Genomic DNA, 72,089 nt, shown 5'->3' on the forward strand with positions numbered 1-72,089 from the left:
AGAATGCAGCCTATCCATTCACTAGAGAGTGATGACATCACTGAGAATGGAGCCTATCCATTCACTAGAGACTGGTGACACCACTGAGAATGCAGCATATCCATTTACTAGAGACCAATGACATCACAGAGTGCAGCCTACCCATTCAATAGAAATCAGTGACATCACTGAGAATGCAGCCTATCCACACACTAGAGACCAGTGACATCACTGAGAGTGCAGCCTACCCATTCACTAGACAGCGGTGACATCACTGAGAATGTAGCCTGTCCATTCACAAGAGACCGGTGACATCTCTGAGAGTGCAGCCTATCCATTTACTAGAGACCAGTGACATCATTGAGAGTGCAGCCTACCCATTTACTAGAGACCAGTGACATCACTGAGAGTGCAGCCTATCCATTCACTAGACACCAGTGACATCACTGAGAGTGCAGCCTATCCATTCACTAGAGACCAGTGACATCACTAAGAATGCAGCCTATCCATTCACTAGAGACCAGTGACATCACTAAGAATGCAGCCTATCCATTCACTAGAGACTGGTGATATCACTGAGAATGCAGCCTATCCATTCACTAGAGACCGGTGACATCACTAAGAATGCAGCCTATCCATTCACTAGAGACCAGTGACATCACTGAGAATGCAGCCTATCCATTTACTAGAGACCAGTGACATCACTGAGAATGCAGCCTATCCATTTACTAGAGACCAGTGACATCACTGAGAGTTCAGCCTATCCATTCACTAGAGACCAGTGACATCACTAAGAATGCAGCCAATCCATTCACTAGAGACCAGTGACATCACCCAGAATGCAGCCTATCCATTCACTACAGACTGGTGAAATCTCTGAGAATGCAGCATTTCCATTCACTAGACACCAGTGACATCACTGAGGGTGCAGCCTACCCAGTCACTAGAAATCAGTGACATCACTGAGATTGCAGCCTATCCATTCACTAGAAATCAGTGACATCACTAAGAATGCAGCTTATCCATTCACTATAGTCTGGTGACATCACTGAGAATGCAGCCTATCCATTCACTATAGTCTGGTGACATCACTAAGAATGCAGCCTATCCATTCACTAGAGACCGGTGACATCACTGAGACTGTAGCCTATCCATTCACTAGAGACCGGTGACATCACTGAGAATGTAGCCTATCCATTCACTAGAGACCGGTGACATCACTGAGAATGTAGCCTAACCATGTATTGGGTTACAGTATGTGGTTTATCCATTTATTAGAGGCCAGCAATGCGATCCGTCGCCTACACCGAGGTGTAGAATTCTCATTATACAAAGTTCATTGGTGACAGGAGCACTTAATAAGAGATTTCCTCCTCTTTATTTCTCTATTAGTCGGTCTTTGGAGAGGATGTCGTGTCTTTTAAGGAACATATTGGTTCCATGCTTCCTCTCCCTGAGCAGCTGTCTCGCAGATCAAGTCTCATTTCTGACAAATGGGCTGACTGTCATTAGCACTTTAAACAAATGCTGTGCGGGCAGTCATGCCTCTAACTGCTGATCAGTGTGTGTGGGAGTTTAATAACAGGGAGAGCGCTCCAGAACGGAATATTCCAGGTTGCCTATGGCGACAGTTGGTAATGACATTTATTTAATGTGCACCATCATGTGCAAATGTTTGGTCTGCCGGAGTGTTTGCATGCACAGGAAAATGTCATCTTGTACTCATTGTATTCCACAGGCTGAGGTTACACTAAAATCCAAAGAAAACACTCGCCTGGAGCATAGCTGGAGATTCCCTGAGCGGCAAAAATAAAGATACCGCTGATCCCTGGCACTCATCTGATCAGCTCTATAAGGGGCAGAATGCTGACCCCCCTACACTGATGCATTGCGGTAACACAACGTCCAACTGCCATGAGAATTGGAATGCATTCTGCTGGGATTTTGGTTCTCAGCTCTCCCGGGACGTAGTGGTGTCGCCTTCTGTAATTTCCCAGAAGCGTTGGAAGCTGGGCCGAGGTTTTTTTTTTTTCTGTTTGTTTTTTCTTCTGCAAACCACTTTTTTTCTGGGGTCTGACAATAAAGTGTTCTTTCTCTTTTCATGGTCCGCTTTAACCACTTGCCAACCAGGCGCCGTAGCTTTACTGCGGCAGAATGGCACGGCTGGGCGAGAAGACATTATGTTACATCCCTTCGCCCTGTGGCCACTAGGGGCGCACGTGCCCACTGCTTGCCCCCGGAGCCAATGCGAGTACCTGGTGGTCACTGTCAGGGCGGGAGCTACCACTAAGCAGCCACCTAGGGCGCACTACTTCCTAGGGAGCCCGACCACTGGTGTTCCTACTCTCTTCTCTCTGCAGCAAGCATCTCTCAGCATCAGCAGGCAGCCGCCACTCGGATCGCACATAGTGTCAGAGGCGCAGCGGAGGTGGAGGACTGTGTCTCCCGATTGAATGGAAGCAGCAAACATTTATTGATGGGCACTGGTAGGCTGCACTGATGGGTAGGGTGACCAGACATCCCCGGTTTCCGGGGACAGTCCCCGGATTGAGGACACTGTCCCTGGACCATGTCTGTCCGGTTTTGTCCCTGGATTGGATTTGAACAGGGGCTGGGGCAATTTCAAAGACAGTCAATGCAGAATTAAAAAAAATCTGAATTACACCCCCCCCCCCCCCCCACACCGCCACTCCTACTAGCTTAGGGGGGTGTATTTTTTTCCATTATCTGTGCCCCTTTCTGATGATCATGTGCTGGTCGGGGCGGAGGGAATATTTCTTCAGTTTCGGGTGCATGCCCATCCAGCTCCGCTCGCATATTCTTCTGCCTTGGCTCAAATCCCGGCCAGCCGCCTATCTGCTTATCTCCTTGCCTTCCCTGGAAGAGTGATTTTTCTCCGCTCCCCACCCAGTAGTAACCCGGAGAGTAAGACTTGACAGGCTGTGAGGCAGGCGGCAGCAGCAATGGGCAGAGAGCGCTGATTGCCGCCATTACTAGTAAAAAAAAATATGTCCCCGGATTTCATTTAAAAAATCTGGTCAGCTTACTGATGGGCGCTGGTGAGGCTGCATTGATGGGCAGTGGTGGGCTGCATTTGATGGGCACTGGTGGGCTGCACTTGATGGGTGTTGGTGTGCTGCATTTGATGGGCGTTGGTGGGCTGCATTTGATAGGCGTTGGTGGGCTGTATTTGATGGGTGCTTCATTAGAAAGGTGGGTTATACATGGGCACGGCAAAGGGGGTAGAGTCAGGGTTGGAGCCGGGGGGGGGGGGGGGGGGAGGGATGCGGCAAAATTAGATTTCGCCTAGGGTGTCAAAAAGTCTTGCACCAGCCTTGGTCACGATCACCACCGGGCTCCCACTATCGCTGGTGACATCGAGAACCAGGATCTGTGTTATTGCGATTTTTTACCAAAAATATGTAGAAGAATACGTATCGGCCTAAACTGAGGAAACATATTTTTATATATATTTTTGGGGATATTTATTATAGCAAAAAGTAAAAAATAATGTGTTTTTTTCAAAATTGTCGCTCTTTTTTTGTTTATAGCACAAAAGATAAGAACCGCAGAGGTGATCAAATACCACCAAAAGAAAGCTCTATTTGTGGGGAAAAAATGACGTCAATTTCGTTTGGGTGCAATGTTGCAGAATGAACTTCAGAAGAATTTACCCCCTTCCTGACCAGAGCACTTTTTGCGATTCACCACTGCATCGCTTTAACTGACAATTGCGCGGTCATGCGACGTTGTGCTCTGGTCAGAAAGGGGGTAAATTCTTAGTCGTTGCACCTAAACTAAATTGACATCATTTTTTTCCCCACAAATAGAGCTTTCTTTTGGTGGTATTTGATCACCTCTGTGGTTCTTATCTTTTGCGCTATAAACAAAAAAATAGCGACAATTTTGAAAAAAAAAGATTTTTTACTTTTTGCTATAATAAATATCCCCAAAAAATATATTAAAATTATTTTATTTTTCCTCAGTTTAAGCCGATACGCATTCTTCTACATATTTTTGTTAAAAAAATCGCAATAAGAGTTTATTGATTGGTTTGCGCAAAATTTATAGCGTTTACAAAACAGGGGATAGTTTTATGTCATTTTCATTGATAATTTTTTTTTTTACTAGTAATGGCGGCGATCTGCGATTTTTATCGTGACTGCGACATTATGGTGGACACTTTTGGCAAGATTTTGGGACCATTCCCATTTATACAGCGATCAGTGCGATTAATAATGCATTGATTACTGTGTAAATGTGGCTGGCAGTGAAAGGGTTAAACACTAGGTGGCGCTGTAGGGGTTAAGTGTGTCCTAGGGAGTGATTCTAACTGTGGGGGGGGCTGTGTGTGACACGTCACTGATCGATGCTCCCGATTACAGGGAGCTGTGATCAGTGTCCTGTCACTAGGCAGAATGGGGAGATGGTTGTTTACATTAGCATCTCCCCGTTCTTCCTCACCGTGAGACGATCGCGGGTATCCCCGCAACATCAAGTCCGCAGGACCCACGGTTACGGAGCTCCCGGCGGGCGCGCGCTCACGCCTGCAAGCCGCCTCTTAAAGGGCAACGTACAGATACGTTAATATGCCCGTACGCGCCAATCTGCCGCAGTATATCTGCGTGAGGCGTTCGGGAATCGGTTAAACAGATTAGTGACCATGGATGAAAGCTGGGTATATTTAGATGATCCTGAGACTAAAGAAATTAGTAAAACACGGAAACATGCTTCATCACCCACCCCCAAAAAGGCTAAGGCAGTCATTACTGAGGTTGATCGCTGGTTTTCCCCAAAATATGCATACTTCTATGCAGATGGTATTAAAGGTCTGATCCACAGATGTGAGAAGAGTGCAACCATGGGAGGTGGATATGTAGACGAGGAAGAGTCAAGCCCCGTACACACGAGCGGACTTTTCGACATCCAAAGTCTGACGGACTGAGTCCGTCAGACTATTCGATCGTGTGTGGGCTGCAACGGACTTTAGCTTCGCTAAAGTCTGACGGACTTTAGAAATGAAGCATGCTTCAAATTTTCCCGACGGAACTCCGCCGGACCCGGTCCCTTCGAAAAATTTGCTCGTGTGTGTGCTTCTCCGACGGACTAAAACCGACACTAGGGCAGCTATTGGCTACTGTCTATGAACTTCCTACGTCGAATCCAGTCGTACGTCATCACGTTCGACTCCGTCGGAGTTTGGTGTGATGGTGTGTGGCCAAGTCCGTTCGGTCGAAAAGTCCGCCAGAACTCCGTCGGAACTCCGGCGGAACTCCGGCGGAACTCCTTTGGAGGTCTGTCAGACTTAATCCCTCTCGTGTGTATGGGGCATCAGTGGACTACATTTCAGATCTCTACCCCATCTGGGTAGACTGACAATTCGGGCACTCGGGCACTGTCCGAGGGCCCCATGCCACTAAGGGGCCCCATCAGGGTTGCCAGCCTCAATAAAACCAGGGACAGTATGTAAAAATCTGTGTTTTTTAAAAAAAATCCCAAGATTATAGCTGCCCCGCCTCTCCAGTACCTTTTCAGTGTGTGAATGTGTATTCTGTGTGTGTATATTGTGTGTCTGTATACTGTATGTGTGTGTATACTGTGTGGCCCCATAATCTATTGCCTGGGGGCCCCATAATCTTCTCCTATTGCCCGGGGGCCCCATAATCACCTATTGCCCGGGGGCCCCATGAGTTGTCAGTCTGCCCCTGCCATACCATAACCAGCTCTCCTGTATTAGCCGGCGGCAGCTGCAGGGAAGAGGAGGGCGAGCTGATAACAGCTGGGCTTTTGAGGCCTATGGGTGATGTCACCGCTCCCAAGATTTCCAGACATTCTTGGAGCTTTCCCTCCTCTCCCCTGCAGCTGCTGCTGGCTGACACAGGGGATCATGTGCCCTGACTGGAGCAGCCTGGAAAAAGGTTAGTAAATCCACTTAAAGGGGTGTTCCAGCGTAAAAATAAAAAAAAAAAATTAAAAGTCAGCAACTACAGTGTTTGTAGCTGCTGATTTTTAAAACATTTTTTTTTTTTAATAAGGACACTTACCTGTCCAGGGCACCCGCAACGTGCCCCCCCCCCCCCACCCCCCTGAGGCCGATACGTCCCTCGTATCGTGTCCCGGCGCCGCTATCCTCACTAAGGCCTGATTCACACCTATGCATTTTTAGTGCTTTTTGCAGATTTGCACTGCAGTCCATCTACCATTGTTTCCTATGGAATACGTTCTGTAGTGCAAATATGAAAAATGCAAAAAGCACTAAAGATGTATAGGTGTGAATCCAGCCTAAGGCAAACAGGCAGTGGAGCCTTGCGGCTTCCCTGCCTGTTTCCTACTGCGCATACGCGAGTTGCGCAGCGCTTTGTGAATGGGGCGCGCCGTGTTCTGGGGCACACACAGTTCCCAGAACACACCGCGCCACCTTCCCCCGAAGACAACGCGAGGAGGAGAGAAGACGGAAGATCACCGCGGAGTAGAAAGAGGCAGATTAGGGAAACTAACAGGGGTATCTGGTAAGTAAAAAAAAATTTTTAAGATTATTAATGCTATACCTCCCAACATTTTGAGATGGGAATGAGGGACACTTACTAACAAACATATGTAGGCATAGGACACGCCCCCCCCTGCCACACCCACTTAAAGGAGAATTAACCTAAAAAAAGGTTAATTCAATCCAGAAGGGCTTTTTTTTTACGACTACTATTCCTTTATATTGGCTTTTAAAATGTACAAATGCAGCAATTTAGAAATTGGATGAAAGGTTTAGCTCTGGGAAACACAATTTGAAAGATAAAAATTGCATTTTATATACAACTATAGAGATCAGACTAAAATGAGGGACCAATGAGGAAGAATGAGGGACAGAGGGACATTGCTCCAAATCAGGGATAGTCCCTTGAAATCAGGGACAGATGGGAGGTATGCAGATGTGAAAAATCTATTCACAATCTTTGCTTTTTGTTCCCCTGTGTGCTCTGTAAGGTGAAGCTGCAGGATAAGAGTCCCAACAGACAAATAAATACAAAGTACAATAACCCTTGTCACCCATTATCTGATCGTCATTGTGCTCTACAGTACTCTTAAGGAATCAATGTTTGGCTGTCATAGATCATTCCTCGTTGCGTTTCCTCTCTGATCTTTGCTCTGCTTTATAAGGGCTTGTTTACAGTGCCTAGAAAAAGTATTCATACCCCTTGATATTTTCGGAGTGGACATAATCCCTTCCTATCACCTGTCCAATGCCCTGTGAAAAGCGATCCACATGATCTCTTAGGGCTCATTCAGACCTAGGTGTTCCGATGTGCTCAGGGCTGTACTCATAAACTCAAAAATTAACCACTTAACCACCGGAAGGTTTTTACCCACTTCATGACCAGTAATGTTTTGCTATTCATCACTGCGCTACGTTTAACTGTTAATTGCGCGGTCATGCAACACTGCACGCAAATTAAATGTATATCATTTTTTTTTCATACAAATAGAGCTTTCTTCTGGGGGTAGTTCATCAAGTCTGTGGTTTTTATTTATTGTTATTATGTAAAAAGAAATAAACTGAAAATTTTGAAAAAAAAAACAACATTTTCTACTTTCTGCTATAAAAAATATCCAATAAAATAAAATTAAAAAAAAATCTTCATAAATGTCTTGGGTAATAAAAAAAAGAAATCTCAATAAGTGTTTACTAATTGGTTTGTGTGATAGTTATAGTGTCTACAAACTATAGCATATATAGTGGAATTTACACAGCTATGATGCTATACTGGTAATGGAGGTGATCAGCAACTTATAGTGGGACTGTTATAGTGTGGCGGACAATCTGGTGCTAACAGACTCTTGCTGGAAGATACACTAACTGACACTGACATCATTAGTGACACTAATACAGTGATCAGATATAATACTGTACACTGTCACTGTACTAATGACACTGGCTGGGAAGGAGTTAACATCAAGGAGCAATCAAGGGGTTAACTTTGAAACTAACAAGTGTAATATTGTCTTTTTTCAAACTCACCTATTATGTAACTATGAAATATTTTTACTGTTTTTACTAGGAGATCTGGCTGTTTTTTTTGTTTTTTTTCCTGTTGTGCAGGCAGAATAAACAGCAAGATCACTGCTCTTTGTATAGTCTTGTGTGTTTGTAAACACGGAACTCTGTGCTGTGATTGGACACAGCTGATCAGCAGGTCTCAGCCATAGATCATTGGCTGACACCTGCTGACAAAACCGTGTTCCAACCACAGTGTGGGTCAGCAGGGGGCATGCTCATGTGCACCCCAAACCCCAAAGAAAGCCGGAAATGTTTATTTACGCTGTTGAGCTTGCAGCTGTTGCATGGACACAGTAGGACTACTGTGACTGCTAGGGTGACCACATTTCCAAACTGCCATTCAGGGACACCCCCCACTTCCTAAAGAAAATATGATTTTTGATACCTTTTTTTGTGACCCCATAGATTTCATGGGTTCATCCTGGGACCTGTAGTTCACTGATTGGGGGGGGGGTCACACCTTTAGATATCAGGGGCTCATGCTGGGAGTTGTAGTCCTTCAAATTTGGGGGGGTTCATGGTGGGACCTGTAGTCCTTCACTTTGGGGGGGGGGTCACATCTCTCAAAAGTGAAGGACTACTGGTCCCAGCATGAACCCCTGATATCTAAAGATGTGACCTCCCCAATTTTAAGGACTACAACTCCCAGCAATTTGAAGGATTACAACTCCCTGAGATCTAAGGATGTGATCCCATAATTTCACAGGTTTATACTGGGACCTGTAGTTCTTCACTATTTGGGGGGCGGGGGTGTCACATCTTCAGCTCTGAAGGGGTTTATGCTGGGACCTGTAGTCCTTCACTTTTGGGGGGGTCACATCTCCCAAAAGTGAAGCACTACCAGTCACTGCCATTTAGGGACACCCCCCCCCCCCCACTTCCTAAACAAAATATGATTTTTGATATCTTTTTTTGTGACCCCATAGATTTCACGGGTTCATCCTGGGACCTGTAGTTCTTCACTGGTTGGGGGGGGGGTCACAGGTTGGGGGGGGGTCACATCTTCAGCTTCGAGGGGTTCATGGTGGGGCCTATAGTCATTCACTTTTGGGGGAGAGTCACATCTCCCAAAAGTGAAGGACTACAAGTCCCAGCATGAACCCCTGATACCTAAAGATGTGACCCCCCCCCCCCCAATTTGAAGCACTACAACTTCCAGCATGAACCCCTGAGATCTACGGGAGTTACCCCATAGATTTCACGGGTTCATGCTGGGACCTGTAGTTCTTCACTAGTTGGGGAGTGTCACATCTTAAGCTCTGAGGGGTTCATGCTGGGACCTGTGTCAGTTTCATTCCGGGACACTGTATTGTGAGTGAAGGTGGCCGGCACAGACCTGCAGAATGCGGGACTGTCCCGGACAATCCGGGACACGTGGTCACCCTAGACTGACCGTGCGGCAAGTGTTTAAATGACATACTGCATTTGGCAGGCAGTAAATGGTACTGCCACGGAACGTAAAACCATTCATGTGAACGGGACCGCGCCGCAACTGTGTGGGTGATGGGTCAGCATTTTGAGGGTTACAATAGGCAGTGAGAAGGCGGCATATTGATTGTCCATCTCCTTATGAAAAGCGATCCACATGCATCCCTTAGGGCTCATTCAGACCTTGGTGTTCTTTGTATTCATTCTCCATAATAATTTATCCAAAGCATTGTTCTGCTTCCTGAACATTTATATACATACGAAGCCCTCTCCTGTTTTATGTGCCGCAAATCCACAAGGCTGTCCTGATATGAAAAGTAATAATTGTTACAAAGTTCCATTTATGTTATTCATGATTCTTTGCAAGGTTATTACACATCGTTCTTATGGCTGTTATTAAACCCCCCCCCCCCCCCCCCCCATGGCTCTACAGTTTATTATATACATTTTACTGCAATCCTATCTTTTATATACATTTTTTTTATTATTTATTAACCACTTCAGCTTCGGAAGGTTTTACCCCCTTCATGACCAGGTCTTTTTTTGCTATTCAGCACTGTACTACTTTAACCGGTAATTGTGCGATCATGCAACACTGTACCCAAAGGAAATATTTTTTTTTTTTCACACAAATAGAGCTTTCCTTTGGTGGTATTTTGATCAAATTTTGGGTTGTCTCCAGAACCGGAATAGAGGGGAAATCTGGGGACACGAGTTCTGGTGACAGCCTCACTTTGGAGGGGTTTCCTCTCCATTCCTATTTTGGCTATGACAAGAAGTGATGGGAATTCTCCCCAATGCCAAAAAAAAGAAAAACCTGACATTGGTTATAACCCTCTCTATCCAAAAAAAACCTGTTTTGCCAATTCCTATAGATCTACTTTATTGGCACCTCGCACTTGAATTCATTTTTTCATTTTAGTTTTTATTAACCATAGTCAGCCTAAAATGCCGAAGTCCTCTCTTTAGAAGTCATTTGCTCATTTGCATTATATATTTAATTTGGAATTATTATTTTATCTATTGTAGTATTATAATACTAATTATTATTATTTTGTATAAGAAGTTAAATTATTATTTATTTTAATATTATTATTAGTAGTAGTAGAAGTGGTAGTAGCAGTAGTAAAAATATTCATTTATTTATACAGTATATTAATCTACAATTTGTTAATAATATTAGTAGCATTAGCAGGGCTTTTCTTCAGCGGGAATGTGGAAGAACGCAGTTCTGGCACCTCCATCACCGAATGTACATAATGGCAAGCGGTATCGCCGCAATTGTCAGAGCAAGAGCAATAATTCTAGCACTAGACCTCCTCTGTAACGCTAACCTGGTAACCGTGAAAAAAAAATTTAAAGCGTCGCCTATTGAGATTTTTAGGTACCGTACTTTGTCGTCAATCTACAAGTGCGTGCAATTATAAAGTGTGACATGTTCGGTATCTATTTACTCGGCGTAACATTATCTTTCACATTATGCAAAAAAATTGGGCTAATTTTACTGTTTCGTTTTTTTTTTTTAATTCATGAAAGTGTCCCTTTTCCCAAAAAGTTGCATTTAAAACACCGCTGCGCAAATACCGTGTGACATAAAATATTGCAACAATCGCCGTTTTATTTTCTAGAGTCTCTGCTAAAAAAATATATATAATGTTTGGGGGTTCCAAGTAATTTTCTAGCAAAAAATATGGATTTTAACTTGTAAACACCAAATGCCAAAAAGAGGCTTAGTCATGAAAGGGTTAATAATAAATTATTTTATATATGTATTTGTGTATTCATTTACTACATTATTTTATTTTTATGAAATTGTTTTATTCGTTATTATTTTTTATTCTTGTCAAAATATAAATTATTTTTGATATAATCAATTATAATAAAATAATAACAATAATACTGTATTTTTATAACAATTTATTGTATTATTTATTTGTGATAATATGTTATTTATGTAATAATTTACTTTTTATTTTTACTATTAGTTATATAATCTTTTCTTGTCTTTTATGATTGTATTCTTACTGTCCATCGTGTTCTCTCTCCCGGACATTCTTCATACATGGAATGATAGAAATATACAATGTAACAAGTATAACATTTGCTTTCCTGGCCGTCCATGTGCACCGCATAGGGTTGCATTCCCCGGACTGAACTGGCGATCGGTCCCGGGATTGAACTGATGATCGGTCCCGGACAGAACTGATGATCGGTCCCGGGATTGAACTGATGATCGGTCCCGGACAGAACTGATGATCGGTCCCAGGACGGAGGATGGGGAGATAAGAACAGGAAATACAAACGGGCATTCAGCTGTGGGGGAGGAGAAAGGCGTTCCAGGGACAGACGGAGAACACTGGAGGCCACACCCCCCACCTTCACCCCCCGCCCATCGCACCGCCCAGTTCCTGAACACAAGCGCAAGTCCTCCGTTCTCAGGACGCCTCCGAGCTCTGATTGGCGGACAATCTCATGTGCGCATCTAACGCAGCCAATCGCCGTCCATCGCCTTCTGGGCACGCTTTTCAAACTCTCGGTGGACGGTTGAGCGGAGAACTCGGGAGGGTCACGTGTTCCGGGCGAGTTAAAGAGCCGCTGGCGGCCCGCGGGCCACCGAGAGATCGGACGATGGAGAGCCGGATCATCACCCCGGGACCGTACCGGGCCACCAAGCTGGTAAGTGGCGTGATCTGTGTGTATGAGAGAACCGGGGGCACCGGGTGTCACCTCCCTATTTATATGTATTTATGGGTCATTTCTTTTTTATTTTATTATTTATTTTAACTTTTTGTTTTTCATTTATTATTGTTGTGTAAAAAAAAAAAAAATTCAGCTAATCCAACTACAGAATGTAACTATTTTTGTATTTTTTTATTTAAATAGTACGGGGGGCACCGGGTGTCACTTCTCGTATTATCTACTATGGGGGGCACCGGGTGTCCCCTCCTTATTTATATGTATTTGTGGGTAATGATTTCATTTTTTATTTTATTTTTGTTTTTTCATTTATTATTGATATATTTAAAAAAAATAAAATAAATTCAGCCAGGCCAAAGACAGAATGTAACTTTTTTTTTGTATTTATTATTTAAATAGTACGGGGGGCATCGGGTGTCACTTCTCGTATCTACTATGGGGGGCACTGGGCGTCACTTCTCGTGTCGTCTGGTACAGGAGGCACCGGGTGTCACTTCTCATATCTACTATGGGGGGCACTGGGCGTCACTTCTCGTGTCGTCTGGTACAGGAGGCACCGGGTGTCACTTCTCATATCTACTATGGGGGGGCACTGGGTGTCACTTCTTGTATCGTCTAGTATGGGGGGCACCGGGTGTCACTTCTCATTGTCTAGTACGGGGGGGGCACCGGGTGTCACTTCTCATATGTACTATGGGGGGCACCGGGCGTCACTTCACATATCTACTATGGGGGGGCACCGGGTGTCACTTCTTGTATCGTCTAGTATGGGGGGCACCAGGTGTCACTTCTCATATCTATTATGGGGGGGCACTGGGTGTCACTTCTCGTGTCATCTAGTACCAGGGGGCACCGCAGGGTCTTCTCTCCTTTTGTTAAACATTATTTGGGATATGGCAGTTGGTCCGCAGTTCTCATACACCATTTGGCTTGGTTTGTTAATATCACCCCTCATATCTAGTATGGGGGTGAGGGGGGCACTGGGTGTCACTTCTCCTATCTAGTATGATGGGGGGGGGGAGGGGTGCATCGGTTGTCACATCTAGTACAATGGGGGCACTGACTGTCACCTCTAGTATGATTTGGGGGGGGGGGGGGGGGCACCGGCTGTCTCCTCTGGTATCTAGTACGAGGGCAGGGGGATTTGGCACCAGCTGGTGGAACGCACGCCGTACTCAACGAGGAACTACGCATCTATCACGAAACGATTGTTTTAAGTTAGCAGCCCCAGTGCCAGGTCGGGCACCGGCAAACGTAAGCAGCCATTTGGCTTTATGTTTTTAACTTTTTTATAATTAAACGGTGTCACACTATATGGATTCTGTTTGCTCTCCTTTTTTATGACCGGTCTGAATCTATGAGAAGGTTTTTTCCATAAGAGGTCCATCTTTACTCCAGTTGAGCAGGGAATTCACCTGCATAAGCCTATTTGACTATCTTTTTAACTAAAGTAGTCTACATCATCTGGTAAGAAGACAACCTTATCTGCACAGCTGGGGTGGTGTCTATGTCTAAAAATTTTGGTGAAGGGACGTGTCACAATTTAGTAGAAGATTTCAGCCGCCTTCTGACATATGGATATAAACTGAGTTTATCACTAAACGAATCACCTTTTGGACTTTGGTTTTTTCTTGAATCACTTTCCGGACTTTGGTGTTTTTGTTGTTGTTGTTTTTCTAGCATCTAAGAGGGATTTTATTTATTAGCACCATTATTTATACATTTTTTTTTCAATTGTCTATATATATTTTTTTCAATTTAGGTTATATACCACTCGAGGTGTTCTTTGATCATCAATTTTCACATTTGTAATCGTTGTTTATCATATATTTTTCCAGCGCCCCTATTATCTTCTAGCAGGATTAAGTTTTTTTCTTGCTTCTAGGGAGCAGCTATTAGTGTTTCACTTAATTTATTTGAATCACTGATTATTTGTTCTCTTCTTCTTTTTTTTTTTGCATATTTTTAAGTGGCGCGGAGTCTATTTGTGTGCTGTTTTCCAGCCACCTTTTCACAATGTGGTGTGTGTGTGTGTGTGTGTGTGTGTGTGGGTTTTTGTACCATCTGATCTTGTTTTGAGCAGTTTGGTCGGGGTGGGGTATACATATACCAAAGGTTGGATTACACATTGAGGTTAGAGAGCATTCAGATCACAGTTCTGTAGAGCGATTGTGGTATAAACATTCACCATCATCTGGAATAAGCATTCCTGATTATACATGGAGTAGATGCTCCTAGAACTGGGTGTGTCACAAGGGAACAACATCAACCGAAAGATAAGATAATGTGCAGGCGGGGGTTACAGTGCTGGGGCAGATGGTCGTTGGGGGGGGGGGGGGGGTTTACAGTGTTGGGACAGATGGGCGGGGGTGACAGTGATCTGAGGTGTGGAGTTGCAGGATGTTAATTTCTTACTACTAAAGTAGTTTACAGCATTTACTTTTATTTAAAAAAAAAAAAAATCCTTTTTGTGATTTGAGAGTGTAAAGTTGAACTTTTTTTTTTTTTTTTTTTTTTTTTTTTTTTTTTTTTTTATAAAATTGTCACGCTCAATTTCTTTGAACACATTTTTCGGCACACTGTGCTCAAAAGGTTGCCTACCCCCCTGGTCTGTCATATACCCATCACCAGGGCGGGTTACTCTAGTCATCGTGTGATGGATACTTTGTATATCTGAAGGTCTCAGGGGTGTGAAATGGGCTTCAGCAAATATTTATCATGTAACTTGAGCGCTGGGCTAATCTAATAGCAATTCTTTGCCTTCCAGTGGAATGAAGTAACCAAATACTTTCGGGCTGGAATGCCCTTGAAGAAGCACAGAATACACTTTAAGACTTTTGGGAACTGTTTTACGGCCTCTGAGGCCATAGACTGGCTTCATCAGCTGCTCAGGAATAACAGCAATTTTGGAACGGAAGTGACCAGGCAACAGACAATCCAACTTCTAAGGAAGTTCTTGAAGAACCATGTTATTGAGGACCTGAAGGGGAGATGGGGCACCGAGGACTTGGAGGATAACCACAACCTGTACAGGTATTGTTTGCCAACTATGCAGGTTTCTGTACATTTTAGTGCTTCCATTCTTAACCAAGGTTCTGTGGAACAATAGGGTTCCTCCAGGGTTGGCTATAGGTTCCTTGAGCAGCCAACTGACTTCTCATATGAGGTTGCCTACATAGATTCATGTCCAACCCCACTTGGTAGAGGCAGCGGCATGACTGCAAGACTGTCTTTCTGGCCACCCTGTAAGGGGGGGGGGGATTCTTCCCACTTATCACCACCATTGTAAGGAGCATTTTCCCAATGACCACTGATAATAGACTAATCTTACCAAGGGGTACCTGAGTCCTGAAAATTATTTCAAGGGTTCCACTGAAGTAGAAAATTTGAGAGGCTGGATTAGAGGAATAAATAGGTGCATACCCATGTATTTTTGTACTCTTTGTTTTTTCTGTAGGTTCCCTTCCACTTCTCCTGTGAAGACCATTCCGAATCGGCAGCCTCTTTGGAAGAGAAGCAGTTTAGAAAATGTCTTCAAAGAAAAGGACAATATGTTTAAAATGCCACATTTCTCCAAGAAGACACCTAAACGGCACAACTCTCTAGATGGCCAGGTCAGTGAGGTACATTAATAGTCAGTCAGTACATGCTGTAAAATACCTGGTTAATCCTGCCTGTTCCTGTGTCCCCCTTAGTGTGCTGACCACAGTAATCATGGCTGCTGATCCGTGATGCTGTGGTCAGTTTCCGCGCCTCTGTCAGGCTACAGCAGTGATGGCGAACCTTGGCACCCCAGATGTTTTGGAACTACATTTCCCATGATGCTCAACTATACTGCATGAGCATCATGGGAAATGTAGTTCCACAACATCTGGGGTGCCAAGGTTCGCCATCACTGGCCTCTCCCCCTCCCTCCCTGTCAGTTCGGGAGTCTGCGTAAGCCATCTCCTCTCCTCCTGCCGCTATGGCTGTAAAATGACTAATCCTAAATCCTGGAAGCCCCTTTGTTGCAGAAAGAGATATACTGTGTAGTATCTGTGTTTTTAAAAAATTATGCAGCAAAATACTTTCTCACCTTGTCTTTCGGGACTGCACCTGGAGAGAGAGCGAGAGCGCAGCTCCAACCATTTTCCCAGGAAACACTGCAGTCACTTTTTAAAAGACTGGAAACTTCCACCATGGCCTCAGTTGTGTTTCCTCTGCCATGGTGGAAGCGCTGCAGGGAACCAGAAGTGTGCTACGCTCTCTCCAGGTGGGGAAAGTAATGGCATACCTGTGCCGTGTGTGTGTGTGTGTGGGGGGGGGGGGGGGGGGTTGTTTGCAGACCATGCCCAGCACAACCCCACTCCTGACAGGAGGGGGATCTCTGATTTCTTCCCCCCATTTTAAGACCGGCGAGGACAGAGGCTGCTGGGGGTCATACTCTTTTTTTTATTTAGACCGGAGGGGGACTGCGAGCGCCGGTGAAATGCAGCGGCAGTATCTCAGCATCCCATGCCTCCATTGGTCCCAGATGGTGAGCGGCATCATTTCCGGCTGGGCCGGGACTTCCAGTGGTATGCGAGGGCTTTTCGGTTTCGGCCGCTGGAATGCAAGATGAGGAGGCGGCCCCAGCTGGTGTATGTCTGGTCCTCACAGCGGCAAAAGACAGCTGGACATCCCCCTGCAGCCTCTGCATTGATGGATCCAGAGGAGCAGGCCGCGGTGGCAGGAGCCACAAACCCCAGCCAGGTCCAGGTAAGCAGGTGCAGAGGTCCCTGGCTTTATTCACTTTGGGCCATGTATGGATTCCCTCTCTTACTCCCTGGGGGGGGGGGGGGCTGCATCACTCTCCAAAGGTTACAGCACTAGGGAGAGTGATTAGGATAGTGATTCTGATTTTTGTTTTTTGTGGTCACTATCTGTGTTTGTTTATTTTGAGCTGTGGGGTAGGGGAGCCCCGATGTTGTGTTTTTTTTTTTTTTTTTTTTTTTTTTTTATATGATGGATTTTGTCAGGTGGCTTGCTGTATTTCAGGAAAAGGTCAGGGAAAAGACCAAGCACTCCTCCCCACCCCTAAAAGAAATGTCCGCCCTGTAAAGCTACGCTTAGGGATTCTTGGACCAAGGCGTTATGTAGAATCTGTATAGCGGTTTTAGTCAGAGGAGACTTCCTCGGCGGCTTCTGCAACCCAGCCGAATGAGTTGCTCAGTTCCTTCCCGGAAAGAGTTGTCGGACAATTTTCAGTCGCTCCGATCGTATCTGGACAAGCGTCTGGTTGCAAAGCCTCGCAGTAGGGCTAGTTCACCATCCTTTAGTCTCCTGTCCACCTCTGTGACCAGAGAGGCTAATGGGAGAAAGGAAGCTTCTTCCTCTCACTATAGGCTGTCCCTGAAGGAGGTGGACGACTTGCTGAAAAACATCCATACCACCCTGAACATTAAGGAAGCGAAAAATCTAGTTATCCCTGCATGATAAAACGCATCAGGGTATAGGGGTAGTTAAGAACCGGGTGTTTCTGGTACACAAATTTCTATCAGCTGTTTAAAAGGGCATGAAAAGATCCTGTAAGGGCCCCCTCCTTCTTTTATTTTTTTTTTATTTTTATTTTTTTCTCTCTCTCAAGATCAAATGGAGGTTTCCTTTTGACAAAGTTAGTGCTCAGGTCTGGAACAAACTACCTAAGCTGGATGGGGCTTTCTCCCAGTTATCACAGAATACAGACCTAGCGTTTGAGGATATGGGGGTCCTGAAGGAAATCGCAGATAAAAAAGCGGATTCCTTGTTAAAAAAAAAAAAATGCTGGCTAATCTCAAACCGGCAACAGATGGTTCTGCCAACTTCCTGTCCAGCACCATCCTGCCCTAAAGAAAGGGTGTTTCACAGTTTGGACGTAAGAAGATGATGTCTGTTACACTATGTTGAGGTCACAAGGGAATTCAGAAAATCAAATTCTTTGTTCTCAGGGCTGGGATAGGGGTGCGGGCCTCTAAAAAACACTATAGGAAGATGGCTTTGAATGGTTGGCCATCAGGGAAGCTTATATAACGTCACGGAAGTAGAACCTCCCACAGGGGTAGTGGCCCATTCAACCCGTGCTGTGGCAACATCCTGGGGGGGGGGGGGGGAGAAACGAGCTGGTTCTTCTCCAGGACCAATCTGTAAAGCAGCCACATGTACGGGTTTCTCTACTTTCACCCGCCACCATAGGATGGATTTTCTCTCAGCTGCAGGATATATATATATATATATATATATATATATATATATATATATATATATATATATATATATATATATATATATATATATATATATATATATATATATATATATATATATAAATTTTTTTTTTTTTTTTTAAGTACTCGCTTATCTTCTGATGCTGTCCTGAATGATGAGGTGGGAAAACTTTTAGTTAGACTTGCCGGTATTGGTATTTCTAAGAGTCTTTCAGGACAGCACCTATGACCTTCCCTTGATTGTGATTTTAATGTGTTATTGCTGTTTTGCTTCTATAAGTTCAGCATGGCTAGAGGTACTCGATAACAACTGAGGCCATGGTGTAAGTGTCCGGTCTTTTAAACAGTGATGGCAGTGTTTCCTGGGATAATGGGTGGAACTGCATGTTCTCTAGGTGCTGTCCTGAAAAACTCCTAGAAATACTGTTATTATAATGTTTTAACGTTTTCAGAGCACAGCTGTGCGCTCACGTGATCTCCCTCCACTCCCCTTTCCAGCTGATGTCAATGGGGAATCGCAGCCCCTCCCACTGTAGTCCTCAGATTGGGTAAGGAGAGAGCCAAGAGGTCACGTGAGTGCACAGCAGACCTCTGTAATGTATTTTGTTGAATAATAAAAAAAAAAAGATAATGCACAGGATATCTTTCTGTAACAGAGGGAATTTTTGATTTAGTGACTTTACAACTCCTTTTTTATTTGAATGCTTCACATCTGGCCTATAGCAAAATGGCAGCCAAGTGGGAGCTTTCCCATCCTTGGTGAATGTCATACGAAGTCCTTCCAGTTGCGCTCTCTGGTCGCTGCACTGTGGCTTGATCTGTCACCTGCTGTGTCCACTGGCCATAACGGATGATAGATTTTTGTACCAGGTCGGTACCATGTGATCACATGACAAATCGCATGTCATTGTACTCAGAGAATGGCTATGAATGAAAGCCATTCATTGTGTTATTGTGGTGGTCTCTATGATTGGTCACAGTGATCGCATTGTACAGACAGGGCTAATCACAGCACATTTGTATTATGCCAAGCCAATCAAAGCTATCACAATAGTACACACTGGCAATGCATGGATGCCATTCATAAAAATTTCTTATTACAGTGATAATCACTGTTATAAGCAATCGTAGTGTGGGGGAACCCCCCCCCCCAGAGTAGTACAGTGTCACTATGGTAACACTGCACAGCTCTGGTCCCATGATTTTGGGGGGGGGGGGGGGGGGAGACCATTTTATATTTATATACATACTGTCACCAATCGGTAATCTCTGCCACACAAGTCATATGATGATGCCGTACTTTAATTTCTTTTTTCAAAAAGTACGACTTGGGGGGGGGGGGGTGGAGGACGACTCGTCATGCCTCTTACTAAATACATTTTGACTGTCTACTTTCCAAAAAAGGGGTCATTTGGGGGGGTATCTGTACTGTCTTGGAATTTTCGAGCCTTAACAAATGGGAGGCGCAGTTCAAAATTTTTATATATATTATAAATTGCCCACTGATTTGGGTTATGATTTGGAAAGTGTTTGGTTTGGGATTGGTGGAGATGTGGGTGATTTTGGAATCTACTAAACGCGTTTTTGTTTGTTTTTTGTTAAAACACAGAACAAGGGTCAGTCTAAACTTTTTTTTTTTTTTTTTTTTTTTTTTTTCTTCTTTTTGTGTCTGCATTAATTTCTATGTTGTTCCAGGGTCAACAAGAGAATGAGGAGATAGAAATGATGGAAGAAGATCAGGGTTGTGATGAAAGTGACCCACGGGAACTGACCCAGAAAGACATTGAGGATATCTGGGGGAACATCACCTTGAACCAGTAAGCTTGGAGGGGGTTTTGTTTTCTTGTGTGGGGTTTTTTTTTTTTTTTTTTGCTTCATAGATGGAATGCATGAAGGTAAAACCTTGAGACTTTTTAGAATCCATTTTAAACCTCTTGAGTTGTCGCAGAACACTTAAGAGTTAAAACTGGATGTGCAGTAGGGTATATCTGCTGTCTTGGTTGGTGGGGGATTTTGCTGGAAAGCCTCAGATAAGTATCGGCAGTAGTCTAATGAATAGGCAGATAATAAGGTGGAGCTATAGATTTAGCAAGAATACAAGCCCTGAAAAGTCTGGTCTCTTGTCCTATGCTGGCACATACAACGCAACGTTTGGTGCTTTACGAATACAGTACATGACCTTACAAATCTTAGGAATGTTGAAGCTGCTTCCATATCCAAGAAAGCCTTTTAGAAATTTGCAGCTAAATTTAATAATTTTCAGCTCTCATATTATGTTGTACATAGTGTATAGTTTTCTGCCAAACAACATACATTTTTTTTTTTTTTGCACTGATTGTTTTGGGGGATCGTGAGAATGGAAGCCCTGTCTGTCATACTGTTTGTGAGAGCGCCCCACACTGACCACTTGAGACACTCGCATGATAGACTCCTAGTGGGTGGGGTTTAGCCCTCTAATAAATTTTAGCCAAGCTCAGAGGGGCACAACGAGAACATTTCTTTGTTCATAAAGGCTTTATTAGGTGGCTTGTAATATTTGCTGTTAGGCGAACGGTACATTTTACAAACCTTTTGGTGTGGCTTTTTTTTTTTCTTTAACTTTTTGCTAGTTAGACCCCTTTCACACTGGGGCGTTTTTCAGGCGTTTTTCCGGCGCTTTAGCATTAAAAAAAGCGCTTGAAAGAAGCCTCCTCTGCAGTCCCAATGTGAAAGCCCAAGTGCTTTAAGAGCCCTTTCACAATGTCAGTGCCCGAAAAACTCTCGTAAAGCGCCGCTTAAACTAGAAGCGCTTTACCAGCGTTTTTCGAGCGTTATTGTGGTGTTTTTAACCCCTGCTAGTGGCCAAATAAAGGGTTAAAAGCGCCCACAAAACGCTGCTGCCAATAGTGTTTTTCAGGCGCTTCCCATTGATTTCAATGGGAAGGGGCGCTTTAGGAGCGTTGTATTCACGGCTCCAAAAGCGCTGCAAAGAAGCTGCTTGCAGGACTTTTTTTGACTCCCTGCCAGCGCAGCGCCTCAGTGTGAAAGCACTCGGGCTTTTACATTGGGATTGCAGTTGCAGCTTCTTTCAGGCGCTTTTTTAACGCTAAAGTGCATGAAAAACGCATGAAAAACGCCCCAGTGTGAAAGGGGTCTTAAGGTGACCCTGCTGGGCACAAAAAAAAAAAAAAATATTAATGGTTCCTTACTAATAAGAGGTATTCTACACTATATAGACTTGCACAGGTTACCAAAATGTGGACAGAGATCCCCCCAGGAGAGGACATTCATCTAAGTGTAATGCCCTGTACACATGCTCAGATATTGATCGGACATTCCGACAACAAAATCCATGGGATTTTTTTTCAGACGAATGTCGGCTCAAACTTGTCTTGCGAACGTCAAGAACGCGGTGACGTACAACACGTATGAGGAGCGGAGAAAAATGAAGTTCAATAGCCAGTGCGACTCTTCTGCTTGATTCTGAGCATGCGTGGAACTTTGTGCGTCAGAATTGTGTACACACGATCGGAATTTCTGACAACGGATTTTGTTGATGGAAAATTTGAGAACCAGATCTCAAATTTTGTGCGACGGAAATTCCAATGGAAAAATGTCTGCTGGAGCCCACACACCTCATACAATCTGACCGCGTGTATGAGGCATTAGATGTCAAAGAGGGCCCAATGGAAAAACCCTCAGGTGTCCAATTTACCTGGTTACAACCATTGGGGCAAAAGACAGCCAATGGATTTCAGGGGCCAAAAAAAAAATGCGTTGGTTGGTGTCTGCACATTCAAAGGCCCTTGCCACAGCACTGACTGTTTAGTACATCCTCTGCCTGCAGCAGTACTTTTGAGTCCATTTAACAATCGGGCATTTTACCCATCCCTGATTAAGGCGGTTTGTGTGGCCCTGAGCAGTCTGCTCACATAATTTGTAACCACTTTGCATATTATATATTGGGGTTTATTTACTAAAACTGCAGAGTGCAAAATCTGGTGCAGCTGTGTATGGTGGCCAATCGGCTTCTAACCTCAGCTTGTTCAATTAAGCTTTGACAAAGAAACCTGGACGCTGATTGGTTTCTATACAGTTCTGAACCTGATTTTGTACTCTTCAGCTTTAGTAAATCAACCTCAGTGTGATTCCGTACTTGCCAAATATGCTGCATAAATCTCCCCCCACCAAGTCTGGCTGCAGCCATTTTAACTGTGGGCATCTGAAGCTGCTGCCTGTTCACTTCCTGGATTTACACAGAGGCACACCTCCAGCTATGCAACTTTCATTGGCCCTCTTATGACTCAAGAAACAGGAAGCGGACTGTATAAGGTATTTACTGACATAAAAAAATGTTTTGCTATCCAAAGTTAAAATGACAACAAGGGCAGAAGATTTAATAGATGGAAAGTTGAAAAAAAAATGACTGAAGTTGCACTTTAAAATGTGTTGCGCTGTTCTTTTTGTTTCCTATTTGTTGTAACCAGTTGTACAAGGATAGGATTTTTCATATGATGCTTTCTGTGATCTATTATACCTTGTTGACCAGGTCCATTGTGAATTTAAGGCCGGCCATACACGGTTTGAATCTGGGCCGGTCCAGCAGGAACCAGGCCAGATTCCAACCGTTAATGGGCAGGCTTAATGTACCAAGTTGGGTACAACCAGCCTGCTGGATTCTTTTGCAGTTATTGCTAGCGCCTGCTATAGCAGCTAGCTATAATTGCTGTCTTCTCCCGGTAGAAGACAATTGCTCTGCAGGAGGGATTCTCTTGTCAGCACTATCTGTGTTAATGGGGGAATTGTGCAAACTTCTTTCCTGCAACCCGTGGCTCCATGAAAGAAATTGCTCCGCCTATGGCCTGCCTTACTGTTGTGACTTCTGTGTATTGTATTGTACTTCTTTCTGATTTTTTTTTCTCTTGTCTAATCTAACTAGTCTGCAGAAAATCCTGGCCTTGCCATCACTGGATGAAGTGTTGAATCCGGCCCAGATAAATCCGGCTCACATCATGTACAATATGACGCACACCAGCAAACACGGAGTGGTCTTTCTACAAGATAAGACAGGTTGGTCCTTCCTTTTTTAGAGTTGCAATCATTCAGATTCACAACTATCACTGCATAACATTAATCAATGTCTTACTTTCAGTGAGGTGTGTGTAAAATATATATATATATATAGATAGATAATATTCTATAGCTATCACTCTCTATCTCATCCAGAGGCATAACTAGAACTTTGAGGGCCCTGGTGCGAGAAACCATGAATAGTCACCCTCCGAACCCAGTGGTCCTAGTAGTTTTGCCACTGGTGTCTATAAATATATATCATTAATAATAAATAATAATTTTTTTTTCAATTCTTTAGGAGCCCAGTTGGGGGGCTTTGGTGAGATATCAGGGGTCTAAACAAACCTCTGATTCATCTTTTGAGACAGAGGGCTCTATCTCCATCTCTGTAGCCTCACCTGCACAGAATGAATGGACAGGGGGGAAAAAATGTGTACAGGGATTCCTGTCCATTCATATACTGAAGCATAGTAAACGGTTTACTTCGCTTCAGTAATGAATGATTGGTACCGATCACTGACTGTCATTTCATGCAAGGAAGGATCGGTAAATGGCATATTTACCGGCTCCTTTCCCCTATTCCATCCTGACTCATCCCCCACAGCAGCCAGTGGTAGAGGGGAAGGGGGAACCTGGTAGTGCTGTGGGGCTGGAGGGGGGCAGGAGACGGTACCAGACAATAGCGGGGGGGGGGGGGGGGGAGAATGTGGTGACCGCACAGGGACTGGAGAACAGCAAAGGGTGGGGCAGGAGAGCACAGAAGTTGCTGGGGAACAGCACAGGAGAGCAGAGCTGTGGGCCTCAGGAGGGACAGCATATAGAGGAACTGATGGCCCCCGTGTTCCTCCTGCTGCTGCTTATTGCTTGCAGGAGGAAAAGTGGGCTTTTGGCAGCTGCAGGAGGAATATGGAGGGCATCAGTTCCCTCTATTTGCTGTCCCGCCTATCCAAGTGTAGAGGGGGGAGCTGCACCAGCTCCATGGAGAATGGGGCCGGGTCGCAATGGCAACGCCTGCAACCCCTGTAGTTACGCCCCTGTGGCAATCGTACATCTACTGTATATTACCATCATATAATGCTTTCTGTTCCCTGTGCATACCATAACAGATTGTCCATCATTCAGAGGCTCTATAGAAGACTTCTAATGAATCCAGGTTGCCCAACTTTTATAGAATCTGTCTTATTTGTTCTGACCCATTGCTCAGCCTCCATAATTTAAAAGTACAGTGTACAAAATGGTGGAATCAAACAAATGTTCACTTTGATTTTTGTAAAAAAAAATAAAAAAAATCAATAAATAAATGCACATCTCTCACAGATAAAGTGCCTTAGGCCCCTTTCACACTGGGGCAGTGGATGCATTGGCGGTAAACCACCACTATTTTTAGCTGCGCTTTACCGTCAATTTCGTTGCTCTATTAGGCCACTAGGGGGACACTTTTACCCCCCTCGAGGCTTTCACATTGGAGAGACAGCTATGGCTCTTTCAGGGTGCTTTACATGCGCAATTTTTAGCGCTGTAGTGCCTGCAAAGCACCCCAGTGTGAAAGAAGTCTAAAACCAAATTTTTTTATTTAATTTTACTTTTTTTCATTGAAGGGTGTAAAGCATTGCACCCGCGATCAGCAGTGTCAGGATCCTGCAGACTCAGTAAGCTGTCTGCTTCTACCTCCCTTTTTTATTATACCAAGAACAGTGGCTTCGTGGTCAACCCTCTTGTAGTGCACTTTCCATGTGGCAGTTGTATGTTTTCCTTATCTTTATTTTTGCTTTGAATGTACCAACTTCCTCCCACCATTCATAAACATTTAGGACTTATTGACTTGCACCAAAATTGTGCTGCGTGCCTTACTGTAGCCAGTGTATTGGATTGTAATCTCTTTGGAGGACACAGACTGGTTCACATGTGACTTGTGCTTTACTTATGATGTTGATTGTCTTTGTGTTATTTAGATGACCTTCCTCACTGGGTCTTGTCTGCTATGAAATGTCTGGCAAATTGTAAGTATATCACTTGACGCTCGCTCAGTGTGAACAGGTCACATCCGAAAATAACTGCTTATGTTGAAGTCATTTTAAATTCTAACATGAAAAGCAACGCTGTCTGTCACCTTGAAATATCCTAATTATAGTTGTGAAGTGCCGTGTCCACTTATTGGTATTTTTGTTTTCCAAAGATATGAAGCGAAATATAATTTATATAATTTGGCATACATTTCTGAATAAATTTGATTTTTATTGGATATGTTTTATAACGAAAAGTTCGTTTTTCTTTCTTTCTTTCTTTCTTTCTTTCTTTCTCTTTCTCTCTCTTTCTTTCTCTTTCTTTCTTTCTCTTTCTCTCTCTTTCTTTCTTTCTCTTTCTCTCTCTTTCTTTCTTTCTTTCTTTCTTTCTTTCTTTCTTTCTTTCTTTCTTTCTTTCTTTCTTTCTTTCTTTCTTTCTTTCTTTCTTTCTTTCTTTCTTTCTTTCTTTCTTTCTTTCTTTCTTTCTTTCTTTCTTTCTTTCTTTCTTTCTTTCTTTCTTTCTTTCTTTCTTTCTTTCTTTCTTTCTTTCTTTCTTTCTTTCTTTCTTTCTTTCTTTCTTTCCTGAAGCAATTCATTATTTTCATAAAAATTCTACAAGCAGTACCCCATAATGACAACATGAAAGAAGTTTGTTTGAAATCTTTTCCAAAAACATCCCATGTACGTCGGTAATCACAGCTTTTGATGAAGCACCTTTTGGCACCAATTACAGCCTCGAGTCGAGGTGGTGCCTGGTTTCCTGCAGACCTGACGCTTGCCATTCAGGCCAAAGCGTTCAATTTTTGTTTCATCAGACCAGAGAATTGTGTTTCTCATGGTCTGCAAGTCCTTCGGGTGCTTTTTGGCAATCTCCAGACGGGCTGTCATGTGCCTTTTTTTTTTTTTTTTTTTTTTCTTCTGAGGAATAGCTTCTCTCTGGCCATTCTACCATGCAGGCCTGATTGGTGGCGTGCTGAAGAGATGGTTCTTCTGGAAGGTTCTCTTATCTCCACATAGAAATGCTGGAGCTCTGTCAGAGTGACCATCAGGTTCTTGGTCGCCTTCCTGACTACGGCCCTTCTCCTCCGATCGCTCAGTTGGGCCAGATGGCCCGCTCTAAGAAGGGTCCTGGTGGTTCCAAACTTCTTCCATTTACAGATGATGGAGGCCACTTTGCTCATTGGGACCTTCAATGCTGCAGACTTTTTTTCTTTTTTTGTACCCTTCCCCAGATCTGTGCCTCCATACAATCCTGCCTCAGAGGTCTACAGACAATTCCTTGGACTCCATGGCTTGGTTTGTGCTCTGACATGTACTGTTAACTATAGGACCTTCTATAGACAGGTGTGTGTGTGCGCCTTTCCAAATCAAGTCTAATCAACTGAATTTACCACAGGTGGACTCCAATCAAGTTGTAGAAACCTGAGCTCAATTTTGAGTATCGTGGCAAAGGCTGTGAATACTTGGAGCCCTTTCACAGCAAACCCCCCGCTAGCAACCGAAAAGGGATTAAATCTGGCGTTTTTGCCGGCAGTATCGCATCGCTGCCCCATTAATTTCAATGGGGAGCAGCGGTGAGTTCACCGCTCCAAAGAAGCTGCTGGCAGGACTTTTTCTGACGCCCTGCCAGTGCACCGCTCCAGTGCGAATGGAGCCGCTTTTTTCAGGCACTATACAGGTGCTGTTTTTTAGCGATGTAGCGCCTGAAAAACGCTGGTAGTGTGATGGGGGTCTTGGGTACATGGAATTTTTTTTAATAAATTTGCAAAGATTTCAAACAAAATTCTTTTCATGTTGTCATTATGGGGTATTGTTTGTAGAATTTTGAGGAAAATAATAAATTTAAACTATTTTGGTATACGGCTGTAACATGACAAAATGTGGAAAAAATGAAACGCTGTGAATACTTTCCGGATGCATTGTATATCGGCCTTGTGGGGTTTTCCATTGTTACTAAAATGCTAATGTTGGTTTCTTTCAATAGTCTGTTGCAGGAACAAACAACGCATAATTCAGCAAATGCTTCTTCTATTGTCTTGTTTAAAATGCTGATTTCTGTTTGGCATTAGGGCCAAGAAACAATGATCTGAGTCAGCCCACCTATCCCGGGTTTGAAGGAGATGTTTTTAGGACGGTTGCGGACTATTTCCTGAATCTCCCAGGACCCCTTCTCACCTATGAGTATTATGAGCTCTTTGTGAATATTTTGGGTATGTATTTACATTTGTAATGTCTGCAGGCCTGACGTAATGCATCTGTGTAGCTGTTTTGTGGTAGCTTTGCTGTAGACCCTAATATGCATCCAGGCTGTCTGCAGATGGTGAGCATACGCATTACAACCCGTGTTCACCATGAAGCTTATTGGCAGCTTTTATGCACGAGCTTATAGGCAGCAAGTGTCCAACTGCATCTAGCTCTAAGGTTGTGTTTTTTTATTTATTTATTTTTTTCATTTGGAACGCTACATCAGACTTTAAAAGTAGTTGTAAACCTCAGACATGAAATACGAACAAAGCATATCCCCCTATAGTGTGTACTTGTCTCCATTAAGAGCGCTAAGTGTCATTTCTGGCTTTGTTCCTCTATCGGCGAGTCACTTTTCTACAAGTTCTCCTCACACAGAGAAAAAAAAAAAAAGAAGCAAGGGGGGGAGCTCCAACACACACCCTGTGATTGACAGTCTCAGCTCTGTGGGGGGGAGGGTGTCCCTCCCCTTCCCTTCCCTCCCCTTCCCTTCAATCAGCTCTCAGAGCTCTCCTCACTGACCTCTGCAGAATGTAATTTCAGCTCTCCGTTCCCTTTTTTTGACAGCTCAGACAAGTGTTATAAATTCTGCACTTTGAATGGATGTAGAGAATAGACTACAGGTACAATTTCTGTAGGAGGATTTTTCATCTGCATCACCTGATGCCAGTCACTGGGTATATGGAAGTGTATATAAGTTGTAGCGGTTTGCAGCCATTTGTCCTCTACATCCTTGTAAAGCTCAGAGATCAAAAGATTTTTCAGACTCGCAAAGCAAGTGTGTGTGTGTGTGTGTATGGGGGGTGCGGGGCTGTGCGCGGGGCTACAGTTACACGCTGTACAAGAGTTCTAGAAGCTGATTGGAGGGTAGAGACACACCCCCTTCACACAGGAACAGAGCTGCTTCTGTCAATCTGCTGGAGGTCCCTCCCCTGTCACCATTTTTCTCTTGGTGTCAGGAAAACTTGTCAGAAATGATTCATGCAGGAATGAAGAGGCAGACAAAAGGTGTCACTTAGTGCTTTGGAGAGAGGCAAGTACACACTATAGAGCAGGGGTCTCAAACTGGCGGCCCTCCAGCTGTTGATAAACTACAAGTCCCATCATGCCTCTGCCTGTGGGTGTCAGCCTTGCATTGCCTCATGAGACTTGCAGTTTCGCAACAGCTGGATGGCCGCCAGTTTGAGGCCCCGGCTATAGAGGGATATGCTTTGTTCAGATCTCATGTCTGAGGTTTACAACCACTTTTGTTTGTTGTTTTTATATTTTATTTATTATATATTTATATAATTTTTTTTTTTTTTTTTTTTTTTTTTTTTTTATAGCATTGCTTGTTTAATAGTTTTGGCACTGCCGTCTATACTAATTTCTTGGCTGCTTGATTTGTCCTCCTCCCCATTCCTTCCTCTGGTATATTTAACATGTATTTCATTCCTTGATAGTCGTATGTGGCTATATTACAGTACCCCGCAGGCGCACCACGAAACGCAAACCAAAGAAGGGAGCTTCTAGACCGCAGCAATCTAAGCCTCTGCTGTCGGAAGACACCAACTTTAAGTCCACGGAATGCCTCCTCCTTAGCTTGCTACGCAAAGTTCCCAACGAAGAGGAGCAAGATGACGTCGACACCTTTGGTGAGATCGGCCGACAGCAACGGGACATTGCTCTCAGCAACTCACAACGGGCCCCGCTGTACGGCACCATAGATGGACAGTCCAAGGGTGGCAGCAGGGTCATCGGTGGCAGCTGCCAGAATCTCTCCGTTTCTGGAAGGGGTGGCAGCGGGCCCTACAAAGTGCAGGTGCGCAGCTGCTCCTTAGAGGGCATCGCCGATGTGTCGTATTCCAGTAACGATGCAGACTCTCCAAGTTCAAAACCTTGCTCCCCAAATCTGCCTTCAGAGGACCATTCTGCACTTTTAGGAGGAAATGCTCGCTCTTCGTCTTCTGGCGGTCAAGGACAAACTCTGCAACTTTGGCCTGCTGTGGACCGATATGATCCTATCCCTGGTTCCAGGAGACTGCCTCGATCGCAGAGTCTAGGTGATTGCCTCGGCCCTTGCTCTAGTATAAACGCTCCAGTGGCTGAGATTACCGTCAAACCCAACCAGTCTGCGCAAAATCGGCAACAGAAGCGGTTGAGTTCTATTGAAATGATGGAAATGGCTGATCTGGATATCACTGTGACCAAGCGCTTGTGTCAGAGCACTATGGAGCTCTCCAGTTCCCCTCTAACCTCCAGCTCTCCTCTACTGCACGCTTCCCAGCCCTGCACTGGCACGCCAAGTAAGATTAACACTCTTGTGGCATGAGAACCCCCAACTCATGGCATGAGAACCCCAACACTTTGCATGCCCCCTCCCTACGCGTTGCATGACTACACTGCATGCCCCCTCCCTACGCGTTGCATGACCACACTGCATGCTATGCTTCTATTTAACCCACCATAATTCCGTCTCGTCTTCATCTTTTCTGTTGTCTTTTATATATTGCATGCTTTGCCTGTGTCTGCATTGCTTATCTGAGAAGGCAAAAGTTAGTCCATGCAAAACTAACCTATCAGATTGTGGTAGATCCTGGAAAATGAAATCGCCTGTTTCTGTAAATGCTCTAGAAAAATGTTTTTTGGCCAGTAGGATAAGAGTAGCCAGGTAGTCAAAAAGTGTAAAATCACGAGAGATTAATTATAACGCACATACAGATCCAACTACTTTTAGCTGATCTCCTTGCATTGCAACTCTGCATTAGTCAGTGGTAAATGTGGTATACACTATATATTCCATCCCCCGACACTAGTTAGTTTCCACAATCCATGACTTAACTTCACAGTTCACACAAATAAGTTTTAAATTCAATCTGTAGCACTGACCTAAGTCATTTATTTTATTTTTTTTCCCACAGTAGTGTGACAATCCCTCCACCTCCGGTCTAACTAATCCCTCTCACCTTATGGCATGGACCCCTGTGCAAACAGGTGGTCATGCAAGCGGGTATCAAAAGGGTTAACACGGACCATAAACTTCTCAAGTTTCCTTAGATCTCAGCAAGGACGCCAGGTCATGGGTAGAAAAAGATCTAAGTGCTCACCGCTTAAGTATCAGATTTAATTTTTGTGTTCAAACACAAACTACTCACATAAAGATGATAAAAACACAGTATGTAAAGCCGACAATCGTGTTAGTTCCGTAGGGCAGCAGCGGGTGACGTCATGCGTAGCTCCTCCCCTGTACGCGTTATGTCCAATCAGAACTTCGACGTCACCGGACGAGCCCCCCCTCTTCCCTTCGTTAGCAGACAGAGGCACTTGGGGAAGGAGGGGAGGAGTCCGGTGACGTTGATATCAGTGACCTCACCAGATCTCCGGCGGAACTCCCTGAAGACCCGGAAGCCGGCAGAGAAGTGAGTAACGATCAAAGGAATTTAATCTTTAATTTCCACAGCCCTAATAAAAAAAAAAAAAAAAAAAAAAAACCATATACATTTTAGTGGAGATTTTCCATCATTTCCTGTGCTGTAGAATCAAGTAGTTGTGCGAGGATCTCTTTTTCCAATGTGAAAAATTGTCCCCTCCTTTTTAGTTGTCAAAAATAAGTGTCTCCATTTTTGGAAAATTTGCCTTTATTCCTGTTCTGGGGCCAAATCAAAATTTTTAGATGATGCTTAGAATTCCAGTATAATTCTAACTAACTAGTCTTAAAATGTATTCACTCTCCCCACTCTATGCTGGCTAACCTGTGCGTTTCTCTCCCCCCCCTTTTAAACCTGCTGGTTGAATGGCGAGAAGGTGGGTGGGGAAAAAAAACTTGGTGTAGACCCTGCTTTAGTCAATGTAGGTTTTAGAGGGGAGAATTTTTAAAATAACCTGGGTTTATTCTGGAATTCTACTTAACTTTTTGCCTTACAGTGGTCAAAAAGGACCAGTAGAGGGGAGAATCTCAGTGTCAGGGACACGGGTGGTAATAAAAACTTTGAAGGCTTCAAAGTGGTTCTAAGGCCTTTTTTATTTTTTATTTTTATTTTATTTTTTTAAACTTTAATGCATTTTATGGTAAAAATCCTTCTGTGTAACAGAATCCCCAGCCTCCCCCCCCCCCCTTATACTTACCTGAGCCCATTCACGATCCAGTGCTGTGCATGAGAGCAGCAGCTCTTCCGGATCGGTCCATCTCTCTTGGTTGGTTTACAGCAGTGAGAGCCATTGGCTCCCGCTGCTGTCAGTCAAATGCTGTGACTAGGAGTAGGGCTTGGCCCGGTCTTCCTCAATTGATGCAGACAAGGAGGTTTGGGGGCCAGGCCACATGAGTGTCCCCATAGGAAACGCTCACTGAAGAGGAGGAGCGCAGAAGAAAGGGATCTGGGCTGCTCTGTGCAAAGCCATTACAAAACTTAAATAATAATAAAAGAACGTGGTGTATTGAACCTCTGCAGAGAGACCACCGTTTCCACACAGAGTAAGGGTCCTTCTCTACAACATGCTGGCAGGAGACAGGCTTTTCTACTCACTGGCTGCTTTCTAAAGAAAATGAAGTTACAATTTAATTCTTTGATTTGATGTGATTTTTGTGCCTTATGTGTTTCTTTCCTCTACTTGTGTGTCATTTTGAAGCTTTTCACAAACGGATCAAACTGCAATCAATATAGAGAATTTAGACTCCTGTTTTTACCTATTTATACAGGATATGTACCATTAAACAAGACAAATTATACACTTGTTTAATGATGCAATGAAAAAATTTGTTATAATATTTATTTATTTTTTATTTATAGGTTTTTATCTTTTTGTAGAGACCACTGATCCTAAAATCTTCGGTTCTTCCAAACACTTCGAAATTGTTAAAGTTTTGGAATCTTTGGGTTTCTGTGAGCGGAGGAGCGAGCTGTACATTTGAGTAGTCTGTCCCCTGTGGGTGCCAGCGGGCATCTTTCTTGAATTTATTTGACAGGTTATATTGTTAGTCATGGCAAAGAAAATTTGGGAATGAGTAGTCGGCCCCTATCTTGCTCTCTTTTGCTTCCACAGGCTGTGTCAGATATTCCCAATGGGATCCGGTAATATTTTTTCTATGTAGGCGTACCGCTGACAGCTGTACATAATCATTTTGACTTCCAAAAAAATGCCTGTCATTGGCACGTTGGAGCCGAACGTAACTGAAGGGAATGACTAATGAATGTTAAGTAGAAGCTTCTCAGTCTGCTAGTCTGTTAAAGCCCCGTGGAGCCCTCTACATTAATGTAATGAAGGCAGGCTGTATATATAGTTCTAGTGGCAAAAAAAAACTGAAACGGCAATCAGATGCCGATTTTACATGCTGCTTTGACATAGGACACAATGGCCCAGATCTCCAGCGGTCCACCCCTGTTTATAGATGGAAATAGATCTCCAGCATTCCGTACCTATTGTTGATTGGAGTGCTGTGCTGTGGAAGGGAGGGGGGGAGAGAAAAGGTATCTAGCAGTCCAACTCTGTTGATTGGAGTAGTGTGCCAGGGAAGGGGGAGGTTTCCAGCGGTCCAACCATGCTGATTGGAGCAGTGTGCCAAGGAAGGTGGGAGGTATCCAGTGGTCTGACCCTGTTGATTGGAGTAGTGTGCTTGGGAAGGGGGAGGTTTCCAGCGGTCCAACCGTGGGAGGTCTCCAGTGGTCTGACCCTGTTGATTGGAGTAGTGTGCTTGGGAAAGGGGGAGGTTTCCAGCGGTCCAACCATGGGAGGTCTCCAGTGGTCTGAACCTGTTGATTGGAGTAGTGCGCCTGGGAAAGGGGAGGTTTTCAGCGGTCCAACCATGCTGATTGGAGCAGTGTGCCAAGAAAGTTCTCCAGTGGTCGAACCCTGTTGATTGAAGCAGTGTGCCAGCGAAGGGGGGAGGTCTCTAACGGTCTAACCCTGTTGGAGCAGTGTGCTGTGGAAGGGAGGAGGCCTCCAGCGATCCAATTCTGCTGACTGGAGCAGTGTGCTGGGAGGGGGAGGTCACCAACAGTCTAACCCTGTTGATTGGAGCGGTATGCCAGGGAAAGGGGGAGGTCTGCAGCGGTTCAGCCCTGTTGATTGAAGCAATGTGCTGCGGAGGGGGTGGGGGTGCCTCCAGCAGGCCAACCCTCTTTGTTGGAGGAGCCGTGTGCTGGAAGAGGCAGGTCCCCAGTGGTCTAATCCTGTTGATTGAAGTAGTGTGCCAAGGAAGGTAGGGAGATCTCCAGTGGTCCAATCCTGTTGGTTTGAGCAGGGAGGGGGAGGTCTCCAGTGGTCTGACCCTGTTTATCGGAGAAGTAAAGGGGGGGGGGGGGGGGAGAGATCTCCAGCATTCCGCACCTGTTGATTGGAGCTCTGTGCTGCAGAAGGGAGGGGGGGGGGTGGTGGGAGAAAATGTCTCCAGCAGTCCAACTCTGATTGGAGTAGTGTGCCAAGGAAGGTGGGAGGTCTCCAGGGGTCTGACCCTGTTGATTGGAGAGGTGGGGGGGGGGGGGGGGTCTGCAGCGGTCCAACCCTGCTGATTGGAGCAGTGTGCCAAGGAAGGTCTCCAGTGGTCTGACCCTGTTGATTGGAGCAGTGTGCCAGGGAAGGGGGGAAATCTCCAGCATTCCATCCCTGTTGGTTGGAGCAGTGCACTAAGGGGGTGGGGTGTCTCCAGCAGGCCAACCCTGTTTATTGGAGGAGCAGTGTGCTGGTAGAGGCAGGCCTCCAGCAGTCTGTTGATTTGAAGTAGTGTGCCAGGAAAGGTGGGAGGTCTCCAGCAGCCCAACTCTGTTGATTGAAGCAATGGGCCAGATGGTTTGCCGGGCCACTGAAGACTGGGTTCACTGCTTGCCTGTGAAAAGAGAGGTCCGACTTTCCAATGTGCTGCATGTTTTAACTAAAACGGCATTAGATTGTGCCTTCTCCCTAACCCTAACGAATATAAAGTGTTCAATTAGACTTGTATGTGTATCTAACCCAGGAACAAAAAATGTAATCTGTTGCAGTTTACTAATCCATAGATGTGGTGGCTGCATTCGTTTTAGTTTTTTGAGGGTCACAGTCCCAGATTCCCTGTGTGGTATTTTAGGTTCAGTGGTTTCTCCAATGATGTCTTGTCTGGGTGAGCAGCTATCGTCTGGCACTATCCCAAAATGGTTGTGGGTTGCCAACTCTCGCGTTAGCCGTCCGCTGATTTCTCTGATCTGTTTTCTCAGGCTTGCTGCAGCCTCACCTGGAGAGAGTGGCTATAGACGCCCTGCAGGTTTGCTGCCTGCTGCTCCCACCTCCAAACCGCAGGAAGCTCCAGCTGCTGATGAGGATGATCTCCCGGATGAGCCAGAACGTGGACATGCCACGACTGCACGATGCCATGGGCACCAGATCATTGGTGAGAAAGCCGTTTTGTTCTCAAGCATCGTATGTTTAAAAAAATTCCTGGCACTGAATAGTCAGATGTTGGTTGCCTTTAGAGCAAGAGCTGTAATTTTTGTTCCACTTCATGTCCTATATGCTGTGTGGGCTTCCTGTAATGCTGAAGACTATATTGTCTCAGACAATGAGCACATTTTCATTACTGATATGTATATTTTGCTACTGTGTTGTGTGTGTTTTTTTTTTTTTTTTTTTTTTTTTTATATGGTGCTTATACCTGAAAATCAAAAATGAAGTTCTACTAGAAGACTAATCCTAAAGCTCCAGCCTTTTCCGGGACCCTAACCATTAAGGCTTAAAATATTAAACCCTCAGTTATATATTTTTTTTTTTTTAATTTTTTTTTTTTTTTTTACGCATTGAGTACAAATTAAACTATTTGTTCAAACTTTTATCCCAGCACTTGCAGTTTCAATGCTGCTGACTCCTGCTGTCTCAGTGCGGCTTCCCTGAACTTCCAGTCTTCATAGCAAAGAGTTTAAGGCAGTCCCTCGCAGTTAGCAGCTACAAATACTGATGACTTTTTTTTAAATAAAAGGGCACTTGCCTGTCCAGAGGTCCTACGCTATGCTCACCCAAGCCACTTCTTCCCTGGCGCCAGCATGATTACTGTGGGCAGCTGGCTGTCCTGTGTTCCAGAAGGGTGGGGGGTGGGTGGCTGATGGAGAACTTCCAGTGGGTCGCTATGGTATAAACAAAGTACCCGCTCAAACCCACCCCCCAAAGTGTCAAAAATTTCCACCTAGTCTGTGTTTGGAGAAGGGAGAGTCATCCCAGGCAATAATTCTCCCCCAAAAAACGACGCATGCTCTGAAGCAAGTAAGAGACGGCAGCTATTGGCTACTGGCTATTGAACTTCCTTTTTTCTAGCCCCTTTGTACGTCACCGCGTTCTTGACGATCGGACTTTGGGCAAGACTGTTTTTCAGAGGAATTCCATCAAAAACCTTCAGCGTTTATTCCGACGGGAAAACCGGTCGTGTATACAGGGCATTAAAGTCTTTAGTGGTAGTCTTTTGAGAATTGAGTACTTCACAGTACAAGCAGCTAGAGGGGTCAGGGATGGTGTTTTGTTTTGGTTTTTATATATATATATATATATATATATATATATATATATATATATATATATATATATATATATATATATATATATATATATATATATAAATAAATATTTTTTTTTTTTTTTTACATTAATGTGCACACTTTAAACTTTGCTTAAACTACCACATGGGATACTTCTAGTGAAGCTTGGAATGGCCACAAAATTTGGATATCGCTGGCTGGAATTTGTGGACATGTGACCATCACAAAACCTCTATGGAGCTGGGTATGTGGACGGGGCCAGTCATGCTGGAACAAAAAGGGTCTCCACATGTTTGGACACGTAAAGATGTTACATAGACGTTTCAGACAATTGTAGAAGTACCTACAGACTTGTAGGTTTAACTCCTATAGTCAGGAACTGGAATTTGATAAAGGACAATCAGAGATTTTGTTAAAAGACCTTCTAGGCATCGGCATGAATTGATGAAGGATGTTGCCAAACAAGCATACTTTGCTGCAGGAATAAAAATTGTGTTGGGCTGCGTGCTGCTCAGCCATTCGGAGAAAGACTTGTATGAATGCAAGAAATCCTTTGGCGGTGTTGGGGACGTGGGTGAATGACGACTCCATCTCCCCTTTAGCCAGTCAGAGGAATCCTTGTATTCCTTGATAAAAATACAAGGCTTCTAGTGACTTAGGAGATCTCAGCCTGACTTGATTGTATTGTTTAAAAAAAAAAAAAATGTTTTGTTTTTTTTGTTTGTTTTTTTTGTTCCAGCAGCAGACAGGAAGTCCCTGTCTTGCTGCAAGTACACAGCATTGTATACTGTATCTAGCGGATGCTACCACAGTATGATGGAGCACCGACAATGGCTGCATCACTTGGTAAAGGAAATTGGCTTGGCCCAAACAAGCTATTTAGTGACAGGAAACCTGGAGTTGGCCATTGAGGTCATTGCACTGTTTGCATTTGGTGAAAGAGAGGTTTAATATCCACATACAAAAAGGCTTCTTCACAGTTAGAGCTCTAAAAATGTGGAATAGCCAATTGCATGGGGCCAGGAAGTGTGGGGTGTGGTTACACTTTTTTTATTTTTTTTCCCCACACTTGGAGCACATTTGGACTATGTGCTGGTATCAACGGTGGTTTGTAGACCAGCCTTTCTCAACTTTTTCCACACAGAGGAACCCGTAAAATAACTTTCAGATCTTGGGGAACCCCTGCTAAAAATGACTATATCTATAACATGATACATTAGAGTGGTCAGTGGGAAGAATTGTTCCTTACATTTGAGATCATTTGGGAAGAATTACCCCCTTACAGATAACTAAAAAGATCAATGGTGTCAGTGGAAACTTATCCGAGAGGCAACAATTGCTCATTGCTCAAGGAACTCCTAGCAACCTCCTGGAGGTACCCTACCCTTGTTGAGAAACCATGCTGGTGTGTGGTGTGGGGTGTGTGTGTTTTTTTTTATTTTTTTTATTTTTTTTGTTTTCCTTTTCAGGTTTTCTATTGGTTGGCATTTGTCATTAAAGTAATCCTAAATGCTATAGCATTCAAGAGAATGTAGAACTCAATCATTTGGAGTGTTGCATATTTTTTGGCTGTATGGTTTATTATTTAAAATGTGTAGAGTTTTTTTTGTCTTTTTGATCCTCTTCCTTTTTTTTTTTTTTTTTTTTTTTTAATTCTGTGGTGTCCTGTCCTTCCAGATGATCCAGACTTTCTCCCGATGTGTGCTGTGCTGTGCTGAGGAGGTGGATCTGGATGAATTGCTTGCTACCAGACTGGTCTCCTTCCTCATGGACCATCACCAAGAGGTCCTGCAAGTACCCTGCTATCTGCAGACTGCTGTGCAGGAACATATTCAATACCTCCAGAGACCTCGGGTAAATGTCGTCCTTCTAGAAATAGATGGTTAAAAAGTGTCACTTTTTCCTGGGGTGTAAAGGTCTTCAGTATGTCGTCCCCTTAGCAATTTGGACCCTTTGCAAGTTTCACCCAACCTCCTTCATATTTATAGCAGATGTGGGGTCATCTTTGGTCGTGATGGATTGGCGCCAAATGGGAGTTTTTCATCTGTCTTCTTTGCCTAACCCTTTATTCCCTGCAAAAGTTTTAGTTGCAAATGATTTATCTTTCTAAATTGTCAGTTTGTTAAATGATTGCATTGCTTGTCTCTCCCTGCACAGGTCCAAATTCCCCTCCCCCAGCCCCTCACCCAAAGCTTCTGCCATGCCAGAGCTGGAGTTCTCAATAAGCAGAGGGCATGAGTTTTGCAGATTTCAGGGGGCATATCTGACCTCTGCAGTCAGACCACTGCTTCCACACAGAGCAAGGGTTCCCCTCTGCACCATGCTGGCACTCGGGCTTTGGTTGCATTCTAAAGAAAGCCACTTGTAAGACTTTGCACACCTTCTGTGTTGATGCACCTGGAATGTATTTAGTGGATTTAAAATGAAAGTTAATTATGGGCATTAAAATACTGATTTGACATTGTAATAAAACACTTAGAAAAGAACATATATTGGCATAAATAAAAAGGGTAGGGGATGGTCACAGGTTCACTTATATAATGAGGCATTTGCCAAGAGCACTCAATATTACTGGCAGGAATTGGTGGAATTTATTCCCTAACAAATAACTTGGAGTAAAATAGGGGAAGGTATTTCACGGTAAGGAATAATGGGCGCGGGGGGCGCTCTAGCTGTATAATGACTACAGTGCAGTCCTGGGAGGCTGTCATAGGATGCCCTCGCAGCTAACTACGGATCGAGGCAAAGGGTCGATGTGATCAGCTGTGTCCAATCACAGCTCTTCACATGTAAACAAATGCCGGTTATCAGCATTTCCTTTCCTCATTGCTGTCTAAGGAAAGCGGATAACCGGCGATCCTGTGACCGGAGACATTTACACTGATAATCGGTGAAGAAGACAAATTAACTATTTGCAAAAATTTTTTTTAAATTGTGGCCTTTTTAAGTTTAGCAAAAAATAAACAGTGGTGATTAAATGCCACCAAAAGGAAGCTCTATTTGTCTAAAAAAAATAATAATGTCATATGGGTACAGTGTTGCGTGACCACACAATTGTCATTCAAAGTGTGACCGCTCTGAAAGCTGAAAATTGGTCTAGGCAGGAAGGGGATAAAAGTGCCCGGTAGGCAAGTGGTTAATTACCTTTTTATAGCTCTGAAGGAACCCATAGAGCATGGCTATGTTGGATTTGACTCTACCGCTTCGTTGTTCCTTATGGTGCATCACATCGACTGTGGTCTTACTGGCCAGTAGAGGTGGTGTGTAGGACAGCTGTCAATACTAGAAAGTGTTATGTGAAGGGAGTCACTTTAGGTGGGGAGGGCTTGTGGAACCCAGCTTACCTTTGGAGAGCTCTGGAAATTGTGTCCAGCTCCCCTGGCCCCCCTATGTGTAAATCACCCTATTTCCATTAGGGGCACAGGGTGACCAAGAACCCCAGTCTGATCTGTGCTAGTCGGACTTGCTGTACAGCCACACTGGAATGTTGTATATATGTATATATTGCGTGTTGTCTCATGCTGAGATCGTTTGGGGTGTGGCTGTGTCCCATTGTTCTGTTGTGTCTATCTGCCTTAGAAGAAGCGTATTATGGGATGGATGTTTTGTATTTGTGTTCCTGGCATGTGAACCCGGGGCAAGGCAGGGGAGAATCCCTTCAACAGCCCTCCCTGCTGATAAGGCTTTCTATTGTTCAAATGTTTCAATGCCTCTGAATTCCTTTTATTGCTGATTGGACAGTTTACCCCGCCCTGAACCAAAGGAAGATGGGGTGGGGGGGGGATATTTTGCTGAGTTGTATATCTGTTACCTGTGTTTTTGAATAAAGAGTTTTGATGTTTCTCACCCTACATTGAGTTACGGCTAATGACTGGGTGAGCTAAGGGGTCTTGGATAGTGCTGGTTCTGGACAAAGGAAGCATTTACGGTGCACCTAGTCCTGTTGAGGACAGGGTTCCATCACATGTTTTAACATATTGGAGCAGCCTGGATCTGGGGGTTACACCACTCTGGCAGAACCTATTCAGTAGTTATATTGCCACCGACTAGTTTGCTTTATAATTATACTTTAACCGATTGCCAACCAGCCGCCGCAGTTATACTGTGGCAGGTTGGCTCAGCTGCACGAATCACCGTAGGTGTACATCGGCTTGTACACTGCTTTCTGTGGACGTGCGCAGATTGGCCAGAGGGGGAACTCTGATCACTGTAATAATGTCACTGGTTCCCAAAAGTGTCAAATGTCAGCTAGGTGTCCAATCTGTCCACCGCCATGTCGCAGTCCTGCTAAAAATCACTGATCGCTGCCATTACTAGTGTTAAAAAATAAATAAATGCCATAAATCTATCCCCTATTTTGTAGATGCTAAAACTTTTGCAAAAACAAATCAATATATGCTTATTGTATGTGTGTGTTTTTTGTTTTTACCAAAAATGTGTAGTAGAATATAAATTGGCCTAAATTGATGAAGAAATTGTAGCTTTTTCTTTTAAATGTGTTTTTGTTTTTTAGTGTGTGTGTGTGTATGTGTATGTGTGTATGTGTGTATGTGTGTGTATGTGTATATATATATATATATATTCATTTTTTTTTTATAGCGCCAAAAAAGCGAAAAGGGGGGGGGGGACCAAGAGGTGATCAAATACCACCAAAAGAAAGCTCTATTTGTGGGGAAAAAGAGGGCATCAACTTTATTTGGGTACAGCGTCGCACGAAAGCGCAGTTGTCGGCTAAAGTAACACAGTGCTGTATCGCAAAAAAAATGGCCTGGTCATTAAGGGGGTAAAGCCTTCTGGGGCTGAAGTGGTTAAAGAAGGCCACAAGTGGAGGGAGAAGCTACAAAAACGAGCAGGAATAGAACCGAGAACATTGGCAAGGAGACCTCTTTACTGGTCTACCTATCAGAATCCATCTATAATTGAAATGCCACCATTGTGTGCGTAATGTTTTGAATATACTTTGCTTTATATTTAATACATCAAGTTGTCCGCCACCAGTGCGCAAAAGCTCCATGAAGTGCAAAGTGTAGAACCGGGTAGCAACAATATTTAAATTTGCTGGAAATTGGTAAAATATGATGAAATGCACCTCCATCCCTGCAAATGCATATTCATAAAAAAAGTCAGTCCTATTTTGGGAATTGAAATGAGGTGTAACGTGAACATATAGTACACATACAGTGGACACAGATTTTTTGGTAAATACAAATTTCACAACATAAATATTAAAATGATATAATATCAAACCAGTGCATAAAAATTACATGATTATATATTGCATACAATAATATTACAAGTACCAATACATGATCAAAAGAAAAATGCATCCTAAAATACAACGCATTTCTTGAATCTCAGTCCACTTCATCAGGAGTAGATGCACATCCAAGTATCTATGGAATAGAGCACCAATTTTTAGAATATATAACACACTGTTTGTGTTGCGCCCAGGGAGGATTCGATTTAAATCAAGTAGATTTTAAATCCCTAGTAAAAAGGCTTGATTTAAATCATAATTTTTAAAGAGCAACTGTCACCTCTGACCTGCTGTTGACTGACCGACAGTCCCAATCACTTTAATGGGACGGCTGGTGATGGGGCAGTAACGCACCAAGGTGAGGGACTTGGTGGCAGCAGGTGAGTGGATGCCCGCTAACAGGCGCTGCCATGATGGATCTGAAATGACTGGTTCTCTTTAAGTAGTGGTAGTTAAAATATTTAAAATTTGCAAACAAAATGGTTTCCTATTTAGAATAATAAGCTGTCTGGTTAGTAAAACAGCGATATCGGAACCGATTCAATCATATAGCTTGTAGTGCACATAGATTTTCAAAACAATGGGATAAAAGGAATATTCCTGAACTTTGTTTTATCTCATAGTTGCTGTGAAATTGTGTGAATGCATCAATGCAGTGCATGTTATTTCAGCGCACAGAGCTTGGATTCATTAAATGAGTTTACCAAAAATAATGCAAATTTTGCAGACTATACAGCCTCTTGCTGCATAACTAAGCTCCATTTCATGCTGAATAAACTAAATCATTAATGTTAGTTGTGCCTCGATTGGGTTATTCTTTAAATGGAAATGGGTACCGTCATCCTCCTTTCTTTTCCTAAATTCTTAATGTATCTTAAATAGAAAATTATCTTTAGATTTTGCTTACTCCAAAAGCACTTTATTAAAATAAATTTGATAATCAAAAATTTGATTTCCTGATTGGTCTCTATAGGTCGATGCATTTCACCCGTTTTCTGAATATTGTAGAATTCTGTGTATGATGTGTAAAGTATTTATTTCTGTGGCTATCCTCCCATAGCCCCGCATTGTTGGTCTGCTTTCACTTTGTACGGATCCTTCCGGAATAATGGCGTTCTGTTTTTTGCAGGTAAAGGGCCAACCTCCCGGATTTTATTTCTGTAAGCAGATCAGCACTCAGGAATTCGAGGAGCAGAAAGTGGTGATGTCACAGGTTGCTATAATGGATCTGCTGGAAAGTATTGTGAAAGACAAAAACCTCTCTGTGAAGGACAAGAAGAAGAAGCTCAAGCAGGTCAGACCTCCTCTACCTGGCTAAGTGAATGTTTGGTGTGCCAAGGCATAAATCTCCAATTAATAGAGTGGGGGATGGGACATTAAAAGAATTATAACTTTGTTCTAACAGAGGATGATTTCTTGTTCCCTTGTCCTTGTGAATCCAGCACAAGGAATGAGAACGGGTCCCTAGAACACAGAAAATGAAAGAAACTTTCCCCACTTCTCTGAAAGAAAGAAGATAAATAGAATATAGTTACTGTGCTCCTGTTAGAGAGATTGCTCAGGACTTCCTGTCCTTGTGTCACCCTGTCATCTGCACAGGAAGTGAGGAGTTGGAGGGTGACGGTGTTCATTCTCCATGATATGTCGGGGACTCGCCACCTTCTCTCGCTCACTCCTGTCTATAGAGCAGTACAAACGACCACAACTAAAGTTCACTGGTCGTTCCCAACAAGAGGAATTGGGAGGAAAAAAGGAGATCTGGGGGCTAACAGAGGATGTTGAAGGGAGGCAGAAAAAAATAGTAATCAATTTCATGAATAGATTAAGTTGTAGATGTGCATGCGGTATTTTTTTGAGATTAAGGATATCATTTAGTGTCACTGTTTGTGTGTGTGTGTGTGTGTGTGTGTGTGTGTAAAAAAAAAAAAAAAAAAAATTATATTTATATATATATATATATATATATATATATATATATATATATATATATATATATTAGTGTGTGTGTGTGAGAGCTGCATGATTCTGGCCAAGATGAGACTCACTATTTTTTTTGCTTCATATATTTATTTATATATTTTTTTTTTTTTTTTATTTCATTCAGTTTTTCCTGAAAATTGCATTTGAAAGACCACTGTATGTTTATACAGTTTGACATAAAGTATTGCAACAACCACCATTTTATTCCCTAGTGCAGGGGTGCCCAACCTTTTTAAGAGCGAGGGCCACTTAAGCAACTTGGTAACCAGTCTCGGGCTACATACAATGAGCGAAACGGGTGGATGACAGGTCACGGCTACTCTATAGGCCCTCCGATCCACCCAGATGGAAGGGGGCGAACTCCCTTCTATTTTCTTTATCAGATTTTTAGGACCGGATTGGAGGCAGGCAAGGGTAAACGTCCAAAAGTCTGTTTACATCTGCCGCTCTGTAGAGGTGAATTGAGGGTCCGATTGGGTAGGGCCGATCGTGTGAAAAAGGCCTAAACTGCTTTCAGACTGATGATTACCCACTCTGCGGGTGCACGATAGTGCTGTGGGTTAACTGGACTTTGCCATAGACTCCGCCTGTGGCAAAAGCCGGCGCTGTACAGGAAGCATTGGCTTATGGGGCTCTGCTCTGCAGCCGTTTTCTTCCTCTACCACCAGCTTCATTCACAACACCGATGCTCTGGTATGACGGGTCAGCAACCTGCGATCTGGGCTTGCTAACCTGCCATTCCAGAGCAGAAGGTCGCGGGCCACTGGTTGGCCACCCCTGCCCTAGTGTCTCTGCTTAAAAAAAAAAAAAAAGTGTGTGTGTGTATGTGTGTGTGTATGTATATATGTATGTATATGTATATGTATATGTATATATATATATATATATATATATATATATATATATATATATATATATATATATATATATATATATATATATATATATATATATATATATATATATATATATATATATATATATATATAGAAATCTAGAAATTTTACTTCCGAAATCCTCAAATCCCCGTGATCACATTTGACACCTTTCAGGGGGGAGGGGAGAGTAAATACCTGTATAATCCAGGTATTTTGTTCCCACTTCTGGGCATAGATATCCACGGGTACCCGCGGTTATCTATGCCATATCCGGCGCCCCCCCCCCCAATCTTCTGGGAGACACACAGGTCCCAGAAGACAGGATGTACCAGTGGAATAGTGCAGCGCGACTCACGCATGCCCAGTAGGGAACCAGGCTGTGAAGCTGCAAGGCTTCACTTCCTGATTCTCTTACCGAAGATGGCGGCGCCTCCACCCGAGGGACAGAACGGCTTTGGGTGCCGACCATCCCCGGCGCCCTGGACAGGTGAGTGTCCTTATTTTAAAGGTCAGCAGCTGCGGTATTTGTAGCTGCTGACTTTAAAAAAAAAAAATTTGGCGGGACCTCTGCTTTAAGTAGTTAAACTTCCCTCATTTACAGACCGAAGTTTATTCCTTTGATCAAAAGAACAAAAAGGTTACAATGTTTAGTTAGCTCAGTGACTGAGGAATGTTGTGATACTTGGCAGACGTAACGAAATAACGTCTTCACATTATATACAATCAGATTTTCCGACAACTTTGTTCAACCGTGTGTATGCAACATCACTTCCGGACCTCTTCCGGAATTAAACCATCAGAATTACTCCGACGGATTTGGTTGTCGGAATCTCCGACCATGTGTACAAGGGTTAAGTCTGAGGGTCGACAGCACTGTAGGTGTCAAGTCACTCTGTGAATACAGCCAGGTGTGTCGAGCCGTGCTGTCTGTATCTATAGACTCAGACAGGGCAGCTCGGGATCGAGCCTGCACAAGTAGCTTTCTATGGTGGGCACTCGCCAAAGAGGAAGAGCCGGGAGCACAAGCGGTAAACCCCAGAAGAGCATCCAGAGTTGCTTTGTGTAAAACCATTGCACAGAGCAGGTAAGTATGGCATGTTTGTTTTTAATAAAAAAAAAAAAAAATATTAAAGCTTTACAATCGCTTTAATATTTACCTGCCTTAAAAACAATCTTTTAAAAAAAAAAAATTGTATATTGAAGATGTACAGCAACATATACAGTGGGGAAATTTTTTTTTATCCCCTGCAGATTTTGTAAGTTTGCCCACTTGCAAAGTAATGATGTCTAGTCTATAATATTTATCATAGGTGTATTTTAAATGATAGAGACAGAATATCATCAACCAAAAATCCAGAAAAAAAAACACAATACAAATGTTCTAAATTGAGTTGCAGTTCAGTGAGCAAAATAAGTATTTGATCCCCAAGCAAAACATGACTTGGTACTTGGTGGAGAAACCCTTGTTGGCAAGTAGAGGTCAGACATTTCTTGTAGTTGGTGATCAGGTTTGCACAAATCTGAGGGGATATTAGTCCACTCTCCTTTACAGATCTTTTCTAAATCCATAAGGTTTCTCAGCTGTCGCTTGGCAACTTGAACATCGAGCTCCCTCCGTACATTTTCTATGGAATTAAGGTCTGGAGACTGGCTAGGCCACTCTATGACCTTAATGTTCTTCTTCTTGAGCCACTGCTTTGTTGCCTTGGAGGTATGTTTTGGGTCATTGTCGTGCTGGAAGACTCCTCCATGATCCATCTTCAATGTTCTGGCTGAGGGAAGAAGGTTCTCATCCATGATTTTACAATACATGACCTCGTTCCCTTGGCCCTTCAATGCAGCAAAGTCAGCCTGTACCTTTTTTTAGCAGAGAAACCGCCCCAAAGCATCATGTTTCCAGTCCACCCTTGACTGTAGGGATGGTGTTCTTTTAGGGTCATAGTCAGCCTTTTCTTCCTCCAAACACGGCGACAATGCTGTGTTCTGGCCTAGGCCAACAAAGCCCAGGCCTAGGGTGGCACTTTGCAAGGGTGGGGGCAGCACGAAAAGAGTCCCTGCCAGCTACCACTACATTTTTAGTGCAGTGCCAGTTATATTGGGCAGACTGGACGGGAGGCAAATCGGTCTGTAGCCCCCATCAAGCGGCCGCACTGCTGATAATACCAGTAGGGCCGCCAACAGGGGGGGACAGCCCATGTATGTATGTGTGTGTGTAGGGGGCCCAGGCATCCCAAAGGACCCAGGTAATAAAGCATTACCAATGAATTGGCGGCTGGCGTTCTGCAACTTTGGGGAGGGCCTGCCGCTCCTAGTTTTGTCTTATCACAGCAGACCCTTCATCGACCTTTCACCAGTTCTCAGCTACAGAGAGACAGATGCCATGTCGGGAGGCTGAAACTGTCTGGAGAAGAAAGTCAGCTGATGGGCGCGGGCCAGTAAAGTGAAGAGGGAGGAGCTCTCCATTGTGTGGAGACCCCCATGTTGGGAGAGGTGTAGTGGAGACACGTGAAGGGAGGCAGGCGGGCTGAAAGGAAAACCATACCAGCTGACTGGGAATTGCAAGAACTACCTAGCTGCCATGGGGCTTATAATCTGGGTAGTAGGGATGGTGCCAGATGAAAGGGAGACTGAGATGCTCAGCTGCACTTAAAGTGGAAGTAAACTCCCCTGTCGTTTTCAGCCAAGGAAGCTGCCATCTTTGCCTCTGTTTAATCAACTGCTATCGTGCTGCACATGTGATTCGTTATGACACCAGCCATTGGATTGTTTGATAGTTTGGCTGAGAGCACAGCCAATGTGCAGTTAGCATTCCCGGCATGCCTTTTTTTTTTTTTTTTTTTTTGTTTCTTTGTTTAACCACTTAATAACCGCCCTATAGCCGAATGACGGCTTTAGGGTGGTTTCTTAACTGTGGGAGGCCGTCATATGACGTCCTCCCAGAATTCCGCTCTCGCGCGCACTCGAGAGCGTCCGTGACCGCCGGGTCCACAGGACCCGGCGCATCACGGATCGCGGTAAACGGCTCGTCTACCGTTTACCACGTGATCGCTCCGTCAAATGACGGAGTGATCACTTGTAAACAAACCGGCGTCATGTTATGACGCCGGTTCCTCCCTCCCCTCTCTGTACCGATCGGAACAGCGGAGGGGGAAGAGATCGGTGTCAGCAGCGATGTGGGCTGCATCTGCAGTGCCCACATCGCTGCTCACCGAAAATTAACCCCTCAATTCCCTGCAAATACTCTGCAATACCCTGCAATACCCTGCAATACCCTGCAATACCCTGCAATACCCTGCATTACTCTGCAATACCCTGCATTACTCTGCAATACCCTGCATTACTCTGCAATACCCTGCATTACTCTGCAATACCCTGCATTACTCTGCAATGCTCTGCAACACCCACCAATACCCTGCAACACTCTGCAATGCTCTGCAACACCCGCCAATACCGTGCAACACTCTGCAATGCTCTGCAACACCCGCCAATACCGTGCAACACTCTGCAATGCTCTGCAACACCCGCCAATACCGTGCAACACTCTGCAATGCTCTGCAACACCCACCAATACCGTGCAACACTCTGCAATGCTCTGCAACACCCTCCAATACCGTGCAACACTCTGCAATGCTCTGCAACACCCTCCAATATCCTGCAATGCTCTGCAACGCCATACTCTGAGATACCCAGCCATACCCAGCCATAGTCGGTGATACCCTGCAATACCCAGCCATAGACACCCCCCCTCCCGCCGCCCTCCGGTGCTTCTACCGACTCGCCAATACTATCAAATCCAGAATTTTTTTTTTTTTTTTTTTTTTTTTTTTTTTTTTTTTTTTTTTTCAGGCTTCCCAGCTTAGAGGTGAGATGCGGGTCTTATTGACCCCACATCTCACTGTAAAGAGGACCTGTCATGCCATATTCCTATTACAAGGGATGTTTACATTCCTTGTAATAGGAATAAAAGTGATCAAAAAATTTATTTTTGGGGAAAAAAAATGTCAAACTAAAATAAATATAAATATTTTTTTTTTAAAGCGCCCCTGTCCCCATGTGCTCGCATGCAGAAGCGAACGCATACGTAAGTTCCGCCCACATATGAAAACGGTGCTCAAACCACACATGTGAGGTATCGCTGCATACGTTGGTGCGAGAGCAATAATTCTAGCCCTAGACCTCCTCTGTAACTCAAAACATATAACCAGTAAAAAAAAAAAATTAAATCATCGCCTATGGGGATTTTTAAGTAGCAACGTTTGGCGCCATTCCACGAGCCTGTGCAATTTTGAAGAGTGACATGTTAGGTATCGATTTACTCGGAGTAACTTCATCTTTCACATTATGTAAAAATTGGGCTAACTTTACTGTTTTTTTTTTTTTTTTTTAAGCACAAAACAGTTTTTTTTTCCAAAAAAAAGCATTCGAAAAATTGCTGCGCAAATACCGTACGAGATAAAAAGTTGCAACGACCACCATTGTATTCTCCAGGGTGTTTGCTAAAAAAACATATATAATGTTTTGGGATTCGATGTAATTTTCTAGCAAATAAATGATGATTTTTACATGTAGGAGAGAAATGTCAGAATTGTCCTGGGTGCTCCAGAACGCCTGATGGCGCTCCCTGCATGTTGGGCCTCTGTATGTGGCCGCACTGTGTAAAAGTCTCACACGTGGTATCGCCGTACTCGGGAGTAATAGCAGAATGTGTTTTGGGGTGTAATTTGTGGTATGCATATGCTGTGTGAGAAATAAACTGATAATATGACAATTTTGTGAAAAAAAAAAAAAAAAAAAAAGTAAAAAAAAATCTTGATTTTGCAAAGAATTGTGGGGAAAAAATGACAACTTCAAAAAACTCATCATGCCTCTTACTAAATACCTTGGAATGTCTTCTTTCCAAAAAGGGGTCATTTTGGGGGGTATTTGTACTTTTCTGGCATGTTAGGGTCTCAAGAATTGAAATAGGCCGTCAGTACTTCAGGTGTGATCAATTTTCAGATATTGGCACCATAGCTTGTGGACTCTATAACTTTCACAAAGACCAAATAATATCCACCAATTTGTACTTATTTTTACCAAAGATATGTAGTGGTATAAATTTTGGCCAAAATTTATGAAGAAAAAATTACTAATCTGCTAAATTTTATAACAGAAATGAAGAAAAATTCATTTTTTTACAGAATTTTCTGTATTTTTTCTTTTATAGCACAAAAAATAAAAAACCCAGCGGTGATTAAATACCACCAAAAGAAAGCTCCATTTGTGTGAAAAAAAGGACAAAAATTTCATATAGGTCCAGTGTTGCATGACTGAGTAATTGTCATTCAAAATGTGAGAGCACCGAAAGCTGAAAATTGGTCTGGTTATTAAGGGTGTTTAAGTGCCCAGTGGTCAAGTGGTTAAATTGATGGGTTTACTTCCACTTTAAGAGGTCGCTATATATTATCCACTTCAGCTCCGGACCAATAAATACCTTAAGGACCAGAGGTCTTTTTGCAATTTCGCACTGCGCTGCTTTAACTGGTAATTGCGCGGTCATGCAATATTGCACCCAAACGAAATTTGCGTCCTTTTCTTCCCACAAATAGAGCTTTCTTTTGATGGTATTTGATTGCCTCTGCGATTTTTTTTTTTTTTTTTTTTTTTTTTTTTTTTTTTTTTTTTTTTTTTTTTGCGATATAAATGGAAAAAGAGCGAAAATTTCGAAAAAAAAAAAAGATATTTTCTTCTTTTTGTTATAAGAAAAATCGAATAAACTAAATTTTAGTCATACATTGAGGGCAAAATTTATTCAGCCACATGTCTTTAGTAAAAAAAATGTCAATAAGCGTATATTTTTTGGTTTGCGCAAAAGTTATAGCGTCTACAAACTAGAGTACATTTTCTGGAATTTACACAGCTTTTAATTTATGACTGCCGATCTCATTTCTTGAGGTGCTAAAATGGCAGGGCAGTACAAATCCCCCCCAAATGACCCCATTTTGGAAAGTAGACACCCCAAGGAAATTGCTGATGGGTATGTTGAGCCCATTGAATATTTATTTTTTTTGTCCTAAGGGATTGAATAATGACAAAAAAAAAAAAAAAAAATTTTTTTTTACAAAAAGTTGTCACTAAATGATATATTGCTCACACATGCCATGGTTATATGTGGAATTGCACCCCAAAATATATTCCGCTACTTCTCCCGAGTATGAGGATACCACATGTGTGGGACTTTTTGGGAGTCTAGTCGCGCACGGCACCCCGAAAACCAATCACCACCTTCAGGATTTCTAAGGGTGCAAATTTTTGATTTAACTCCTCACTACCTATCACAGTTTCGAAGTCCATAAAATGCCAAAATAGCACAAAACCCCCCCCAAATGACCCCATTTTGGAAAGTAGACACCCCAAGCTATTTACTGAGAGGCATGTTGAGTCCATGGAATATTTTATATTTTGCCACAAGTTGCGGGAATATTACAAACTTTTTTTTTTTGCACCAAGTTGTCACTAAATGATATATTGCTCACACATGCTATGGGCAGAAGTCAAATTGCACCCCAAAATAAATTCTGCTGCTTCTCCCGAGTACGGGGATACCACATGTGGGGGACTTTTTGGGAGCCTAGCCACGTACGGGACCCCGAAAACCAAGCACTGCCTTCCGCATTTGAATATAAAATGCTACCAAAAAACCTGTTAGCGATGGCAGGGATCAGGCCTGACTCTGCGATCGCTGCAGTTATGTGTTTAGTGTTTTGTAAGTGACAGTGATCGATCGATACTGCACTTGGGTGGGCTGGGCAGAGGGGCAAAACGCAGGTGCCAGCAGGTATTTGGGCTGATCCCGCTAACAATGCGTTTTTTTGGAACCCTAAACTGCTGGGGACGCTAGTATAGATCTGATCAGATCAGATATTGATCTGTTCAGATTCTATACCACTACGGGAGGTGTATGCTTTGTGTGTGGGTGTTAGCGGTACTGGCACTAACCTAGCGCTGCCTGGGGCGACGCAGACCCTGACCCTAAAACCTAATTGATATCACCCGCCGGGTGATCAGGGGGTTAAACCTTTATTGGGTAATAAATGGTGGGTGCCCTCATGCTATAAAAAACAAACTAACCAGAGTCACCCGTAACACTTATACGGTGATCAGTGGTGAAAGGGTTAACTAGGAGCAATCAGGGGGTTCAAATTTTTATTAGGTAGTATATGGGGGTCCCTGGCGCTATATAAAAACCTGACGGGGAACCTAAATAACTAACTGGCTAACCAGCGTCACCAGTGACACTTATACTGTGATCGCTGGTGAAAGGGGGTGAAAGGGTTAACTAGCGGAAATCAGGGGGTTAAAACCATTATTGGGTAGTATATCGGGGTACCTAGCGCTATAAAAACCTGGCGGTGAACCTAAAAAAATAACTAGCTACCTAGCGACTGTAGCGACACTAATGCAGCGATCAGAAAAACGATCGCTTAGTGACACTGGCAAAAGGGGGTCAAAGGGTTAACTAGCGGCAATCAGGGGGTTAAAACCATTATTGGGTAGTATATCGGGGTACCTAGCGATATAAAAACCTGGCGGTGAACCTAAAAAAATAACTAGCTACCTAGCGACACATGCAGCGATCAGAAAAATGATCGCTTAGTGACACTGGCAAAAGGGGGTGAAAGGGTTAACTCTAGGGGCAATCAGGGGGTTAAATCTTTATTGGGGGGTGATAGGGGGCTACCCTGGACCTAACACTAACTGTCCTGACAGTTTTTACTGTCACAACTGACACTGAATGCATTGATCAGTAAAGAAATGATCAATGCAATCAGTGACACTGTGACTGGGGGGGGGGGGGTTTGTGTGCCTGTGTGTACCTACATGTCAGTGTAGTGTTGGTGCACACTTACTTTCTGTCTTCTCCTCGTAGTCCGGTCAAAAAGACCGCCCCGAGGAGAATGACATCACTTCCTCCTTCCTGTGTAAACAATACACAGGGGAGGAAGCTTCTCATTGGCCAGGAGCGATCCAGAGGGGGTGGCCGAAAACCAACGGCCATCCCCTCATCACGGAGCGCTCCTGGACCGAATCGGACCGCCGTAACCAGCGGGAGGGGGTCCGATCGGACCCCCCACCCGCTGGAAGGCAATCACGTAGATGTACGTGATTGTGCCTGCCTGTGCCATTGTGCTGACGTACATTGGCAATACGGCGGTCCTGAAGTGGTTATAGTGACTTACCATAGATCTCAGCTACTGGTAATCTATAGAGGAGGTAGGTGTTAATGTTTATACAGTAGCTGACTAGATTATATAGCATGGGTAGAAGGAAAGCTTCACTATTTGGGTGAAACTTGCATGGCACTTGCCTAGCTGCCATAGAGGTTTTAATCTAGGGTTGATGCAGACGCAAGGGACACCGACATGGTCACCTATACCTGGCTGGTAGGTAGTAGGACTCTCCTACAATCCTTTGCTTGTGTCAGTTGGACGTATTAAGGAATCTTCATTTTTATTTCTGTTGATTGCCGATGATAAAAATAAACAGATGGATTTATTTGTTCCTGCCCCCAATCTGTCCTTTGCTCAAGGCCGGGACCACATACCTTCATCACTGTGCTATATTTTTTCTGCTGCACTGCTGGCATTGTTATATCCTCTTGGGCCTCTCCATAAATTTGGCAAAAATAGACTGGCCGCCTATGATTGGCAGTTGGCTTTGACAGCTTCCTTTTTTTTTTTTTCCCCCCCATTGCGGAGATTTCATTTCCTGCCCCATAGCCAAACAGGAAGTGAGAGGAAATCTCTGCAAATTGAGAGAATACATTGCCCCTCAAGGCCCTCAGACTTGGTGTCCCCAGTGGAAAATTTCAGTGCGGGTCTTACAGGAAGGGGTGGGTCATATTTAAATGGGGGGGGGGGTTCACAAGCTTAGGCCTAGGGCAGCACAAAACCTAAATGCAACACTGCATGGCGAGTTGAGTTGATGCCAAAGAGCTAAATTTTGGTCTCGCCCTGTAGCCCGTTACAGCCTTGAGCAGGTCTACATTCTTGCCCCTGACATCCTTTGGCAGCTCTTTGGTCGAAATTTGCCGAAAGGAAAAAACGGCCGATTAATTGAGCCGAAAATTGGGCGGGGGCGTAGCACTGCCCCTGGTGCCGCCCATCATGGGAGGTGTATAGCGCAGGAGAGCCGCCTCCACCGTCTGGTTCAATAGAGCGGCGGGAACCTCACGACTTTAATTTCAATAGCTGTGTGTTCCCCCGTCGCGCGCCGTCGCATACAGCCCCTCCCCCTTGTTCGGGGAACTTTGATAGACAGATCACCCGTCCAGATTGGACGGGGGATCTGTCTATCACAGTTCCCCGGACAAGGGGGAGGGGCTGTATGCGACGGGGGCACACACAGCTATTGAAATTAAAGCTGTGATGTTCCCAGCGCTGTATTGAACCAGACGGCAGAGGCGACTCTCCTCTCTCTTTGCTGCATCACTGGCTGCACGGGGGGACAACACACTGGCTGCACGAGGGGACAACACGCATCTTTTACCATGTCGTCAGTCTCTGACCACCTCCTGTATAAAAAATATTTTTTAAAAAGTCATTTTCGGTATCTGTGCTGTTTCGGTATCGTTTTCGGCCTAGTGTATATTTCATTTTCGTATCGGTTTCGGCGCCAAAAAACCCATTCGGTGCATCCCTAGAAGAAAGATTCTGTGGACAGGTGTCTTTTATACACATAACGAGTTTCCATTAGGAGCACCTTCTTGCATCGACAGGACTAATATGTGTGCCACATGAGCACCTACTGTAACCAGTCTGTGGGACCCAGAATTGTTGGTTGATAGGGGATCAAATACTTTTTTTTTTTTTTCTCACTGAACAACAACGCAATTTATAACATTTTGCATTTGTATCATTTGTATAACGTGATTTTTGGTTGACATTCTGTCTCTATCATTTAAAATACACCTGAGCTAAAAATTTTAGATCCTCCAATACTTTGTAAGGGGGAAAACCTACAAAATACGCAGGAGATCGTATCATTTTCCCTACTGTATTAAAAGAAATGATCCCTTTAGGACACAGAGCTTTCATGCCTGTAACAAGTGAGGGTTACGGTTGACCTCATACAGGGAAGCACTAGAAAACAGGATCTGGAAAAGCACTGGGGGTCATTAGGAATCTTCTCCACTGGGAAACAGGAGGCAACTTCCCTACTAGGAAACATTGAGGAACACTAGCAATCGTCTTGGAAATAAAAAAGGTTGCTGGGGTTCCTGGCGCTAGGAGCACTAGTTTTCTGCACAAGCTATGCCTGAGGGAATAAGCCAAGCTTAAATGCCATGGTGATGGCCTGGCTGGGTTAGACATGTAGCTAATTTAATCAACAGCGGGTGGATGACCAGTCATGAACGCTTGTGGGGGTTAAGCTGAAGCTATGGAAATACATGTACCAGCATGCTTGCTGGACTTTGGGACCATAGGTGACATGCAGCAGCAACTCTGCAGTTATGGGACAATTGCCAAAGTAGTTGTACACCTTCATGTTTGCATGTCCTGGCTATTCAAGCTAAGGAAGTAGAGGGTCCTTTGGCATTTTTTTTTTTTTTTTTTTTAAATCTGTTTAGAGCAATTTTTTTTAAGTGCTAATGAATCCCGCAGATGAGATGCTTTAGTTATTTTATATGCAAACTTTGTTTCCCCACAGTTCCAGAAAGAATATCCTGAAATATACAAGAGCCGATTTCCAACCACCGAAAGTGAAGCCAAACTGTTTGGAGACAAGCCTACCATTAAGCAGCCAATGTTGGTCCTGAAAAGACCAAAATTCCGCAATTTAAGATACTGACTAGAAGAGTCACACATGTAGGACAGTCTCCACCGCTTCTTTGTTTGGAAAGTTATTGAATGAATGAACATGTAGATATATCTATATCTCTCCTTCAGGGAAGATACCCGTATGGGAACCTTTCAATTTTTTATTCAGACCATAATTTGCCAGTTCTCCCAACAAAGATCTTCCTCCTAAAAAAAAAAAAACTTTTTTCCTGGCGGTCATGCTATTGCAAGCTCCTTTTTTTTTTTTTTTTTTTTTTTTTTTTTTTTTTTTTTTCCTGTAAGACTATAAAAATCAGTCCATGAAAGCCGTAAGCCAATGTATTATCAGACATAATGGTAGAGTAACACCTACCTAGTCCTCCATTGCCAAAACTACTAGAGACCTGAAGGGTCACTTAAAGAAAACTTGCTGGATGTTAGCCCCAAGTCTATAGATGCCTTCAGTTGCCAACTTGTACAATCTCTTTATCTTTGGAACCTGGGCACATTATTGTGCATATATATCAACCACAACTTTCATGGTGGACTGCCATTCATATAGACATGCCATTGTGTTTGGTGGCCAATAGGCAAGGGGCTAGAGGAGATCGGTCAAGTATAAACCACAGACGCTGGGGTAGGGGTGTAAACAAGGGAGTTCCCAGGATTTTGAGACTAGATCTGGAGCCAACCACAGCTTTCATGGGGGGGCCATCTCTTGCTTGCCCCTCCATTCTTTCCTAATGGCTATTTAGACAGGCTATTATGTTTAGCAGCCAATAGGAAGGAGCAGGGGACTGGAGGCAGTGGGCTATCTATAAACCACAGAAACTGGGTTTGAAACTTGTATAAAGGGGTGCCTGGTATTTATACGATCGATCTGGGGCCACTTATTTGAAAAGAAATGTAATGTTCAGATGGTATTGGTGAGATTTCCCTTTTTATGGATTTTTACTTGTCAAAAGCCATAAACATTACATATTTGAGATGAACAAGGTATCCCATCACACACTGGTAAAAAAAAAAAAAAAAAACACAAGAAAGTTGGGGGTTTCCTCCTTTTCTTTCCCAGTGCAACCTGATTGCTGAAGAAACTGCTTCAACATCCTTTGCACTAAAGTCTATAAAGTAGAGTGTACATGATCATTAATGCAGAGGAAGGTTGTGTTCCCCCAATGAGATGGCTGCTATTGCATGCCATAATTTACATGCCACATAAAATTGGAGGTATATATATATATATATATATATATATATATATATATATATATATATATATATAAAAAATTCTTTTTTTTTTTTTTTCAAACCAAAATCCATAAGCTGTTTTTGGGGAGCACCTCCCAATATGCAAAGTACAAGGTTGTCATGCTGATCCAATGGCTTTTATACTCCTATCACTGACCCCTCATGATTTGCCTAGACCTATGAGGGTCAATGATCCATGGGGCAGCCGACTTTCATGAGTTCAAGTGTTAAGTGAGTTCTCCTTCTTCTTCTTTTTTTTTCTCCTAAATGAAACCTGGAATTGACAGAATTGGTGTTTACATATTGTCACTGTATTGTTTTTATGTTTTTTTTTTTTTTGTTTTTTTTTTTTTTTCTCACGTTTTTCATTTTACATGAAATATTGAACTGACATCTTTGCTGTTTACATATTGTCATTTTATGTGTTCATATATTGTAAATTTTGAAATGAAGTATGCCAAAGAGGTATTTGCTTGTAATATCTGCAGTAAAGTAATTTTCCTTGTATAGATATAATGCTACATTTTAGGCTGCTTTCAAACTGATGTGATGTGGTTTGACCACACCGTGGGAGCAGCACAGTGTACCCGCAGGTTTGGTGCACTTTCAATAGTTGTTTTTTTTTTTTTTTTTTTTTTTTCTCTGCTGTTTTGAAAGATGCAGCATGAGGCAAACTCCAATTTTTAGAAAATTATAATTGTATCCTCAAACAGAGAGTGGTACTGTGGATACATAAAAATAATCCTGTACCACATCCTAATATAACATAGAAAATAGAACCAGAGGGGGGCTACAGACTTTTTAGGCACCATAAGCAAGAAAAACAATATTGTATTATAAAAATTAATTTTATTTAAAAAACCTCTATTGCTTTATACAAAATTCTAATGTTATCTATGATTATGAACATACACAATGTTTATCATAATAATCATAGATGACATTCGATGTAGTTACCACTACTTTAAACCGTCCATGTTTACAGAACACCATATATGGTTGAAAGGTAATTCACAATTGAATCAACAATTTCCAATAGATCAATGACGGAGAAGTGTTGGCGGTATAGTGTCTATATTTCAAAGAGAAGGCTCAACATGTTTCGCGTGTTGTACACGCTTCCTCTGGAGCTTGAATTATTGTGACTAGCAAATAAATACAAACTCCAGTTTTTACGTGTGCGTGTATAGGAAGTTTTTGGCTCCATTCACATCTCCGCATTCCAAATTGCGGGCGGAATCGCCATGACTCTGCCTACGATTTGCAATAGCGGCAAATCATGGGACGCCCATTCGTTAAAGATTTTAACAGCACCCCAAACACAGCACGATTTTTTCCCAGCGATTCGTCGGGTGACAATCATAGTAAAAACACCTGAACAGAATCGTGGGTCGCCCAAAAGAAATACAGGAGCCTCTTTTGGATAACGGGCATCCCGCTATTCTATTTGCACGTTTTTACCGTGATTGTCGCCCTCATACGCGGAGATGTGAACGGAGCCTAAAGCAGCTTTATTTTTATTTTATCTTTTATGCTCCGCTCCAGTTTGGAGATGTTGAATGCAGATCTTAAAGTAGAACTTTTCATTTTGGACAGAGCACGGGAGGGTTATAACCCCTGTTGGTTTATTTTTTGTGCCATCTGTGTACCATTGGGAAGATTTCCCTTCACTTCCTGTCCCGTAGCCAAAACAGGAAGTGAGAGGAAATTCCTACAAATTAAAGGAATCCCTTGGGGACCCCCAGAACTACTGTCTCCATTGGAAGATTTCTCCTATTACTTTTCTGGGGACACCCCAAAATATTGGATTTTCTTTTATTTTCACTTTCAATGATAATGGGATAAGGAGAATGGGGGAATCCTCCCTAATACGGGGGACAGACCGCAATAAAAACTGACAGGTATTCTAATCCCTCTCCATGCTATCCAAAACCTAAAGAGAGCTTTTTGCCTTTTTGCTAAATACATTCCAGATGCATGAAAATATGTGTGTGCAAAGTCTTACATTTACTTTTTGCGTCCACATTTCCTACATTCATGTGAAATAAGATCCAAGAAATCTATAGGAGAGAAGAAACGAATTGGAAGCTTCCATAGACAACATATTTCAACTTAAGGGCAACTTTAGCAATAGTTTTCAGATTGGCTGCTACCCTGCGTTTTTATTGTTTTGATGTGTTGCTGGACTATCTTGCGCTTTTAAAGCGGAACTTCAGTCATTTTTTCATCTTTCTAGCTATTAAATCTTCTGCTTTTTTGTTGTTTTAACTTTGGATAGTAAAACATTTTTTTTCTGCCAGTAAATGCCTTATACAGCCCACTTCCTGGTTCTTGTCTGGTAAAAAGCCTAGGCTTATGACATCGTGCCCAGTTCTCTATCGAATTTGCCAAAAAGGAGGTGGAAGGAGTCATAAGAGCCAATGAGAGCTGCAGAGCTGGAGGCGTGTCTCTGTAAATCCAGTAAGTGAACAGGCAGCAGCTTCAGCTGCCCACAGTTATAATGGCTGCAGCCAGACTCAGTGGAGGGAGATTTCTGCAGCATATTTGGCAAGTACAGAATCACAGTATATATAAAATAATATGCAAAGTGGTTGGAGGGAAGCTTCAGAATGGCAAAGATGTTTTTATTACAAATTATGTGAGCAGGCGGCAGTTCCTCTTTAACGGATCAGTGGTGGAACTGGGATGATTGTCTGATTTTTTTTTTTTTTTTTTTTTCCTAAGTATTTAACTGGGGGAGGTGGGGGAGCAGGAATTAATACTTTATAAAAAGCCTGTCCCCTGACACCATGCTGCAGAGAAGGACCCTGGAACCAGTGGTATCTCTACAGAGGTTAAGTAAGAGCTAGACCTCTCCATAAACCGGAAGTATGAGCTTTCCTGATTGCAGAGCTATAAGTCTGATGCCACAAAGGGAGCGTTGGATCTCTGCAGAGAGACCACTGCTTCCACAAAGAAAGCAAAGGCCATTCTCTTTATCATGCCAGCAGGGGGCAGGCCTTTCTTCTCTCTTCTGTAGCTTTCTAAGGGAAACCAGTTTTAGAACTTTGCACATCTGTAGCTGATTTCTAAAGAAATGAACTGTAAGCCTTGGCACACCTTTTTCTTGTTTTTGATGCACTTGCAATGTATTTAACTGAAAGTTCAGCAAAGCTGTCTGAGGCTCGCTGTGCACATTGTTCTTTTGCAGACTAAAGCCTGTGTACAGGACCTCACAGCTGAACCTAATGAAGCCATTTCATGGTTTTTGTGACCTCATCCTAATATTCTGTGTACTGAAAGTAATTGGGATTTTTTTTTTTTCCCTGCACAGCTAAAGCTTGCAATGCAACTTTGCAGTTATGTGGTGCGACTTGCATATTCTGTGGGGCCTAGTCGCATTTTAAATTGCACCAAGTAGTGCAGGAACCTTTTTTCCAAAATTGCACTGTTCTGATTTGCATTGATCAGAATGGGCCGCCATTGAAAACGATGTGATCTCCCTTGTCATGCGATTCTGTTGCACTAATGCAGGGGTAGGCAACCTGGGGGCCCGCCAGCTGTTGTGGAACTACATTTCCGATGATGCATTGCAAGGCTGGCAGTTACAATAACTCAGGGGCATGATGGGATTTGTAGTTCTGCAACAGCTGGAGGGCCCCAGGTTGCTTACCCCTGCACTAGTAAATACAAGGCCTCAAAAAAAATGTTTTTTCCATATCAGGGGAAAAAATGTTTTTTCCATATCGGGGTGCTAAACCAAGTCAAAGCTTATTTTCATGTAACTTGTTTACTTTAAAGGGGCTGTAAAGGTTCATGTTTTTTCACCTTAATGCATCATATGCATTAAGGTGAAAAAACACATGTCGGTGACCGCTGCTGTCAATCAAATGCAATGATGCAGGGGCGGGGCCAAGTCCTGTATTCGGCATCTATGGATGCCAAATGCTGGACTTGGAGCGGGCAGGAAGGTAGTCCACACCCCACACAAATTGCCCATCAAAGAATATGCTAGTCCAACAATCTTTCCCTTTAGTATTCAGAGATTCTTCAAAAGCCTCGCTTAACAATTTTAATGTCAAAATGAAAATAGCTGCCACTGTTATGAGCATCACACCGGTCCTCTAAACCAAAACCACCGTCGTGCCTCGCAAACTAAAACTGACACTTTTTTTTTGTTTGTTTTTTTGTTCTGTACATTTCTTGTGTCTTCTGTCACTTGCTATGTTTTGCACTCCATTGTGTATATATTACCTTGTATTTATGTGTTCAGTATTTTTATCCTAATTTTTGTGTGTGATCTCTCGCTATGCATCTGCTTGAAAACACTTGAAGCGTTCATTGTTTTACATTAAAGCTAAGAAAGTATAAGCATGTTTTTAATGTTTGAAAAAATAAATTGATTTTTCTATCAATTTGTAGCGTTTTGTTTTTAAATCCCAAAACACAGGTAAAGTTCAGTTCTGCCTCAGTTTTTAATATGGAATAGCTGAGCTCTGATTTCTAAAGGAAGTCTGTCTGTCTTGCATATAAGAGCCCTTTCACACTGAGGGCGTTTTGCAGGCGCTATAGCGTGAGAAATGGCGTCTGCAATCTGCCCTTAAACTGCTGCAACATTCATTCCAGTGTGAAAGCCCCGAGGCCTTTCACATCGGAGCGTTGTGCTGGCAGGATGTCAGGGAAAAGTCTGCCAGCAGCTTCTTTGGAGCGGTGTGTTTACCGCTGCTCCCCATTGAAATCAATGGGGCAGTGCTGCAATACCTCCGGCAAAACGGCGGTTTTAACCCTTTCCCGGCTGCTAGCGGGGGGTAAAAGCGCCCGCTAGCGGCCGAAATGCGCTGCAAATCCGAAGGTAAAACGCCGCTAAAAAATAGTGGCTTTTACCACCGATGCTATGGGCTCGACAGTGTGAAAGGGGTCTTAGAGGGAAGGTCTTTAACCACTTGCCGACCGGCCGCCGTCATTATACTGCAGCAGGTTTGCGTGAATCGCCGTAGGTGTGTAGTGGATCTGATAGTCTCTCTCTCTCTCTCTCTCTCTCTCTCTCTCTCTCTCTCTCTCTCTCTCTCTCTCTCTCTCTCTCTCTCTCTCTCTCTCTCTCTCTCTCTCTCTCTCTCTCTCTCTCTCTCTCTCTCTCTCTCTCTCTCTCTCTCTCTCTCTCTCTCTCTCTCTCTCTCTCTCTCTCTCTCTCTCATCTCTCTCTCTCTCTCTCTCTCTCTCTCTCTCTCTCTCTCTCTCTCTCTCTCTCTCTCTCTCTCTCTCTCTCTCTCTCTCTCTCTCTCTCTCTCTCTCTCTCTCTCTCTCTCTCTCTCTCTCTCTCTCTCTCTCTCTCTCTCTCTCTCTCTCTCTCTCATATTTTTCTCACTCCCCCCCTCCCCCCACCGTGCAAAGCAAGATGGCCCCTATATCCCGAGATGCACTCCATCCCTGGAGACAGATGTTGCACAGGAAGAGGGTGATATACAGATGACTATAAAGGAACTGTAATTTGAAATAAAGGGAAGAGTTGATGAGGAGCTTTTACACTGAACACTGTCTCAGTGTTAATTCTTTTGCATGCACTCACATCACATTGAATTAGGATCAGATGCATTCTGGTTTTGGACCAGGAATCTATCAATAACCGGTGTACGTCGGTCACTTTTTAAGTGCAACATGGCGATGCTGGAGCCGATGCGCGTGGCCACAAGGTCCACCAGTCACCCGCGATCGCTCCACAGAGCCAGGATGGGGATCCAGGCTGAGGTTGCCACTCTGTTCACCTCCATAGGATTTCTCAGATGTGCGGCATCAGGAACCACCCCTTTTCTTTTTGAGCTATTGCAGGAGCCCGGGGGCGGGCTCCATCCCTTGCCAGCACTCTCAGCAGCAGATGTGGAGGAACCCACTTGTATACCCTTTATTCACCGAACCTGAGTGGCACCCTAAACATTCGGATTCTAATTTTATATAGTTGGTCTGGTTGAAAAGACACAAGTCCATCTAATTCAACCATTAAAAGGGAAAAGGAAAAAAAATAGATCCATGTTTCATACAATCCCATATAAACAATCCTATACCCACAGTTGATCCAGAGGAAGGCAAAACCCCAGTAAAGCATGAACTAATTTGCTACAGCAGGGGAAAAAATTCCTTCCTAAACCCCAGAGAGGCAATACGATTTTCCCTGGATCAACTTTACCTATAAATATTACCTGTTTCCCCGAAAATCACGCTAGGTCTTATTTTCGGGGAAACGGGGTAGTACCCAGTTATATGCATTTATATACATTTAGGAATTAATGCAGGCTTTTTTTTTTTTTTTTTTTTTTTTTAAACCACTTGCCCACTGGGCACTTAAACCCCCTTTCTAACCAGACCAATTTCAGCTTTCAATGCTTACACTTTGAATGGAAAAAAATGAAAACGTTTGTGTAAAAAAAAAAAATTGTCCACTTATAAGATTTGTAACCGCATGTGCATAGCAAGTGTTACACCCTAAAATATATTCTGCTACTCCTCAGTAGGGCAATACCACATGTGTGAGACTTTTCCACAGCCTGGCCATAACAGGGATTCTTCCCAAATAAACCCATGTGTCCAATAAACACACCGCACTCACCGGGTGTATTTGACTCCCTGTATTAGCAAGTGAGTCAACAAGTGTTCAATGTGGTCCAGGTATATACAAGAAGAACCTTCCTGCTAATCCTCCATCCAATATCTATGGTATCCTCAGATGCATTAACTACTTAAGAACCGCCTCACGCCGATGTACGTCGGCAGAATGGCACGGCTGGGCACAAGCACGTACAGGTACGTTGCTCTTTAAGTGCCCAGCTGTGGGTCGGGAGCGTGCCGGCGGCGGCGGCGCACTCCCGACCTGGTCTTGAGCTCCGTGACCGTGGCTGCAGTACCAGCAGACCCGATCGCCGCTGGTGTCCCACGATCGGGTCACAGAGCTGAAGAACGAGGCGAGGTCTGTGTAAACAAACCTCTCCCCGTGCTTCCTACTGTGGCCGTCGCCCATCGTCTGTTCCCTGATATAGGGAAAGACCATCAGTGATGTCACATGCGAGGCCACGCCCCCTCCAATAAAAAACCACATAACGTTATACGTAACCCCTACACTGCCCCCTAGTGGTTAACTCTTGTCATTTACACAGGAATCCGTTTAAATTGCACTGATTGCTGTATAAATGACAATGGCCCCAAAAATTTCTGAAATCGCTGATCGCCGACATTACTAGTAAAAAAAAAAAAAAAAATTCATAAAAATGATATAAAACTATCCCCTATTTTGTAAGCGCTATAACTTTTGTGCAAATCCAATCAATCGTTAATTGCGTTATTTTTGGTAAAAAAAAATGTAGAAAAATACATATTGGCCTAAACTGAGGGAAAAAAAATAAATTTTCATATTTTTTGGGGGATATTTATTATAGCAAAAAGTAAAAAATATTGAATTTTTTTCAAAATTGTCGCTCTATTTTTGTTTATAGCGCAAAAAATAAAAAGCGCAGAGTTGATCAAATACCACCAAAAGAAATCTTTGTGGGAAAAAAGTACGCCAATTTTGTTTGGGAGCCACATCGCACGACCGCGCAATTGTCAGTTAAAGCGACGCAGTGCTGAATCGAAAAAAGGGGCCTGGTCCTTTGGCTGCAAATTGGTCCGGGGCTTAAGTGGTTATGATGTAACCAGGAGCTTGTCCACCAAAGATTTTTTTTTTTCAATCCGATCGTGTGTGGGCTTCATCTGACTTTTTCTGTCAAGATTACCAACACACAAAGTTTGAGAGCAGGATCTAAAATTTTCCGACAACAAAATCCGATTGTTTAAATTCCGATCGTGTGTAGACAATTCCGACGGACAAAGTGCCACACATGATCAGAATATATTACGAGACGAAAACTATTGGCTACTGGCCCGTTTATAGACCCGTCGTACGTGTTGTACGTCACCGCGCTCTGAACGATCGGATTTTCTGACCACTTTGTGCGACCGTATGCATGCAAGACAAGTTTGGGCCAAAATCCATCGGATTTTAGCATAATAGCGGGTTGTTTAGGTAACTCTTGGAACAGCTGGGGGTGAAGTGCATGCATCTACAATCAGAAAGAGATTGCGCTAACTTAAGGCCCGTATACACAATCTGAAAATCGAAAGTAAAATTTCGTCCAATGACTGATCTGCCAATTTTCGGATCATTAGACCCCATACACACTATTAGATTTTCTGCAGATTTTTGTCTTCAGATTTACCAAAACCATGTAGTGCAAGGGCCTGCCTGATTACATACACATTGAAACTCTTAGCCCATGTACACACGGTCGGACATTCTGACAACCAAATCCGTTGGATTTTGGCCGAAACTGTTGCATACACACGGTCGGACAAAGTTGTCGGAAAATCCGATTGTACATAACGTAATAACGTTATTTCGTTACAACGGGACTATGTTCAGGCTAGGAATTTGATCTGAGCATGCATGGCACTTTGTCCGTCGGAGTATGTCCAATCGGAGCATTTTGTCGGAAAATTTTATGGACAAGTTGGAGAACTTGGTCCATCGGACAGTCCGATAGAGACCACACACAGTCGGATTATCCGACAACGCGGTCCAATAGGACAAATTCCGTCGGAATCTCCGACCGTGTGTTCAAGGCTTAAGGTTTGACCTCATATTACCGTATATGGTTTTGGTAAATCTGAAGACAAAAATCTGCAGAAAATCTAATAGTGTGTATGGGGCCCTAGTATGGTGCCTTTGACAGCCAATTCTGTTTTTTCGTACGATAAAACCTGGATGTGCAGCCTATAAAATTTTTGTCGTTTGTGAACTCAACATCCGATTTTCGTTTAATTAATTAGTACGGTTTTGTGTCTGAAAAAAAATCGTAAGACCAAGACTAGGCATGCTCAGAAACAAAAGAACATATAGAAAACGAATCGACACATTACGTCGCTTCTGAAGTTGAATTCTGTCATACGAGAATTTTTCGTATGGTGAGTGACCTCTTTAACTTTCGACATGAGACTAGCATGTAACAAAAAAAACGGATGAACGGTCGTTCGAAAATCTGATCGTGTGTACGAGGCATTAACGTGCATGAGAGGTGTGGAAAGAAAAAGCTTTTGCTCGCCAAAAAGGACATTAGAGCCAGACGCCAGTTTGACATCAGACATATGGGCATAAACCAGACCTCCTTGAACAAGAGGAGAAGAAAGGTTCTAAAGACTGATTAATCCAAGATAATGTTTCATCAGAACGGTAGACATTTCTCACAAAGAGTATTTTAGAAGACCCTCAAACTGAAGCTTGGTCATGAAAATATTATGGTTTGGAGTTGCTTTGCTGCTTCAGGTCCTGTGCAACTGTCCACAGTTCATTGAGTCAACTTTACATTCTACATCATATTATAGGGTTCTGTGAAGCCATCTATCTAAGCCCTTGTACACACGGTTGGAGAATCCGTCGGGATGTGTCCTATCGGACCGTGTTGTCGGATAATCCGACTGTGTGTGGTATGCATCGGACTGATTCCGTCTGAATATCCGTCTGACCCAATTTTCCAACTTGTTGGAAATATTTTCCGACCAACTGGTTCGATCGGACATACTCCGATCATGTGTAGAGAATTTTGATCGGACCAAGTGCCACGCATGCTCAGATCAAATTCCTACATCAAAGCTATTGGCTACTAGCCTGAATGTAGTCCCATCGTAACGAAATTACGTCATCACGTTCTGAAAGATCGGATTTTTCGACAACTTAGTCCGACCGTGTGTATGCAACAGTTTCGGACAAGATCCGACTGACAAAATCCGACGGATTTGGTTTTCGAAATCTCCGACCGTGTGTACAGGGGCTAAGAGTTGAAGCTGAAATGGAAATGGGTCGTTCAACATATTGATCTAAAGCACACTAGCCAATCCACCAATAGTGACTCGGAAAGAAGAAACAGGAGGTTATGGATGGCCCTGGTCAAAGTCATGATTTGATTCCCGTTGACATTTTGTAGGATGTTTCGAAACGGGCAATTAATATAGGGGGACCCAAAAGCATATTGTAACGGCATGGAGAAGTAGGTCAAAAATTTCACAGTTGAGTTGATGTTAGAGACTGGTGGGAAATTCTATAAAACGCCTACTAGAAATAATTTCTACTAAACAGGGCAATATTATCTTGTGATGCCAAGGGCGTACTTCGTTTTCCCACAGTACAACAATATGTCTATTTTGTTAAAGAAATGATTGAAAAGGCAAATTTTCTTTATTGAAGTAGATCACCTTTATCTGTAAGCACTGTTTGAATCTAGACCTGATGTTTGCCTGTTCATATACGTTGAAATGGTCAACAATTTCCATGGAGTGTACCTAATTTTTCAACCGTAGCTGGATGATCTTCTCTGTGTCCTTTGTACCGGTTACCACATTTTCTGAAACAGATGGAGTGGTGCTAAGATGGAGAGCTTTGTTTAAATGAGAAAGCCACTCATTTCTCTTTAGTCTACAGAAACTAAGGCTGAGTATTTGTGTAGACTCCAGGTTGGTGTGCCTGGTCACAACTGCTACTCCAGATGGTGACAACGATAACATAATATTTCAAGTTGTCAGTGTTAAGGGGCCTCCACCGTCAGCCTGCAATGGATTGCTAGAAAGAGAAGATCATTAGGAAGTGCTAAATGACCTGTGATGATAGCGTATCGTAGCATCTGCTAAACTAAAGCGATAGCACCCCAAAAGTGAAATTCAAGAAAATATAAAAGTCCATTTTTACAACACATCTTGCCCCTATTAATATATACAAGGACACAAATAAGCTTTACAAATATAACCTATTACCATTTCCTTATTATAAACTCAGCCCCACCTAAACATTTTTTTGTCTATTTTCCATATGCGTTCACCATTCCACAATGGTTTGTATTGATTAATATGGAATGGGGGTTGGGTAGGCCCTGGTAAATTTATAAGTCCTTCTACGACATTTCACGTTTTAAAGGACAAGTTCATTAATGATCTATTATCTATACCCCCACTTGCTTCATAAATACAACAAAAGCCCAGACATGGCTAGATAACTTCCAATGTTTGTTTGCACCAAATACAAGAAAACGACAATGCCAGCCACTCAAATCTGTTTGAAACCAGCAAAAAGAGTGAGGTGCACATGGACAGGACAAAATACAAAGCAATGCAAGAGTCCCAACTACTTAAAAGAGGCACATTAACCATGGTGTGGCTTTTTCTCTGCTCATCCAAAAACATCAAGACAAGTTTTTGTTTTTTTATGGTTCTCAGGAATATATACTAGACTTTCTACTACTAGTTTTTGCAGCTTTAGGAAGAGCTGATGATGCTACTGTAGCACTCGCCCCCGAAAGAGCCCACTGATTTGTACCAGGTTCTTTTCCCAAGCTGGTGTATTGTAAATTTTGGGTTGCCAACAGAAAAGTAATAGAGGAGAAATCTTCCAAAGGGTACACTAGTTCTGGTGAACTGGGGGTCCCCAAGGAATTCCCTTAATTTGCAGGGATTCTCTCTCACTTCCTGTTTGGCTATGGGGCAGGAAGTGAAGGGATATTTACATAACGGGACACAAAAATAAACTGATGGGTCATAATCCTTTACTTTACCCAAAATTTAAAAAAAAAAAGTTTTGCCTATAGTTCTTCTTTATGCAAGTTTATCAACAGTGGAACAAAACCCAACAAAATAGCAAACAAAAAACACAGCAAACATGAAAATACTAAGTAACAGAAGCCTAACCAGATACAAGGCAGGAGGATACAGGATGCAGTGCAAGATCAGGAGCAGAGTCAGGATAACTTGGCAAGTAGTATCTGGCTAGCAGGCAACACACTGAAGCAAAGAGTAATATAGGAAGGGCAAAATACCCTTTCTGCAGCCAACAAGATGAAGATTGATTACTGAGATCTACTGACTGCTGGGAGACACCCGCACCACAATCTTATGCTCTGGAAACCACTGTGCCACCAGCAGGTGATCCAGGTCCTGACAGCTACTCTGTGGCTGCCCCCTTTACTAGAAAGTGGTATGGCTTATCCATAAGTCCCCTTTTTGGCTCCTTGGCCATGCATAGTTAGTAAGGGTGCGTGTCTACAATTGTCCCTATCCCTATACATTGTGTCCCCTTAAGATGCTCATCTATTCTTATTATTTATTTAAGGTACCCATATAGCGCCGTCAATTTTATGCAGTGCTTCACACATACATCACACACTCACATCGTTCCCTAACCTCAAAGAGCCCACAATCCAAGGTCCCCAACTCACTTTTTTGGGACAGAAGCCAATTAACCTACCAGTGTAGCAGGGCCAAGTTTCGTGGAAGTCAAGAGAAGACTTCAGCACCTTCAGGCCAATTACAGCATGCTTTACCCTGCCAGGTTCCGAGTGGTAGTTGGAGGCCAGGCACAATTTTTTGAATCAGCTGCGGAAGCCTCGAACTGGCTGGATGCTAATGAACATTTGCTTCACCAGGGTGGATGCCATGCAGAGGAAGCAGACTGATACTGAAATAGGGGGCAGTTACTATTAAAACCCTGTTGGTTGAAGCAACTAGAAATAAGTGCACTGTTTTGTCACAAGTCTGAAGCTGCATCCGGGAGATGTATATCCTGAAGGAGTCGAGAGCAAGTAGTCTTCATGCGAGCAAGGGACATTTGGATTACAATGTTTTTGATAAGTTGTCGGCCCCTAGCTGCATGTTTGCGCAGACGCCAGGCGGAGTGCCTTGTTGGGCCCACAAGTTTGAGTTATCACAGTTCATATTCATACCATTTCTATTTTCATCTACTATATTATGTTACACCCTCTCAGGAGAAGTCACTGAGTATACAGTTAGAATTGAAGAAATAAACACAGCGGCAAATGAGCCGCTCCCCTATGGCTATAGGGGCTACCCCTTGTTTTTTGAATATGCTGTCCTGACGGTGCTGATTGGATAGCTACTCTCACATGCTTATGGATGCTACATGGACACTGACATTGCCTATCCCAAAAGGTCATATTTCTGGCCACCCTATGTGTCTCACCAAATGCCTTTTGTACCCGGGCATTCAGTGCCCCCTGCACATCTCGCCATGTTTGGTATTGGACTGCCCTGCTCCAAGCGGAGCTGCCCTCAAGTCAGTGCCCTTGGGGTGCCAGTTTTAATACAAAGTCCCCTGATGACCTGTTGTGTCCTGGAATATTAGAGGCATAAATTACCCTGTGAAATGCACAATGGTGTCGACAGCGCTTCAAAAGCATCTCCCAGCGGTGTGCGCCCTGCAGGACTATATAGGATGGGACGGAGGGAGGGTGCAGATTGCCTCCGCTGCACCAGAGACCATGGGAACGTGATTCACCTACTATGGCGTTGCCCAAAACTACACCTCTACTGGAGGGGTTTTGTAGCGACCATTAACTAGGCATTTCAGGTTAACGTTCCCATAGACCCCAAACAGTGCATCTTAGGCATATTAGATGACCACATTACAGAGGACAATCCCAAGCAGGCTATGACGAGTACTCTCTTCCAAGCCCGCAAACTAATTCTCAGACACTGGAAGGCGACTGAGCCTCCCAAACTAAATGAATAGGTGACCCAAATGGGGGTAACACTACAGTTAGCAAAATACATCTTTCAACACAGAGGCTGTCTGGGAAAGTTTGATCTGGTATAGTCCCCTTGGCTGAATACACCTGGTCTGGCTCCAGTAGACCTTATACTAGACAGAATCCTTATGCCCTGTACACACGACCGGACTTTCCGGCAGAAAAGGTCCAATGGAATCATTCTGTCGGACATTCCGATCGTGTACGGGCTTCATCTGACTTTGTCTTTCTAAAATTCTGATGGACCTAGAAATAGAACATGTTTAAAATCTTTCCGCCAGAACCAGTTCCTATCAAGAAAACCAGGGGTGTTGCTAGGTGGCAAAAGGACCAGGGGCTTCAGCCCAGAGTCCAAGGCCGGAAACGGTGGGGGGGTGTTGTAGGCGACGCAGGTAGTTTTTTTTTGGCTGGGCCGTGACACTGATGGTAGTGACTTGCATACACTAACCTACCTACACTGACGGCAGTGACCTACCTACCTGACCTACCTACACTGACGATAGTGACCTACCTACACTCTCCTGCCTGACCTACATAAACTGAACATATACATACACTAACGGTAGTAACCAGGGGCGTTGGCAGGGGGCGGCTGGGGGGGCTGAAGCCCCGAATGTGTCCCCCTTTAGCCCCGAGTGTCAGCTCTGCAGGGTAGGCGAGAGCGCCGGGACCAATCTGATCCCGAGCGCGGCCCAGTGCCAGAGCATGTCCCGCCTTCTGGAGCCTGCACGTCTATAATGGACGTCCCACTGGTCCAATGCTGGGACAGCGGGACGTGTGACATCCATCATAGGCGCTGTTGGCTCCAGAAGGCGGGAATTACAAAGAGGCTGCCGCGCCACATCCTTGCTTGGCGCTCGGGCGAGCCGCTCATCTCTCCTCCTCGGCTCCTCCTCTGAGGACTGGCTGCTGTGACACCACGGCTCAGACAGGTCACTGTATGATGTTAATGTCAGTGTAGGTAGGTCAGTGTATGTAAATGTCAGTGTAGGTAAGTCAGTGTGTGTTAATGTCAGTGTAGGTAGGTCAGTGTGTGTTAATGTCAGTGTAGGTAGATCAGTGTATGTAAATGTCAGTGTAGGTAAGTCAGTGTGTGTTAATGTCAGTGTAGGTAGATCAGTGTATGTAAATGTCAGTGTAGGTAGGTCAGTGAATGGTAATGCCAGTGTAGGTAAATGTCAGTGTAGGTAGGTCGGTCAGTGTAGGTAGGTCACTACCGTTAGTGTATGTATATGTCCAGTGTATGTAGGTCAGGCAGGTGAGTGTATGTAGGTCACTATTGTCAGTGTAGGTAGGTCAGGTAGGTAGGTCCCTGCCATCAGTGTAGGTAGGTTAGTGTATGTAAGTCACTACCGTCAGTGTCATGGCCCAGCCAAAAAAGACCTGCGTCGCGTACAATACCTCTCTCCCCCCCCCCCCCCCCCCCCCGTTTCCGGCTTGGACTCTGGGCTGAAGCCCCTGGACCTTTTGCCACCTAGCAACGCCCCTGGTAGTGACCTACCTACACTGACTTGCCTGACCTACCTACACTGACTGACCTACCATACACTGACATTTACATACACTGACATTAACACACACTGACCTACCTACACTGAAATTTACATACACTGACCTACATACACTGACCTACCTACACTGACCTACCTACACTGACATTAACACACACTGACCTACCTACACTGACATTAACACACACTGACCTACCTACAACTGACATTAACATACACCGACCTGTCTGAGACGTGGTGTCACAGCAGCCAGTCCTCAGAGGAGGAGCCGAGAAGGAGAGGAGAGCGGCTCGCCCAAGCGCCAAGTGGGGATGTGGCGCGGCAGCCTCTTTGTAATTCCCGCCTTCTGGAGCCAACAGCGCCTATGATGGACGTCACACGTCCCGCGGTCCTGGCATTGGACCAGTGGGACGCCCATCATAGACGTGCAGGCTCCAGAAGGCGGGACATGCTCTGGCACTCGGCCGCACTCGGCCACACTCGGCGGCGCTCGGGATCAGATTGGTCCCGGCACTCTCGCCTACCCTGCAGAGCTGACACTAGGGGCTTTAGGGGGACACATTCGGGGAGTCAGCCCTCCCGATGCCCCTGGAGAAAACCATTCGTCTGTATGCTGTTCTGACGGACCAAAAACGACGCAAGGGCAGCTACTGGCTACTGGCTATTGAACTTCCTTTTCTAGTCTCAT

The 72,089-nt window shown here is 43.6% G+C and overlaps 1 protein-coding gene across 2 annotated transcripts; it reads left to right on the forward strand.

The window, feature by feature from the left end:
* The first annotated feature begins 12,002 nt into the window (after nucleotides 1-12,002).
* On the forward strand, nucleotides 12,003-55,326 carry DEPDC1 (DEP domain containing 1). 2 transcript variants are annotated; one of them, XM_077450497.1, is made up of 12 exons: nucleotides 12,003-12,133; nucleotides 14,922-15,187; nucleotides 15,612-15,768; nucleotides 20,071-20,192; nucleotides 23,294-23,424; nucleotides 25,380-25,427; nucleotides 27,500-27,640; nucleotides 29,117-29,959; nucleotides 34,838-35,010; nucleotides 37,820-37,996; nucleotides 42,529-42,693; nucleotides 54,947-55,326. In XM_077450497.1, exons 1-12 carry the CDS (start codon nucleotides 12,086-12,088, stop codon nucleotides 55,085-55,087), a joined length of 2,412 nt encoding a protein of 803 aa, XP_077306623.1. In that variant the 5' UTR covers nucleotides 12,003-12,085; the 3' UTR covers nucleotides 55,088-55,326. The 2 variants fall into 2 exon arrangements, with proteins under 2 accessions (XP_077306623.1, XP_077306624.1); XM_077450498.1 differs by lacking the exon at nucleotides 29,117-29,959.
* The last annotated feature ends 16,763 nt before the right edge of the window (nucleotides 55,327-72,089 follow it).

The sequence above is a fragment of the Lithobates pipiens genome, unplaced genomic scaffold (assembly GCF_037356315.1).
Source record: "Lithobates pipiens isolate NorthernLeopardFrog02 unplaced genomic scaffold, aLitPip1_a1.2 Scaffold_23, whole genome shotgun sequence".
NCBI lineage: Eukaryota > Metazoa > Chordata > Amphibia > Anura > Ranidae > Lithobates > Lithobates pipiens.

Coding starts and splice junctions, on each gene's coding strand:
- DEPDC1 (XM_077450497.1), top strand. CDS start 12,086: ATGGAGAGCCGGATCATCACCCCGGGACCGTACCGGGCCACCAAGCTG. Junction 27,641..29,116: donor GCTCTTTGTGAATATTTTGG/GTATGTATTTAC, acceptor ATTCCTTGATAG/TCGTATGTGGCTATATTACA. Junction 35,011..37,819: donor CCATGGGCACCAGATCATTG/GTGAGAAAGCCG, acceptor CTGTCCTTCCAG/ATGATCCAGACTTTCTCCCG.